A 70,542-nucleotide genomic window follows, 5' to 3' on the forward strand; every position below is an offset into this window, starting at 1 on the left:
TGCGATGAAGTGCTGAGCTTTGTCGATTGAACTCTAGACACTTTAGTGATTCATTCTAAGTTTGGCTTAAATAAACTCTTAGGCTCAGAGCAAACGAACTGCTCTGATACCACTCTGTCACGACCGGCCTTAATTAAGGATAATTAAGCCGGGAAATCATGACTGGGGAAGGGAAATTAAGAAGCGGGTTGAGAAAGGGGCGCATAAAAGAATACTCAAAGAGCTTGAATACGCGTGAAATATTCCTTAAAAAGGAAAAAGGCATAGTTCGCATAAAAAGGGTACTAAAAGAACTTGTATACGCGTTATATTCCTTAAAAGGAAAAAGGCATCGTTAGGGGCTTGGCTAAAACATTATCAGAGTTTGCAGCGGAAGGCGTAACTGAAATAATCAGTGTTTACAGCGAAATGCATAACTGAGATACATGTATGAAGACATGTATCCTTTCTGAGCCTACTTTAAGTTCAACAAAAACTCCACTCAGCAACAACACTTCATCGCCCATCACAGCTCAACCTGCACAAACATAAACATCGAAGGGCTAAGTACAGGAGTACTTAGTGGGCAGTTGCCAAGCATATAACATAACATCATTAACAATTTCACAATATCGCATAAGAGGCATGAGTTTCTTTCATATCCTTTGCTCATTAAACATTTCCAAATTCTTAAATAGCATAAGGGCATTCTTCATCATCAATCTTCATTAACAAATATCGTGTCGTGGAGAAGGCCTTCCCCAACGAACACGGGCATTGCGCCGTGAGGGGGAGCCTCCCTCAGCGGTCACGGCATCGTACTATTGAGGAAGGCCTCCCCCAATAGACGCTGTAACACTGGCATACTGGCATACTGGCATCGCGCCGCGAGAGAGGCCTCTCTCAGCGGACACGGGCATCGCGCCGTGAGGAAGGCCCTCCTCAGCGGACACGGCATCGTACTGTTGAGGGAGGCCTCCCCCAACAGACGCAATCATCAATCACAGGCATAAACTTATCAGCGTAAAACATTCAAGCGTAAATAAGCGTAATCAAGCGTAAATCATTTAGCGTAAAGCATAATAAAGCATACCACACTTGAAGATCCAATTTTCATTTTAAAGCATAACACATGCATAGCATTTTATTTACGCGTAAGAAATTGCCCACCTGATAGCAAAGTTTTGCTAAGGTACTCTAACTCCTTGTGTAGTTCTTATTCTCGCGCTTGACCTTAATCACGAGAATATAAAATAGACATTGCCTCGAGAAAAATTCTCAATTAATGAGAAAGCGTAATTAACTATGCATGAATCTGGTATGCATGAACTAATCTTCTGAGCGATAATCGGGAATTCTACTATTAATCCTCGTTAATAGATTTAGCTAATTCTCGTCTAACGCGGTCGAATAAAACTTTGATTCTTCATTTCTCATCGGAAAATTCTAATTGTAAAATAAATCTCGCCTTTGTACTCGATTGAAATAAAGGACTAACTCGGCTTTAATCGAGGTGTGACCTCGTTGAAAATTGTCGGGCTTTTCGATAGAAACATAATTACTAACGTAATCTCAAATAATTAATAGGCTCAAAAGAGAGTAGCCAATTAATTAAATAAACCAGTGGCTTTAATGAAATAAACCATGATAGCTTGCTTTAAAGTCTGAAGTCCAAAACAATAATTAATAAACTGGGCGGCTCATTTACTGAATACGAATCGGCTCACCCACTGATAAATAATTGGGCTCCATCATAAATTGATACTGCTAGGCTTAGCTCAAAGGAGTAACTTCAGCTCAAGCTTTAAAAGAATTAAAGCCCAACTTAAAAAGTCTTCGACCCAAAACAATTAAAATAGGGGTCCAAATAATAATTAATGTGGACTGAAAAGAATTAATCTTAGCCCAAAAAGGCAATTTAATCGGCCCAATTGATGAATTAAACTTGCCCAACGAAATATAAATGGGACTAGAATAATAGCCCATCATAAAATATGCATTAGCCAAACTCCTTAATTAAATCGAGCCCAAACTTTTCTTAAATAATTCGGCCCACACAAATTAAAAGTGGACAAGCCCAAACTCAATTAAAATAAATCAAGCCCAAAGATTAAAAATAGATCAAGCCCACTCTCTCTCTCTTCTCAAAAACTGTCGGTCATCTCTCTTTTCTCTCTCAAGGCAATCGGCCTCTCTCTCTAATCTCTCAAATCAGACGCACGCTTCAGTTCTCTCTCTCTCTCGATCCGTCTCCAGCCGAGGCGGGCGCCGCCGCCGCTGCCGGCGCGGCCGTGCCTGGCCGAGGGCGGCACACCTTGCCGTCTCACTCTCCTCTTCCTCAGCCGTTCAGCCACCATCGTCTCCGGTCTGTTCGCTCGGCGCTCTCCAAAATCTGTTCGGTTCCACCTTCTCCGGCCGTCCCGCCGTCGTCTGCTATCACCGGCGTCAGCCTTCTATCCCTCAATCTACACGCAGAGTTCAAGATCAAGCCCTAACATCGGAAATTCTCGTCGTGGCCGCACCTCTGTCTGGAATCCGACGACTCAGTCGGCGTCTGGGAGCGGCGCCGTTCATCTCCCTCTCTCTCTTCGTCCCTATCGTGAAGGGGATCGAAAGCCCTAATCTCTCCTGTGCTTCGATCTGCTGTCGCCGCCGTTATCTGCTCCGATCAGTTTCGATCGGCGACGCATCAACCACCGGCGTTGTTCTCTCTCTTCATCGCAGACCCAAAATCGAGCCTTAGTCTCATCTGGTAAGTCGCCGCTGTCGCACCTCCGTCTGGAATCCGGCGAGCGGTCGGCGCCGGTCGTGGCCGTCTCTCTCTCCCCGTCTGAAATCCGACGGGTTGCTGTCGTCTGGGAGCGGCGCTGTCCTCTTTATCGAGCCATGGATCTGAAATATCATTGTTGTCGCGCCCTATCGAAATTGGGCGGCCGGTCGCCGTCTGGGAGCGGCGTTGCTCCGGCCTAGAGTCGGTCGGCCTCCTCTTTCTTTCCGTCTTGTCTCGCCTTTCGTCATGGCCGAGAGAGAAGCCTTAACTATCCTGTTCTGGAAATCAGCTGGTCCCTGCCGTTGCTTTTTCAAAACCGGCGAGTGGTGGGGAGAAGCTTGCTGCCTCCGACGATTCCCTCGTCCCGACGTCGACAGAGGCTCCGTCGTCGCTTCGTCTTCCGAGTCAGAGCAGGGCAGTCGCCCACTTCTGTATAAAGCTAAGCTCCCCTTCTTCTACCTTCATCCTTATCGTAGTCTTTTCTTTACTATGAAAATGGCGTGTGGTTTGAAGTTTGGGATTTCACTGATTTGTCTTAGTCACTCAAATAGAGGTAGTCTAGGAATTCATCCTCTACAATCTTATATTCTTAGGGTGCAAAAGTGCAGCCTGTTCTTGCCTTGCATAAGAGTTGTTTTAAGCACTATTGAGTGCTCATACCTACTGTCATTCACATGAGATCTAGCTGGTGAAATCTCTATTTGCTTTGCATAAACTCATGTGCTTGTTTAGACTACATATTAACTGCTACTTGTTCATGAAAGCGTAGTTGGCGTGCTTACTAAGTTCAAGATTGTGAATTACCTCGTGAAGTTTGGTGTTTGGCTGCCTGTTGCTATTGTATTCAATGAGAAAGATAGCTGAAATTGCAAATGTTTTTCTTTACAAATGTAGGAGAAACAAGAATGAAATGGAGAAAACATAAGTCGAAGCTTACCTATTGAAGCTTGGCAGCAGGAATCAACTTACTCCATCTGAAATCTAAATCTGGTGTCTAAGGAAATGAATGATTAGTTTTGTTGGCTGAATTTAAAAGCCATGAAGGTGGTGGTTGGCTGTAAAGTTTAAAAGATTGGAGATAGTGGTGGTGGTTGGCTGAGGGAGGAAAGCAAAAGATGGTGGCGCACTTGGCTAGTGCGTAGGTCTCATAGATATATGTTGAGTGGAGTTGGTGGCTGAGTAGGCCACGTAGAGTCTACAGCTTTTGTAATATACTAGACGATTTTCCCCAAGCTGGGAACTAGCTTGTAATCTGTGAACTGTAAATAAATACTGGCTTCGATTTTTAATCATCCCATTTCTGTATCTTGCTTGATATCTTTTTCCTTGCCTGCTAACTTGATAAACTGTAATATAACTTAAATTAAATCCGTAGATTTAATCTGCGTTGCAGTCGGAATAATTCCTCGACTTCTAGTAGCACTAATAAAATATAAATGCTTCTGTTTTTCGATTAATAAATAACATGACTTTGCTAAGTCAGTTATAACTTGGAAATAATAATTATTGAATGGCTCAATAATCCTCGTAGCGTTTTTCTCATACGTTATAAAAGTATAAGCTAAAATAATAACTCCGTTTCTGATAAAAAAAAATCAGGACCATAAACTGGATTTATTATATAACTGGCAGCTGGGTTTCATTTACTGAAAGATGCGATATTAATTATCGCGATACCATATTAAATAAAAATAAAAATGCGGGTCATTACAACTTTCCCTGATTATTGTTATTATTATTATCACAGGAACTAATGGGCGCAGGTCTAACTAAAAAGACTTGCTAACAAATGAATACGAAGAGTCAATCAGCCTTGACCAAAGTGCAGAGATGCGGCCTTCCTAAAGTGCAACACCACCAGCGCAGACCAGAGCAGCGTGCAGAGATGCGGCCTTCCTAAAGTGCAACACCACCAGCGCAGACCAGAGCAGCGTAGCAGCGCTACGCAGCCAGAGCAGAACATCGCAGAGCAGAGCAGCGCAGCAGCGCTGTGCAGCCAGAGCGGAGCAGCGCAGCCAGAGCTGGGCAGCGCAGACGAAGGGACTTGGCGGCGCAGACTCGCCTGCGTAGCTCAAGGGAACTACTCAACATGGGCGACGAAGGACAGCGCAGATGGGTCAAATCAAGACTAAAGTGTATGAAGGCATTAAAGGACCTAAATCCAATTATTAGAGTTCATGGGCCTAAGGCCTTTAGTGCTCACTCTTACAGCTATAAATAGAAGATGTAGCATTAGCATTAGGAGGATGATTTATTTTTTGGAGCAACACTTGTAATATGTAAATAATCTCTCAAGATATAGTGAAACCAACAAAGAACTCCCGTGGACGTAGATCATTTATGATCGAACCACGTACATCTTGTCTCGTTTGTTTTCATACTTCACCAACTGGCGCTGTCTGTGGGAAATTGAGCTTAAGGCGTGAGTTTTGATCTGCCATCCTTCTCGATTTTTGGAATTTCCAAATTCAGATTACTGTTCATCGAAAAATGAAGATTTTGGGTTACTGTTCATCGGAGCTGGATTACTGTTCATCAAAAGTGGGATCGGTGGGTTCTTCTCCAATTTGGAAAATTCACCGAAAAAAAGGGGTTAAGTCTCTCTCTTAAAGAAAGGGTTACGCATGAGATTCAAAGGCATGGAACCAAAATAAACCCTAAAATTGATAAACTGCGGTGAAGTTCCCACTGACTCTTTCGCCCCTAACATTATCTGATCTATATATATAATATTTATTATATTTAATTTTTCAATTAATATTTGGTATATTTAATTCTATTATCTCTTACAATATTTTTTTTAGATAATCTATTAGTTCATTACTTCTACTAAATATAATTTATTGGATAAATATATTTATTTATAAACCTTATCAATAGCTATAGATATATATCACATAGATTTGGTGTAATATTTAATGAATTGATATATTCATTCAAACTTATAGTAATATGTAAAAAAAATGTAATAAGGGTAAAATAGGCAATTCACATGTTGTGACCAAGAGTACGTTGGAGTATTATTTTATTTGATATTCTTTATAAAAAAATATAAATATAATATTTATTATATTTAATTTTTCAATTAACATTTTGGTATATTTAATTGATTAATTCTATAATTTATCTCTTACCTCAATTTTTTAGAAAATATATTAGTTGGATAATTTATAAATAGGTCAAGAATTGGTAAATAAGACTTTTGTTCATAGTAAATAAGAGTTCACTTCAATTTATTAGAAGCTACGGAGAAAGTTATTAGTAGTTGCCCAACAGAAACTACGTTAGCAACATCCTTCACATAGCTATCACTCAACTGAGAAACATGAACAAGCTCATCAATAAAAGCGCCAAAATCAACAAAAGCACCAAACAACTCGATTGATTTAACTTTTCCACTAAAAGTAGGACTGGTTTCAGATGCACTTGATGATTCTCACTCAGCCCCCGTTCCTGACATTTCAGGGGCCCTAGGCAAAATGAGAAAAGAGGGCCCTTTACATAATAAATACATATAAAAAGAATATCAATATCATAAAAATCGATTTCTTTGAGCTTTTGCAAATGCAAAATCGTTAATAATTACATCAACGTCAATATTTTCTAACATATCTTTCTCAATAGCCAAAATTGCCAAACCATTAAACCTTTCTTGTAACATTGATGACCTTAGGTAGGTTTTTATTAACTTAAGCTTTGAAAAGCTTCTTTCAGCAGATGCTACGGTCACAGGCACAGTTAATAAAATTCTATAAGCAATCGAGGCATTCGGATAGCAATCTGCAGATTTGACAAATGTAAGAATCTCAATGGCGGTCAATAAATCAGTAGGCAAAGTCAGTTGTAACACTTTCAGTTCTGAGTAAAGATCATCTAAATAATATCAAATAAATTGTCATGAAAAAAGGTAGAATGAAAATTAACACAAGAATTTCTTAATTCATTCTCATCTAATGATTTTAACTTATTTGAATCATATAAAAATCCAAAAATACTTTCAAAAGTTTTCAGCTCCTCAAATTTATTCTTTAAATAAACAATTGCCATATCCACAACAATAAAAAAATATCTAGTTCTGAATAACTCTTCGGGTGACTGATCTTCTTCGTCCTCATTATTATCCCCAAAATATTTTTTTCTAATCACACGACGTTTTATTGGAAAGATAGGCTCTACATCCATTTCAAGTGCAACACTAGTCTTAGCTACATTCATACTTGTTATAAAACCTTCATCTCGATACTTTTCAAAAAACGACAATACACCTTCCAATTGCTTCATAGTAGCATCGATGCACTTAGACTTAGATTGTAATTTTTTGCTTACCATATTAGCAGCAAATAGAATTTCATACCAAATTACCATGCCAAACAAAAACTCAAAACTTTCCAATGCATTAACCAAACTTTCTGCTTCACTCTTTGTCTTTGCATCATTATCACAAGATTCGTATAATTTCAGCAAAGCTAATCTTATTTGTGGACATTGAAATCTAATAGCTTTAACACTTTTAATTCGACTCTCCCAACGTGTATTAAACAAGTATTTCACAGTTAAACCAGACACATTATCAAGCAAAATATTCCATCTTTTTGTAGAACCCGAAAACAATGAATATATGCGTTGAATAACTTCAAAGAATGAAATAGCTTTAACACAAGAATGAGCCCTATCACCAATAGTAAGATTGAGACTATGACAAGCACAAGGCATGTATAAAGCTCTAGGATTTATTTCAAGAAACCTCTTCTGAAAACCTTGATGTTTTCCTTTCATATTGGAACCATTATCATAACCCTGACCTCTCACATCATGATTTCGAAACGCACCTCAGTCTCAAGAGTGATTCCACCGGCAGTCTTGGCAGTATTTCTTCCTCGATGATTTCTTCGGGAAGATGCAGAGATTTTCGACTACTTTTTCCAATCTCCATAGCCAAAGCTGCGATATATGTTTCGAGGTTTTTGTACGCGAAGAGGCGAGGGTTTTGCCTTTTTGTAGTTTTATAGGTTTCACGAATCACAAAGATGGGCTCTATCTTAAATAGTAGCCCGCCCCTTAATATTTAAAATAAATAAGAATAGATATTAAATCGAATTAAAATAGTATAAGTTAATATGAATTATTATTTTTAAATAAAATAATTCTCACCAGTTACTTAATGAAAAAACTTAAATTTAAAAGGGTAATTGGTGTATAAATACATGAACTTTACTAATTTTTTGGTATTTAACATGAACTTTAAAACCTAGTTATAAATACATAAACTTTAAATTTATTCAATTTTTAACACATTTTTTGTATTGATGAAATTATTGCTGACATGTCAAAATTGAAATTGAGTTGGCAAAATTAATCATCCAGCTGGCATTCAACTAATAAATTCACTTAACAAGGCACACATTGAACATTCCAAATCACAATTCACACACACTCCTCTCTCTCACACCTCACACCCCAACCCCCACCCTCGACAGACCCTCCCCTACCTGGCAGACCCTCTCCGGCGAGGCAAAGCTCAAGCCCTTCTCAAGCCGTGAACCTCCAAACGTCACACCCTTCCACAGGGCTTATTCTCCAGCCACAAACCCTTCTCCTACGACCTCCGCCAGGAACGCTTCTCCTTCCTCCACGACCTCTGCCGCCTCACTCTCTGTTGCTACAACCACACCGACCGCCACCTACTGTCATGTTGTCTCCTATGGCGCCTCGTAGTGCTCCGCCTGCTGCGATGATGCTCATTAGACAACACCAAATTCATTCATCAATTTTTCCAGAAAAGACGTGAAATTCGCCGCCTTGATTTTCAGGTCCGCAGGGTGGGGGAAGGGCTGACGGGGGTCTAGGGAGGGAAAAGTGGTGGCGCCTAGGTGGGGGAAGGGTAAGGGTCTGACGGAGGTGTGCGGATGGGGGAAGGTAGCCTCCGCCTATCTCTCTCGCTCATCTCCTCCACCCTCTCTCTCTCGAATTCACCATGTTCAATGGGGGTAGGGGACGGCGGCGGGGTGGGGGAAGGGGAAAGGTCCACTGTGCTGGAGAAGTGCTCATGACAACGGAGGTGGGGAAGTGGGGCCGGCGGTGTGGCCGAAAGGGGAGGGGGGACAGTCTGAGGAGTGTGGGTGGGGGAAGGGGAAAGCTGACGTAGGATTTTAGGTTTTAAATTTTTAGGTTTATATTTGTTCAATATTCAAATTCTTGATTTGGGATGTTTAATGTTTGGCTTTCATAAGTGAAATTTATTAGTTGGATGCCAGTTGGATGATTAATTTTGCCAACTCAATTTTAATTTTGACATGTCAGCATTAATTTCATCAAATATAAAAAATGTGTCAAAAATTGAATAAATTCAAAGTTTATGTATTTATAACTAGATTTTAAAGTTCATGTTAAATACCAAAAAGTTAGTAAAGTTCATGTATTTATACACCAATTACCCAAATTAAAAATATAGTATATATTTTCAACTTTGTATTTTCATTACTTGGAATACGGTCTTTTATTGAATAGTCTTTCTTGAAGTAGATGGTTTTCTCGCAAGGAGCTTGATATTTTGGCTGAATAAAAATATTGTTAGCACACTAAATCAGAAAATAAAAATTGCTCCGACACGCATGATTTTTTCAGTTTTTTGGTCAAATCCTTTATGCTTCAGCCTTGGATTGCCGTTATTTATATTCCTTTTCATTTTGTTGATGAACAAGGTTTGGGTAAAGAGATTTGCTGCCGAATTGATCTCGTTTGCATCGCCGGATCTCTAAGGGCATACGCTCGTGTCATTGCTCGGAGGTTTGTCTTTAAATCAACTGAACTTGCAAAATACTTCCACTTCATTATTGTAGAAAAAACTCAAGTTCCCGGGGAAGAATGTTGCAGCGACGCCGAGTGATACCCACGGTGTTGGCGATAGCTCTTGTGCGTCTTCATGGAGCCCGTGGTAGTAGTTTCATCGTTGCAAATTTGCTTTTGTGTGTTTTAGTTATGTTATGTTTTCTACTCATTCAAGTTGTCTTTTGAATTAGTTCAATATTTCAAAGTATTGTGCTCATCCCCAAATTTGATATTTTTGGTGTAATTCGAAAGTATTTGATTTGATTACTGGAATGAGACGAGCTTTGATTTTTAAATGTCTCTTACTACCGCTTCCATTCGGCATCATCAATGAAGCAGCTAAGAGGAGGCCTCACCTCAACAAAAGAGTGTGATAAATATGTGTTGCTCCCATCAATTTTCCATATTAACTCAACGAGATTATAACACTCATGTTTTGCAGATCAGGTCACTAATATCACTCAGGAGAGAATAGAGCGGCAAGGAAATTGAAAGAATAAAAAAAACACCAAATTCGGAATTGAAAGAAAAGGGGTTATATAGTTCAGAACATGACAAAATATCCAACATAAATTATGAATGAGGAGAAAAGTCACAAAATGAAAATCAACTGAATTACTCCTTATAATTAAGACCTCAGGAACTTTGACGTAGGAATCTTCATAGTTTAGCGTCCCTGCAATATCAAAAAGGTCAGTTTATATTATAATTCAAAATTCTTTCAATTTTCATGCACATATTTCAGTACATATTAATATAAAATACCTAAGAGTCCAAGGTTCTTTAGGCACTTTCACAAGAAAGAAAAAATAAAGCTAAAATAAGAAGAAAAAAAAGGATGTTGTTCTGCCTAATATGCTTGTGTAATCAAGGGAAAGAAAAGGTAGCATCATTAATTTTATCCATAAATGTTAGTAAAATGATCTTTAACACATAATACCACATGTTCAAATTGTATTATATTATAAACTACTATCAAAAACTGTAATTGGTCTACTAAAAGTTAGATTTCATTTCTAGTTCTATGGTGTATCCCTGTCACATTCTTACATATATAACCTTAACACAAATATATTCACTCGGTCACTCCTATGATACAAATGTAAAATAAGTATGTATGATACATTGAAATCCATAAACTCATACTTTTTAAACATTAAAACAGCGACAACATGATCAAATTGAAAATTATGTTTCGAGTTGATAATGTGACTTCTATAATCTAGTTTGGTTTATGTATTCTCACGTGATAGTATATCATGACTTTCCACAACTACAGCTGATGAGGAAATTTAACATGTTTGGATTATTTGAGTTTAACATTATACATAAATACGAAGATCTACAAGATCTCAAATATATATATATATAACTTCAATTCTTGAGAAATAACACACATATCATCAAAAAAAGTTACGAAACCACTCACAATAATGTTCTACGACGTTGTTTCATAAATCTTCTGGCGAGACTAAACTTTCAGCATAGACAAGATGTGAAATGAAACGGACACAATTATAGGGGCTGCTGAAACCCCCATAAACGTGACAACAGGAACAGTACTTGAGGCTGCGGAACACATTATCCCGACAATCGTAAACCACCACAATGGATCCACAATTCACCAAAATCTCTCCATTTAGACCTTTCACCAATGGTGGTTGAAGAAGCTCAAGAAGATGAGAAAGAGTCTCCACTTTCTCCCAAGACTCCTTCATAACCCAAACTCGATAGCCTCTAATTTGATAATCAAAACATAGCACACAAAGGAAACCACCAAGCACACCCACAACGCCGTACTTCTCTAGTTCAGAATCTCCATATATCTCTTGATCAATCTCTCCAAACATCTCTTGATCAAAGGGAATCTCAATCTTTCCAAACACCTCACTCTTCAAGTCCAAGAAATAAATAGCATCATCACTTCTGTTCTTCCAGTAAAGCTTCCCACCTGCAAACACCCCATTACAGCAATACGAAAATAGTAACTCATAGCAGGGCTCAATTCTTTTCCATGATTTTGTCTTTGAACTATAAATTTTACCATCCTGGTAATAATTAGTATAATCATACAAATGCACAAACACCTTATACTCATCACTCGATTCCAACCCAACCAAACCCAATATTGCTTACCTTGCCGGGACTAGAAATTTCTGGAAGTTTCTTGGAGATTCTAGTGGATGGGTTCCACAACTGAATTCTATTTGGTTTGATCATCTCAAGAAGGCAGACAAGCCCATTACAGCTCCCCACAATTTCATATCCCATCGCTGTAGTATTCGTTGGATAAGCTACAAGAGATAAAGGGATAGTATTTATTGGTCCGCTCAAAACCGACTGCAGAGAACATTGCTCAGGCCAATCCATACTATAAGGCACACCAGAACAATTCTTCTGTATAATGAGCCTTTGATGGGGAAAACATGGGTTTTTCATTGAATTTTGATGCTGGGTTTTGATGAAGCTTTTGCTGCCAATTAAAGACCGCCATGATTTCGAAATGCACCTGAATCTTAACAGTGATTTCACCGGCAATATAAACAGTCTCGACAATATGTCATCGATGATTTCTTCTGGAAGAGGGAGAGATTGCAACCTACTTCTTTGAGTTCTTTCGATCTCCATACCCAAAGCTGCCGAGGTTTTTGTATTTGAAGAGGCGAGGGTTTTGCTCTTTGTATTTTACAACAAATAGTTTTATTGGTTTCACGAATCATGAAGATGGGCTCGATCTAAATTAGTAGGCACGGCCCAATAATATTATTTATAAATAAAATAATTCATTCCAATTACATAATAAAAAAATTAAAATATACTACAAATTTTCAACTTGTTTCATCATCTAATGTTTCAAATTAATATTAAGTGGTATATAGTATTTGGGTAATTTTAAACATAGCCCCCCAAATCTCTCATTGTAGGCCCCTAATTAAATTAAATAATAAAAATACTATTATAACCATATAACCCCCAACAAAAAATGCTAAATAAAAATATATTTTATTCCATATTCCCAACTTAAAATATAATGCTGTTTACATCAGGCAAAATCTAATCTAGTTTGTTTATAAAAGAAATACAGCACGACATAATGATGATTCATAATCATACAGTACAAAACAGCGACTTTGGTTACATAAAAAACAACCAAACCACGTTTCTTTCAACTATTGACATCAAACTTCAACCACTCCAACATTTTTATCCAATGGAAACATCTGTTTCATAACCACCCAACACACTTCTCATTCTGTTTTTTCTTTTAAAAAAGAAAAAGAAAAAAGGTTAAAAAGCCATCTTACCATAGCCAATTCGTGGCTATACCCCTATGAGTTCGTAGTGATGTCCTTCATAGGGCTAATATCGACCCTCGGTGGGCCCGAATGCCTCCTAGGGCCAGCAGGGGAGCCCGAGAAGGACAGCCGTTTCTTTGCAGAGCCACCGGCTGCCTTCTCAGGCGTCCCGCCTCTCTCTCCTCCGAGCGGGCTGGCCATCCGCGACTTAGCTCTTGTCGACTCCGTTGAAGCCAAGTAGCCACGAGTCGCAGCTTGTGAGCTCGTTATGCTCTCATCGTCCCTCACGGACGAGCCAGCGATGCTGTGCCTCCGACATCTATCAGATTGAGCACTTCTAATGCTCTTAGAGTCATCATCTGTGCCGTTAGTTCCCCTCGGGCTCGCTGGCCTGAACTTAGATGGTGTGATCTTCGATTTGGGAGTTGAGGGTGACTGCCGGCTGGGAGGCCGGCTTTGTTTCTGGGCCGTCGGAGACTGCATCTTCGGGTCTCCAAGGATCGATACTGAACGGCTCGCGTTGCTTTTCACAGAGTTGTGGTCACTGTTCTGTTCTTTACTCGTTGCATTCCCATTTTCGTGTGGACGAGTAGCCATCCATCGCTCTAACCAACTCCAACCCCAATGAGGGTTGCTTGGATCCATGAATGTTTGGTTTGCACTGTTTGAAGAGGCCCTCCATGTTTGCTGGTACACAAAATTCAATCCATATCAATGTCAGAAATATTGTTTCTAGCAAAATAAGGATATGTTGGTGTTACAAGCCAATCTTGAATTTTTGTTTCTTCAGCTATTCATAAAAAATAGCACAAACTTTTACCACATGATGACTTTTTAGCCCGAATTTACAATTAAAGCATGTACTTATCTCCATTGTTCAGATTATTGCCCGAGTCAAAATTTCCAGCCACAACTCAGTCGGATGATCAAAACTCGTATATATGTCTAGATGTACATTTATATTCGGATGATCAGTCTCAGTTACCCGGAAATTTTGACTAAGGCTATAAACTAAACAATAGATATAAATATAGGCTATATTTGTAACTGTAAATTGGGGCTAAAAAGGCCACCGGTTCGGGCTATTATTTAAGAATATCCCTTCTTTCTTTGTGATTCTTCCTATTTGCATTGAAATAACCACGTGCAACGTGCATAGTGGTTTCTATAGTAGTTACACTTGACTGTATATTACCTGATGCGTATATGCATAAGCCAGAGCACGCTCCCTTCTTATAGCAGCTTCTTGCCGGTGTTGCAGATTGGCTTCAATCTGCTCTTTCGACTGCATGCTATCATCCCAATCCTCTCCAATCTATAGTCCAAATAAATAACTTGGTCAAAAGCTTCTCACAAACTATAAAGCATGTATATAGACAACAACAGTCTTTGAATTTCCATCTACTAAGGTAAAGAGCATTAGTAGTAATCCTTAGAGCTTTGCACGTGAGGGAAATGATTAGCCATAAACAGAATCATGGATCATATGGAAAGTGAGGCCAGTTTCATTTACCGATGCTCTAAACTTCTCGAGCTGCTCCCTTTCGTGTTTTTGCTGGATCTGATGCTGAATAGACAAGTTCTCCTCGGACTTTCTGGTTCTCCTTGCTCGAACCTCAGATTGCATACGTCCCAGCAGTTGCATATATTTTAAGGTGCTCGTTGCTTGGCGTTTCACTGATTGCCCTTCTATCAATGATCTTAGCCTCGCGTGACCTCTCAATGCCTTCAATGCTCTCCTTGCCTGAAATCAAACAACGGATTATCACAAATTACCTGAGAATGGTAACAAGTTTATATGTATCAAGAATCTCCAAATCTCTGAAGTATTCAACCAGCCAATGAGAACTCTATTTTCCAGACATTATTATAGAGTTCGAGACAATCATCACACATACCAAATGGCCGCGAAAAGCTGCTTGAATCTTGATGGCAGCTATCTCTTCCTTGGTTTTACCCGAGCCACGGGCTGCAGCTGTGAGGCGGACAACCTCTGCAGCAGCATGAGCAGCAGCAACTGCGGCCTCAGCAGCTGCAGCAGTCGCAAGAGCAACAGAATAAGCATGCCTGCTCTGTTCATTCTCGGCTTCCATCAGCTTCGCCTCCCCCACCGGAGATTGAGAAGCAGGGACCACTGCTGCGTTTTCTGCATTGTACGAATCCAAATATAGCACCTCCTTCCCCCAGTCTCCCGATTTTCGATTCTTCTGATCACACAAAGGAGTAAAAACATTATACTCTAATTTTCCATACCAAGAAAAAAATGGAAAATGATGAAAAAAAAAATGGTACCTTTCTACTACTCTGCCCTGATCCGCAGCTCATTGCTTTCTTCACTGCGTGAAGCCATCCCATTTTCTTTCCCATTTTTTTTACTGAAACATATTAAGCAATTTTGAAGAAAATTAAGCACCAATTCCAAAATAAATATCACTATTCTAAAATAAATATTGCTAATTTCAAATACATGAACAGATCTGCGCTGAATATACCTAACTATTTAGTTCCCACGCATTCAAAGCAGCCATTTAATAAAGGGTTTTAGAGAAAATTCAAACTTTCCTGTTCATATTCAACAAACCGGACCTTCCCACCAAAAAATACCCAAAAAGAGGATAACAAATTAAATACTAACCAAAAAGGGAAAGAAAAATCAAATCTATAGGTATTCCATTCACACTCAAACAAGCTATATACCAAAATCAAAATTAAACAAAAACAAACAAACAAACAAAGATTGCCACATTACAAATTATGTTCAATCCACCAATTTAAGCACCATTGCTCAGTTCAAAACTATGTAATTTAGTCTGAATCTTCAAGGAACCCATTAACCCCACCCCAATATTACTTGTTTCAATCGTAAAAAAAAAAAATGAAATACTCGACTGGAAATAGGGGAGGGAAGATTTTTCGAACGATGTTAAATCTAAAGGATAGCAGAAACATAAAGAAAACTGAAAATAGGAATTAAAAAAACATCGCTATCAACAAACCCGTCAGTGAAAGATCTGCTCTTGTGAATTTCAAAGGCGATTCGTGATTATGCAAACATGTAATTCGTCTTCTTCTTCGACGTCTTCGTCTTCTGCTACTGGTTTATCTACAAATAAGCGGTGAATCTCACCAAGGTGGCTCGAGTACTGTCATGTGTAAGCGGAGATGTGTGTGTTTATGAGAGAGAGTAGAGAGAGAGAATGAAATCTTAATCTGATAATTAAGGAAGTGTAGAAACGTTTTAAGGAAATGTTGTTGAGGACATGGATAACGGACAAGGGTAATTCTGTCATTTTACAACGTCAACGGCTTGCTGGGGTGCGTGCGCAATAGCTAGTGGGCCAGGTGGGATGTTTGTGGGCCCTCAGCTAATTTTGACTTTAAAATATTAGGCTTGTCTCAATTTTTTTTTGTCACAGAGTATATTTAGTATAGTAAAAGTACTTAAATATGTGGGTCATATTATTTGTAATGTAAAATTAGTACTAAATATAAAAATAAGAAAGATCAATGGGATTATTAAAATTACTAATATAATCCAAAAAGAAAAATAGAACATGATCAATGGAACCGAGGGAGTATTAAAATTACTAATACTAATAAAAAAAATTGTATTCTTAAATTTCATCATTATTCATTAATAATCTTTTTGTAAATATTGTGTGTGAACGAGGGGACGAAAATGACAAAAGTCTTCATTCACCACTCTATTCAACCCAAGTGAACCCAAAATTCCTAACATAGTCATAATTAGAAATTTCATACAATCTTTTGGAAATTTGAGCGGATGGGTTCCGCAAGTGAATTCTTCTTAAAAGATACTTTAAATTAATACTCCCTTCGTTTTGTAAAAATAGTCTTTGGAGGGAGTGTCACGGATTTTAACAAAGAGTAGTGTTATTTGGATAAAATTTGTCCGAACAAAAAAAGGTTAAATGTTTAAAACAATCGATTGATTTAAAAAATTTGGTTCAAATTTAAAAATGATTTTGTTAAATTTATTGTTTTCTCCACATTGTAATTTTTTGTAATTTTGTAATTATTATTATTTGTTTTGTAGTTTTTGTACTTTAAATAATAAAAATTACAAAAAAAACTACAATGTGGAAAAAATCATAAAACTAACAAAATTCTTTTTTATTTTGGACCAAAAGTTTTAAATATAAATATTTTTAAAATTATTTAACCATATTTTGTCCGGCCATAAAAGTAGTGATAATAACGACTATTGTGTTATTTTAGTGGGATATGATAATTACTTAAATGCTCAAATAAAAATTTGCTCCAAAAAAAATGTTCGAATAAAATAAAGATTATTGTGTTTCACGAAAACTGAAAGATTTCGTAATTAATTACTTAAATGTTCAAATAAAATAAAGATTATTGTGTTATTTCAGTGGGATATGATATGATAATCTCCTCCAAGGATGGATATACATGATAAATTGATAATGATAATTTTAGGTATTGATTTTACCTTTTGGTGGATTTATAGAAAGATATGAATGTTTTGTAAACATATATATATACTTGAAAATTGAACTCTTCAAAATAGATTAAAGATCATTATTAGTCAAATGTTAGGATCAAATGAATTGATCAACTTGAAAGTAATAAGTGTACATCCAATTATATAGAGAACATGTGATTAAAAAATATATACTAAATTCAACTATTATATAGTAATTCGTATTAATTTACAGTTTTCACAATATTTTTACTCATTTATGATTCTACTTGACTTAAAAATAATGATTTTAGTTAGGGGTTTAATTACTTTAGCAAATCCTAGCAATTAATCATCAAATATTTGCTATTCAAACAACTGAAATCTCAAACCTAAATTTAAAAATCTCGTTGATTTGCAAGCGTTACTACTCAAACAACGTTAACTGAGCATACAAATCACTTATGATGATGAATATTATTCCATTTTCACCCTATATAATTATATTGAAATTATAATTTGATTGATCATTTAATTTTTTTTTAAATGATAGTGCGCACAAAATTGAAAAAAAAAATGCTCCTTCCATCACAAGTAACTTGATCAATATTCTTTTTTGACCGTCACAACTAAGTTGATAAATTTTCTTATATGGAATAAATATGAGCAACGGAACATTAAATCATTTATTCACTTTATTATCAAACACACTTAAAACACTAATTTCTAAAATCTCGTCTCGAAAAATAGTCGATCAACTTAGCCGGGACGTAGGGAGTATATGAAGTATTCAACATTGAGTTTTAATTGTTTCAAAAAAAAAACATTGAGTTTTAACTCCTAAAATATTTAAGAATTAATATCGTCTTACAAATTGACGAAGGTAGGTCGGTTCTACAATTACAGCACTAAATTTCAAGTTTTTATAATTACAATATCAAATTTTGGTAACAAAATCGAATAAATGTGTCCAACAAATTAACTTCATTAACTGAAACAACACATATACAATGTTGTTTTACTTTGCACGTTGGATTCGTTTTAATAATCAATGTTGTAAGTGAAAATAATTCCAACTAATGCAATTGTTAAATTTGAAAATCATATTGTAATTAAAAAAAATCAAAAGCATATTTCTTAAATTTAATTAATTTGGTATCTCATTAGTCATTATAACTCTTTGCTGAAGAGAAAATACCATTAGATAATTGCCCATACGAACACATTGGTGAAATTATTACTGATTGACATAGAAATACAAACATAACATGTGACATATTGGGAAAAGCATTTGACCAAGTCAGACACCAGGTACATAAATAAATAAATAAAAATCAACTTGTATATAAATATAATTAATTAATAGGAATCTTTATTTTAGACAACAGTATGTACGAGACTATTCTTAAATTGTAAAAAAGCGTTTCTAATGTCAGCACAATCTTGTCCACATCTATATTATGCATTTTTGTCCAAATTTGTGTCAGTTTTTCCCATTAATTGTCTAAAAGTATTACTATCATTTTTTTTTTTTTTGAAAAACAACTCCCATGAGCTATCACAAGAGGATGAGATGTAACTTTAAAATAAATCTACCATTTAAAACTAATCAAAACACACATAAGATATATATTATTGTCACAAATTTTCATGTGCGAATCGCCGTTCGCACGAAACGAACCACTCATATACTTTAATATAATATGAAAGATTTCTCTTTATTTTTAAAATATCAAAGAAAAAAGAAAACATATAATTGGAAACTTACCAAATTAAATAATTGTGGAGGGAATAATACAACAAGGATGTTCGTCCACCTCTTTTTTATTGCCAAACTAAAGAAAGATTCCTTGTTTGCCAAAAATGTGCAAAGGAAAATACTCCCTTCATTCCATCAAAATATTCTCTTATCATTTTGTCATAGAGATTTAAAATATATACTCTGTATTTAATATTCTTTGAAAATAATACTATATGCACTTATATTTTTTTACCTTTATTATAGTTATTACTTTATTCATTATTTTCACAAACATCAAATTAGATTCTTTTACTAAAAGAAAACTTTAATAGTACAATTTAAATCAGAAAAATGGATTATATTTTAGAATATTTTAGAAAATAGATAACCAAGTTTGTATAAGAGCATCAATAACGGTTACACGATAGAGCTTACACGATAGCCCTATCGTGTAAAAGCTCTATCGTGTAACCGTTGCAGACGCGGGTTACACGAGGGCTACACGTTCTATCGTGTAGCCCAATTTCTCGATAGTGTAAGGCGCGTGCAATGCACGCACCTATTTAAAAAAAAAAAAAAATTTATTCCTCGGTTTGCGTGTAATTTTGACCGTTCAAAAATTTTTTTTTTTTTTTTTTCCCCTTTCTTTTCTTCTATTTATTCTTCTTCTTCATCATTTTTTTCCCTACGCCCTCTCACTTCTTCTTCTTCATCTTCTTCATTTCTTCCTCTCTCTACACCCCATGGATCCAAACAACCCAAATTACTACGATCTAAATTGGTGTCCCGATCTATCCGACGAATATCATCCCGATTTATCGGGATGTAACTTGGGGGATGCTCCTCAGGCCGGCGAGGAGATGCCTTCGGCCCATAGTGCTGCCAAACCGAAGAAAGGCAGCCGAAGGAAAGAAGTCGCCCACAAGATCCGACATGACAGGCCGGCGTCGGTGGCGGAGGAGGAGGGGGCGGAGGATGACGGAGGTAAGACTATCCGTCATACCTACACCACTGAGGAGACGGACATCATCGTCCAAATTTGGATGGAGGAGACAAACGACGCCATCCGTGGGACAAATCAAAAGGGGTTCGAGTACTGGAAGAGGATCGTCGCCCGTGTCAACCCTCTCATCGGCGCCCACCTCAAAGTTCGTCAGATTCAAGGCCACTGGACCCGAGTGGCCCAAGAGGTGCGGTTGTGGGAAAGTATTTGGGTGGAGGCGCGCAGCAAGTGGCCGTCCGGCCATTCTGACGATATGCTCCGGGACAAGGCCCAAACTCTTTTCAAAAGTCGGAGCGCAAATAACGCCTCCTTCAACTACTGGAATGCGTGGAGAATTCTCCGGAACAACCACAAGTTCAAGTCGATGTACCTCGAGGGAGACGTGCATTCCTCCAAGAGGACAAAGACGACAGAGGAGGGCGCCTTCACCACCTCGGCGTCAGGCGAGGAGATCTCGTCTGCCCGGCCGATTGGGAACAAGGCGGCGAAGGCGGCGGCAAGGGCGGCGAAAGCGAAGGGGAAGGGGAAGGCGGCGGCAAGCTCCGAGCAGTCATCGGAGTATAAAGAGGCATTGGATCGGTCCGATCAGAACTTGAAAAATATCACGGCCGAATATGCCAAAAAGAACGAGCTCAAGGAGCGGGAGCTCGACATGCAACTCCTCAGTCTGGATACATCGCATATGAGCGATGTACAGAGGATGGCCCACGAGCACATGGTACAAGAAATGCTCAAGCGTCGTGGCCTTATCTAGACTAGGAGTTTAATTTATGTAATTTAAATTATGTTTTTAATTTTTTTTAATGTAATTTTTAGGTTTTTTATTTGAATGAAATTTTAATTATTAGTCACAGGTGTTATTTAAATTTGAGCAATTAAATTTAAGTAAAAAGCATAAAAATGGAAACTAATTCTATCATGTAAGCTATCATGTAACCCCACTGCAGCATCTTTACACCATGTGGTCCCCCATCATAAAGTAGGCTATCATGTAAGCTATCATGTAACCCCATTGCGGATGCTCTAACGAATAATTTTCTCACTTCATTGATGTTTGGTGTCAAGATTTTTTTCTTTCTACCTAGAGAAAAAGCAAAACTAAATTTGATGTTTGGGTTATTCTCAAAGTCGGCTGATATTGTCATCAACAACCCATCAAAATTTGTAAACTTTAATGTTAATGATGTTTGACTTAGACATACATATGTGGCTTATTGGGATTCGTAGATTTATTTGGAATTATGACTTTGGTAGGATTGTTTTGACCGATTCCTAAGTGGTAAAGTCTCAACTAGAAATGAAAAGCAACCTCTTTATTTTTTGATTGAGAGCTGCCAGAGACATAGATCGAATTGAGAGCAACCTCTTTATCTTCGTGTTTTATTATACTATTTTATAATTATTTATTAAAAATAAAAATATTATATATTGATTCCTAATTACTATTTATCACTAAAAATTAAAATTAAAAATATTTATATCCTAACTTTATTATTAATTTAATATTAGAAAATACATATTAAAAAAATAATTATAAATGCTAATTTAATTTGTGAATCCTAATTAATTATTTTAAAATTATATTAAATATAATAAATTTAAATTTAAAAAAATATGCAAAGATTATAAAAAAATTGAAAATGAAACACGGAGTGGGACATTAAAAATGAGACAAATGATCATATGTGGAGATCGAGAGAGCCCAAAAGGCGAAAATATTAAGTTTTGAAGGTGTTTATCTAAGATTATAAACCCAATAAATATTTATATTACAATATGGTAAGGCCTCGGTTAGTATAGTATGTGGTATGGGAGAAGGTGTGATATGTATGCATGTGATGTTTTTTTACGATATAGTATCATATTAATATCATGTTTTACAAAATGCATTAAATATTTATAAAATATAATATGTTGTTTGATATGATGTATTTTTTTTTTTTTTTTTTTGATTTGGGGGAGTTGGGGTGGGGGAGCAGTGGGGTTTGAACCCGAGACCTCACTGTTCACACACAGGAGGTCGCACCGCTTGGTGTCCCCTTGGGGACGTTTGATATGATGTATTAAGACTATATAAAGTTAATAATAGTTTTAATTAAGATATGTATTACAGATACCACCTCCGAAGTATACATAATCATATCTCTCAAATCAATATAATATTTCGGGCTTTTAATTTTATAAGGGATTGTGTATTTCATATTACTTCTTACCAAATAAGATATCATAGATATTTTATACACCCTAATCACCCATATCAAACGAACCTTAGAGCTTACTTGCTATGTAAATAAGAATACCATCATTTTTTTGGGATACTAACTTAATAGACCTATTTTTTTATAAATCAACAATTAAATAAAAAATTTAAAGATCGCGCGACAATATACCGAATACAAAAACTTTTCATTCAAATATTAATCATTTTACCATTAAATCAACCTACGCAGATAATTTAAGAGACTTTTATTTTGCAGTAAGGGGTGTGTTTTAGGGTCTAAACCCACTGTTTTTACGGCAAGGCACTCGTAAACTCTGTTTCCTATAAAAGAAAAGAAAATTATCAATTTTCGAAATCTTCTTATATTTTATTTTTACTAATATGTTTTACATATTTTATATTCTATTTTATCTCGTGTTGAACGTGAGGCTGAGTCATGGTTATACTATGTTTTCAGTGGCTTTTCAGATAACTGAAAAATCAACTTTTTACTCAATTGGCCCAAAGAATAAAGGTAGTACCAAAAGTTAACGCACTACTTCCATTATGCAACTTTTAATTTTAGTTTAGTTTTGACTTTTAATGAGTTTACACAAAAATCAAAACATTATTATATAGATGCCTTTTTTATATCTTTTGTGATGCATAATTGTGATCAAAGGTTCTGAATACACGTTAGCATTTTTAACATTATCTTTAGAACATATATAAAATTGTTAAACCGGCAAAACTTATATCTTTACACTTTAGTTCTGATTAAAGATATTTGTAAGAAGAAACAAAAGAGTTCCAGTGAATTTATTGTATTTTTATAAATAAAATACGTATTTTTATTTATTTATTTATTTATTGATTGAGAAAGGAGAAGCGATGGAGTATTAAAATACATATCTTTATTGTCAAGAAGAAAATACATATCTTTATTTTTAAAGAAACTACTTAAGATTTAGAGCTGTTTGGCAAACTTAATGTAAAGAGCCTATAAACTTCAACAAGTTATAAGATGTTTCAAGAGCTTATAAGACGTAGTATTTTAAGAAAAATGAACTTGAATTTTTTTTTTTTTTTATCAGAAAAAGGAATTTATTAGAGAGGAGCAAGGTACCAGAGGTACCGACAAGAAAAATTACAGGAGAGAGCTCACAAGATCGTTAGAGCACCAATCCGAGAAAGGAATCTCTTTAGAGAGAATTTCAAAACATTTGTTCCAACTCCAAACTCTACTTTTGATGTCCGCAAGAATACCATTCTTCTCCCTTTCCTCAATCTCGAACCTATCTTCGTTTCTCCTTCGCCAGATGAACCACACGGTACAAACCCAAATTGTCATCAAAAGTTTCCTGATTTTTTTCTCCTTACTCAAATGCACGAAGGAAAGAAAGTGTGTCCCAACAGTATTCGGTCTCACCGTTGAGATTCCAAGCCAAGTCTGGAGGTCGTCCCAAATCTCCATAGCATTCCTGCACCGAACAAACAGATGGTCTGTCGTTTCCAGTTGGGAGCCGCAAAACTTACAGATCTTTTCAACTTCGCTCAAAGGTATCCGTCTTTTTTCCAGATTTTCGCAGGTGGCAATTCTGTTTTTGAGGATTCTCCACGACGTGATGACAACTTTCTGCGGTGTTTTTGCCTTCCAAATCTTCGAAAAATCAGCCGGGAAACTGACGATGGGAGGGTGCTCTCTTCTTGCTTGTATGATGTGGGAGTATGCTGCTCTTGTAGTGTATACGCCATCAGGGGAGTCCGTCCATTTCCACTCGTCCTCTTTATCTGCAACAAGGGTAAAAGTGGAAATAACATTGGTTAAATTCTGCACCATCTCACTTTCACTCCCCCTAAGAGCCCTTCTCCACTGTAATTCCCACACCCACGATCCTTCAACCCACTTCCCGCAGTCACAAATGAGGCTCTCCTTATTAAGACTGAGTTGGAAAAGTCTTGGGAACGCAGATTTGAGTTGTGTACCCCCGACCCACTTATGACTCCAAAAGGAGGTGTTACGGCCGTCCCCCACCTTTCTTTCCAGATTTGACATCAGTCCACCCCTATGTCTAGCATCCCCCAGAGCAACAATTTTCCCCCACCATCCCGTCCCCCTCTTGCTTTTTCTAGCCAATCTAAAACCTTCCTCTCCCCACTCAATTTCGCCATAAATCGATTTCACAATCTTGGCCCAAAAAGACCCCTCATTTCCCAAGTATCTCCATAACCATTTTCCCACCAAAGCAAGGTTGAAAACTTCTAAGTTCCTGAACCCGAGACCACCTTCTTTTTTATCAAGACATACATCTTGCCATTTAACCCAAGCAATCGAACCAGTTTCCCCATTACCACCCCACAGAAATTTCCCACACAAGGAAGCCAAGTTTTTCACAATGGTTTTCGGGATAAGAGAGAAGGAAAGTTGGAAAGTCGGAATTGCCTGCAGCACCGATTTGATCAAGGTAACTCGGCCCGCCATCGACAGTTTCCTGTTCTTCCAGTTTGAAATTTTCTTTTTAACTTTATCAACCACAAAGTTCCAGTCAACAATACTCTTACCTCTCCCTCCGACCTTGACTCCAAGGTATTTGAAAGGTATCGGACTCACCACACAATTCAATTTACTTGCCATTCGCTGGAGCTTGCTGTCTTCCATTCTTGTCCTCATCAGGCTGCTTTTACTGTAATTGACTTTGAGACCTGCCATGAATTCAAACAAACACAAAATGTTCTTAATTCCCTCTGCATTCTTCTCGTCATCATTCAGGACGAAGATTGTATCGTCTGCATACTGCAGGTGTGTGATTTTGATCTTGTCATTCCCAATCAGAGCTGGCTGGAGTAAGTTCCTTTCCGCAGCTCTATCAACCAGAGATTGCAGCCCTTCTGCCACTATGAGGAAGAGAAAGGGGGATAAAGGGTCGCCTTGCCGGAGGCCCCGCTCCAGCTTGAACTCCCCCGACGGGGATCCATTGATGAGAACGTTTGCCGTAGCTGAAGAGACACAACCTCAGATCCATTTCCTCCAGATTGGGTTGAAGTTGAGGCGCTCCATCATGGCATCCAAGAAATCCCACTCAACGGAGTCATAAGCCTTAGCAAAGTCAATCTTGAAGATCAATCTACCTTGTTTGCTCTTCTTTGCCTCCTCTAGCACCTCGTTCAGAATGACAACCCCGTCCAAGATGTATCTTCCTTTAATGAAGGCGCTCTGATTTTCTGAGATGATAGAATCCATGACTTGACTCAGTCTCCCTGCCAGCGCCTTCGCAATAATCTTATAGATGCTCCCAATCAGCGAAATGGGCCTGAAATCCTCCAAGCTGCTCGATTGTCCTTTTTTGGGGATAAAAACAATGAACGAAGAGTTTCCACCTGTAGGAATTTTCCCATTTGCGTGGAATTCATTCATAAGTTTCATGAAATCGCCCTTTATCACCTCCCACGAAGCCTTCCAAAAGCTTATGTTAAACCCATCTGGCCCCGGACTTTTGCTTCCATCACAACTCCACACGGCCGATTTAATTTCATCTTCGGCAAACGGTCTGGTCAGATTTTGGCTTTCCTCAAGGCCCAAGGATTTTGCTGTAAAATCTTCTGGTAGTAATGGCAAGATTCTGTCCCTTTTCTTGAAGAACTTGGCGAAATGGTCTCTTGTTCTTTCTTTGACCGCCACCGGATCATCAACCCAGCGATTGTCGAACATCAATCCGCTAATTTCATTTTTCTTTCTCATTCCTACAACGCACCTATGGAAGAAACTTGTGTTTAAATCTCCCTCTTGCAGCCACCTGATCCTTGCCTTTTGTCTCATCAGGTCATTTTTGTTTCTTGTCTGACACAAAAGTTTTGCTCTAGCTTCGTTCCTACAGATGTTCTCATGATCTTCAAGACCAAAGACGTCATCCATTGTGTCCCAGTGGAGAATTTCATCTTTAAGGACTTGAATATTATGGTCGATATCCCCGAACGAAGTCTTGTTCCACCTTTTTAACACGAGCTTTAAAAATTTCAGTTTTTCTTTGAACACAAAGTAGCTCCATCCGTTGATCTCCTTTTCATTCCACGAGCTCTGAATGAGTTGTTTGAAATCCGGGTGGGTCATCCACGCGTTGATGAATCGGAATGGTCTTGGACCCCAGTCCACCTTTTTTGTAGAGAAGATGATTGGACAGTGATCAGAAATGGTTCTTGGAAGACACTTCGCGGCCGTGGCTGGCCATTGACGAAGCCAGTGATCATTGACGAGAATTCTATCTAATCTGCTTTTACACCCCCCACTAGCCTGGTACCAGGTGAATTTTCTACCTGGTGTCGGGATTTCAACCAGCAAACTTTCTCTAATGAATTCATCAAAACGCCTCATATCACTTCTACCGTAACTACCACCTCTACCAGCCCTTTCATCCTCCTTCCTGACAGAGTTAAAATCCCCAGCCAACACCACACATTTTTCTTTATTTTGGGCCACAACTTCCTTAAGCGTCTCCCATAAGGAGGCCTTATCAGAACTATCAATGGGGGCATAAACATTAATGAAACAGCAAAGGAGATTACCCGACTTCCATGTGCCATTCACGATAACCGCTCCTGGAATGTCCCATGAACTGGAGGCCACGAAGCAATCTCTGTTCCAGGTGCTCAAAATTCCCCCGGCTCTTCCTTCGGCACACCGAACTGCCATCTCCGAGCACTCAACACCCCAGAGGGAAAGCTTCTCAATCTTTGTATTGTTTTCCGCCTTCATCTCCTGAATAAAACAAAAATCAATTTTTTCTTTTCTCACCATTTCTCTGATGTCGTTTTCCTTTGCGGAACTTCCCAGGCCTCTGATGTTGTATGAAAGAGCACTGATCATTGAAAATTGAGTTCTCCGCCAAGCTCTCTGTTAACACTTCTCTGTTTTACCAGCTGTTGCACAAGCTCTTCTTCCTTGTCCTCACAGGAAAGCCCAAGGGTTTTGCCAAAGGCCCAAATTTTCTGAGCCTTTTCTTTACCGTCGTCCTCTCTGGATATTTGCCCCTCCACGTTACTTTTTTCTTCCACTGATTTTGATTCCGGATCATCTTCGATCTGGGCAATAAAGGTGCCCCACGTCTCTCTTTCCTTTTCCTTGGCGTTCCTTTTTGAGATTTTCTTATTTCTTTTGCCCGGCGGAGAGATTTCTGGTAAGCTTGACCCCTTCTTGCTAAATATCAGTTCTTGGATTCCGACCTCGTTCGCCGAAGAATGCATGTCTTCCTTTCCTCCCATCGACGCCACTCTTGGAATTGTAGGCTGAATTGGTTGTCCCTGAGCAGCTTGATTTTTTCGTTCCCAATCTGTTGGGGTTTCGGCGTTAGAGGTGAGCAGGACATCTGGGGGATGGTTAAAGTTTTGGGGCCTCGAAAGGGGCCCAACCTGAGATTCAGGCACCCTCGTGACCAAGGTAGAAAGTGGGTTAGTATCATCATTTTCTCCCAGCCCAAAAGGCCCAATATCGCTAGGCCCATTACCCTCTTGAGCAGGGTCTGTAGGTAGCCATTTTTTTGTGGATTCCTCCAATCCCCTTTTCGCCGTTTTTGAATCTTTTGAGACATTGGTAAGAGGGCACGCATCATTGTTCTGCACAGGAAACGAACCATCTCCACCTTGGGCACACGAAACGTCATCCTCGTTGGAATCAGACTCGCCGAGATCGGCAACATGCGCCTCTGCCGGCGCGTTTGAATCCTCCTCCCAATCGTCCTCTGAATCCGAACTTGACGTCTCGCAACTGCATCGGGCTTCAGACGGGGGTTTCATTGCATAGCTCAATTCTTCCACTCTAATTCGAAAGGAAACTCCTTCAATTTTGCATTTGAGTATCCCTTCAACCGAATGTAGTCCGGTCGAAATCTGAACGAAAGCTTCGTCTAGTTTCTCCCTGAGTTTTGTTCCTTCGTCGATTTTCAGAAGTAGGCCGAAATTAGAGCATGCTGCCGCGAAGAACGTAGAATTCCATGCATGGAGTGGAACTCCAATCCACCTTGTCCAAATGATCCTCTGCTGACAAGTATCGATATTCTTCCACGGCCGGCACCACTGGAACCAGAACTCTTTCCATTCCGGGAGTTCTTGCAACGTTTCCTCGACCGACTGTTGTCCAACTTGTTGAATGATGACCATATTACCTCCGATGGATCGAATCTTCAGTTTACCAGCGCACTCACTATTTACCTCCTCTTTGACGTCTTCCCACAGGTGTTCTTGCTTAATGAAGCCTGTGTAGGCTCCCCGGAGCCATGCCTTATCATCGGTTGAGGGGTCGTAATGGAATTCCTCATCGAACACCTCTATATCTTTGCTACGATTTCTCACAGCCTTGTTTCCAACAAGAGCTTCCAGAAATGACACCCCCTCCTTTCTCTTCTTATCCTGTAATGGTTGTCTTGGGGGGTGATATCGGGTTTCCGATTTTGTCGCAGGATTTTCAGTGCTCCTTGCCTCTTCCTTTCTTTCGAACCGCGGAACATAGACCCTAATTTTAAAGCTACCAATCCAGAGTTTGTTCAGTTCTTCGAGCAAGGCTTCCCGGTCCTCAACGTTTTGAAACCGCACGAAGCCAAAGGGTTTACCGTTCAAGTCTTTCTTTCTAGGACAGAAGACCTCTGTCGGCATCATAACTGTTCCGAACTTTCTAAGGAGAAAGTCAGCACTACAGTCTGTTGGTATGTTGTTGAAGAAGAACGACACTGTTCCATCACCTCTACCTCCTCTGCCATTCCCATCCCGTCGATCGTAGCCATATCTCCGATCAAGTGCTGTGAAGTTCCTTCCATCAGCTTTCCATTGGTTGGGGTTTGGGAACCTAAGGTTGGGGTTGTATGTTTGCCTTGCCGTGTTTCTCTCGGAATGGGTGAATCCTACCCCTCTCCTCCTTACCTCTCGCCACTCGCCCGTCATCTTCTCACGCGTATAACTTGAAATTATATATGATGATAATAATAAACCATAATTGAATAATATTTGCAAAATCCGTACAGCATAAAAGTTTAAGTTGAAATAGAGAAACTTTTTTTTTTTTTAAGTTATAAGCTCCTGAAGCTTATTTTTCCCGCTTATAGTTGTTCAAGAGCTTATTTTATCAAACGCTTTGAAAAAGTTATAAGATTACAAATAACTTATAAACTACTATTAAAGAGCTTATAAACTCAACCAATAAGCTGTTAAGAGCTCGTAAGCACACCCTCTTAATCTAAGCCTACGTTTGGTTGAGTGTTTTTAGAGGTTGGAAAGGGAATCAATTAAGTGAATCCATTACTTGTTTGATTTGGGTAATGAGTTAACCATTACCCTTACTTGAGGGTAACTCAATCACCCAATTTGTTACCCCTCAAAATAGAGGGGAAACAAAAGAAAGGGGATCCCTTACTAATGATTCATTTTCATTGTTAAACCAAACACTCAATAAAAGTAATAGTTATTGTTACCATTCCACTCCTTTATTTGATTCCATTCCCTTTCCATTTCTCTATTTGAACCAAACGAGCACTAAATATACAAATCCTTCCTAACGGCTTGACGAAGCTAACAAACCTCAATTTGTTTGATAACAAAGCTTAAGCTCAATCCAAAAATAAACAAATTAGACTAAGACTCGAGTACAAGACAATACTCATCAGGGCTCGACTTTATTACACCCCTACATGTGACATGCAATTTGCTTGTGTTTGAACTCCTCTGCACTTGCAAATTGCGATATTTAGTCATGAAGTCGCTACTCCACCAACTATGCATGTACAAACTAGAAGAATCATGATTCTGTTCTTGTTTAGTACGAATGATTAGGGCATATAATATACATATGATATTCTAAATATCTAATATCGTGTTTGGTATAAAATACACAATATAGAAAAGCTCCAAGACATTCTATAGATTTATGTGATTTTGCTTACGACGGTTTGATACAGTTTTGCCAAATATGATATTAATATATCATATAGTAAAAGACCTCTCGTTCAAGCATATCAAGCTCTATAAATAGTTTCATGAACTACATTCCAAACACATGAACAACTTTTCAAGAAAACACTGTCATTAGCACTTTATGAAGGAAACTGTCATAATTCAAAACTGCAGCGAATACAATGAGAATCAGAGCAGGGCATAAATATCTACAAATGCAAGTAACAATAGATTCTGTTTCTTCAAATCAAATCTTCATGCTATTCTAGTTGGCATCACAATCAAGAATTCCCATCAGAAATCACTTTCTGAAGAGAGTATATGTCATAATTCATCAGGCGATCCAAGGGCGCCCGTCTCACCAACCTTGATTAGTCCCGAGGGAGGACTACAGGGTGCACGGCTGTTGTCAGATGACATTTCCTTCTTACTTTGATCTTCATCTGCTGAAGAGCAGACATCAGCCGCCACTTCTTTCACGGAGGCAGTGTTGTTTTGTGATGATTCTGGCTTGTCGTCCACAGAGCAAGGCTGTGTTTGTTTCGCTGGCGTTTGAGGTCTACCCGCGTTTGAGGATGAGGTTTTCCCTTGCACTTCCTCCAGCTTTCTTTGCTGCTCGAACATCTCTTGGAGACGCTTCCCTTGTTCTTCAATTCGTATCTGCAGTTTTCTTTGAATCTGAAAGGACATGAATTTGACATTATGGTGCCTTATATGCCTGCCCTCGCCCCCAATGAGCGCTAAATTAGGTCATTTTTGTTAAAGGGTAATTGCGCCTAAATGCACGAACTTTCATCCAATTATGATTTTTCACATGAACTAAAAGATGTGACTCCAAATATACACGAATTTCAATTATTTTGATATTTTCAAACGGTTTCCGATGAAACTAATGCCATTGTGGCTAGTTGAAGTGGCAAATTAATGCCATCGTGACTAGGTGATGTGGTGTAGACATCTAACTACATCGTCTAGTACATCGGCCATTTAAGCTATGCAGATATTCTAGAAGTCCACCTCAGCAATAATTTGGAGTCAATCGACAACCGTATCAAAAATCAGAATAATTGAAAGTTCGTGTATCTTGAGGCAAAATTTTAGTTTATGTGCAAAACCAGAATTTGGTAAAGTTCGTGTATGTAGGCTCAATTAGTCCTAAAGTTAAAATTGTATATTTTTGTCCGAAGAAGACTAATCCAAATTATTCTTTAAACCTTATATCCATCTAAATTGGTAAATCCAACTATTCGGAAAGGAAAAAGGACTGCAAATGCAACTCGTAAAACATAAGAGTATCGAATACATTAGTAATGAAATCGTGATTCAAAGAGACTAGCATGTGCTTGATGCATGAGAATCACTAATCCAAGACCAAGGGACAATAAGCTAAGCTGGTTAAATCTGGAAAGTTATTTGGATTTTCAAGGCAAATGATAAGAATTTTCAACGTACCTCAAGTTGATCGTGTAGCTGCTTCTGTACTTCCATCTGCAGCCGGAGAGCTTCAGTTATGCCAACAGTTCTGCCATCAAAGTTATTATCTGAGACATTGACCTTTAATTGCGGAAGTAGCTCAAAAATCCAGAATTGGAGAGACTACAAAGTTCGTAGTTTATCAGATACGATAATCATCATGTCCACAAAACATAACATTATTTATAAATTTGCTCTATTAATTATATCCTTAAAGTACTGTTAATCACCCTATAGCATAGGGAACAAGGGCAAAGGCAAATATAGAATTTCGGGGGCGCGCGCGTGTGTGTGTGTGTGTGAGAGAGAGAGAGAGAGAGAGACGCTTTCAAGTCGAGGGATGTCATATCGCTTGCAGTTTTTAGCTTCTTTTCTGGAGTTCCTGCCAATGAAAAGCACAACATAGTCGATTATTCACATGCCAAATACACCATTGCATTCACCACGATATTATTCAGCACTCGAGATTGTGTAGTTATTTTAGATGCCAAGTAATAAATGCGAATATCATAATCAGAGAAAGCAAATTAATGGGAATAGAAGTGAAAATGAATGGCACGATGAGAATCGATCAATCTCTACCTTCTGGTGACTCTGGCTTATATCTGGCAGTTCTGTATTTCTGAAATTCCACAGCATAGTAAATAGAAGAATTCCTTGCAGCAGAAAAAACAGGATCTCGACAAAGAAGGAAAGACTTCTCGTACCTGTAAGTGACTTTTCACATTATATATCGTCAGGCCTTCAACATTCATGATCTTCAAAACACCCTTCGGTGTAGCTCCTGAAATTCAAGAAGAAAAGTTGGAATTAACATGAAATCATTATCATATCATTAATTCAAATTAGTAGAAAGCCAGATGCTCACTGTCGCTACCACCAAGCTTATTCACAGCATCCACAAAAGCTTCGTGAAGTTCTGGCGTCCAGCGCATTCGTGCTTTACTCGAGGGTGCAGTTGAAGAGCCTAATGCTGGACAATCATTCACACTTGGCACGTGATAAGGTTGCAGCCGCTGGATCTGTGGCTGGTGTGAAGATGCATTATGTGGCAGATCCAGCAGCTGAAAGTCATTATTGAATCAAATTATTGTTTTGATATTTTAATTAGGGTTATTAATTACAATTAGGATTTAATTAGGGCAGATGCACCGGAATATGCCTCAAAAACAAATAGTAATATAAGTTCTGCTGTGAACACGAAAATCTTGCAATAATGTGTACCACAAAAATTGTAGTTATAAAATTTCAGGTGTTGCTACTTTCCGCAAGAATTATACGCCCGTAACTCTAGATGAAAATCTCAAGCACCAAGAGAAAAACTAATAAAATGGTGAAAATAGACGAAAAACAAGCGGATATAGAACAGCAAAAATAAAGAAAAACGAGACTATTTTCAAGTTAACACCGGAAAGCATCAAACAACATTTTAACTATGCTAGGCAACAGTATAGAGAAACAAACCTTTGGCTCCGAGTCGGGAAGATTGCCGTCAATAAGAAGATCACTCCAGTTCGAATTGAGTGTCTCATCGTTAACTGTGATCAACTGCTCGGCCCATTCCTGCCAATTAGTCTTCTTAGCGTGGTCTTCTGCTACCATTGATGTCTCGATTTGGCCGTCCTGATCAGGGACTTCCAGGGGAGTATCGAGGAAGTTCTCGATCTCATTCCAGGAGACATCGTGGTTCTTCATGGCCAAGCCATCTAACTGTGAAGATTGCATAACTGAGTAAGGATGTTGATTTTCCATAAAAGAATCTCCCTCTTTTGGCGACAACGAATATATTGTCGAACTTATTGATTCGCTTCCATTGGGGGAATAATGGATTCTAGTAGGGCATCTAGAATCAGAAGAAAAAACTTGAGGTGAATCTGGCAATAGAGTAAACTTTTCTTCTAAAGGAGAAGGAAGGATGTGCAAAGATTTGACCATAGTTCCAGAGACTTCCATGTTAGCTGACTGTGTTCCACCATATGTCTTCTTAAACGATGAAGGTGCCATGCTCAACTTTCTCCATAAACAGGTGAGAATCCAAAGAAACCTAAAATAGATAAACCTTGTTGCTTATATTATAAAGAGACAAAAGAAACCACAATCATCGCTTCCATTACAAATCCTTCATATACTTTTTTGATTGACTCTCAATTTAAAAACACACAATAAAAAGAACCGGCTCTTCTTAGTGAGGTATATCAGGTTTACGTGGAAAAAAAAAGTGCTAGAACATTAGGCAACATAAGAAGGGGAGAGTCTCTATGTCTCTACATTATGTATCTATTTATTCAATCTACAAACACTTTCAATGTTATAAAACTAGCAATACCCGTATCAGTTATGAACCTTAAGAACTCGAGTAAGCTACTCGGACGTGAAGTAGAACTAAAACAAGTCGATAAAATGACAATAAAGCGAACGTCTACAAAGTACCACCCTAATTGAAACATAAAAGGAACTGCCTAACTTTAACCATGACAATCACATATAACTACTCACCATCCTCATGTATTTTCTCATCATAAAACCTTCCAAAATAAACCTATAACTACTCACTAATCGCTTCCGAAATCCACAAGTGGACCTAAACCCATCAAATTTCATTACATTAATTTGGGGAAACTTTCGTAGTAGCGCCAATTTCTACAATTCCAACAAGTTGATTAAGAAATCTAGCTAATTTTCCCATTGCAGCAATAAAGATTCCATCTTTTGGGCAATTTGAAAAAAAAAAGAGAAAAAAAGACAAAGGGTCTTTCACTTGACAACTCCATTTAAATGCAATTAGTTCACAACAAACATCTGTTAACACAACTAGAAGAAATTTACATTCAATAGCAGAAGAAGGGAATTACAAAAATGCATATTTCTCACAATTATTAACAGCCCGATTCAATTCAAGGAAATCAACAGCAGCAAATAAATAGAATCAAACCGTGCAAAGAAACGATATCGAATTCAACGTGAGTTGAAAAGGGAGCTTGAATTCGAGAAATATGAGAAACGAACCTTTTGGGAATTTTTGAGAGGTGAGAGAATCCTACTACGGCGGCTAAGTAAAGGAATCGTCAATGAATAGGAGAACGAATTGATAATATCACTAATTGATTGTAGCGATAATCCAACGTTAAGAACTTGCGAATGTTGTTGTCGAGTGCTGACTTTCCAAATGAAGCAAAATGCATGATTTTAATGATTGTGTGAAGAATAAATATGGTTTTAATTTGGAACCGTGAAATGAATTATTGATGATTGTTTTTGCGTGGGGGTAACTTGGAGTTAATCTTGGCGTGATCTGGGCCGTTGATTTGCGGTGACTCGTTTGCGTTTGACTTTTGAATCTACGGCTGGAAACTGGGGAGCTGTTTGCTAATGTAATGATGGTTTAATCAGTGATTATTGATTAATTAGACGTCATTAGCGAAGCTATTTCGTGTTGGAACACTGGGGCGCTGCCGCACTCGTGGATAGAGATATAAATAAATCACATAACTTTGCTTCTGTTCAATATTTGAATACAAATATATATATATATTTTTTAAATTCATCGTTATCAAATACGATTTAAAAATCATAATATTCGGTTTGATATATAAAAATATTTTATTTTATGTATATTTAAAAATAATTAATACTTAGATATGAAGTAAAATAAATATTAATAATTTTCTTAAATAACAAGGAAAAATAATAATTAAAGCTCTAAAAATGAAATTTGATTCCAAATTCAATTTAGACGAAAGTATTTCATATTTTGAAAATAAAGTCCGACGTCAAATCATAGTTGCAAAAGATTGTGAATTGAATATTTGCTTTAAAATTGTAAATTGAAAATATTTGATTTGAATCGAGTTTTCGGTTATATTATTTAAAATACATTTGTAAAAAATTGAAACGAATATTTGATTCAATTCGAATATTCGTCAATCGGTGTACAAATCGAATACAAATAAAATTAGAAAGATATTCGAATATGAATTCGAAATTTTTACGAATATGAATCGAATTTAGTGATATTCGATTCGAATCGTTTATATTCTACTTGTGGGCCTCAAATGGAATAATGAAAAAAAAGGCGTGATTTAATTAATAAAATTGTGATACAAATCGCCTTCGCCTGCTAAGAGTAACTGCATTTAAGTGAATTATTATTAAATAACTAGTACGCCCGCTCGTGCGATGCACGACTAATATTAAAAGTGAGTGATATTTTAAATAAATAAATATACATATTAAATGTAAGTAAATATAATTGATATTGTGTATAAATATAAAAATCATCAAATATCAAAAGCAATGAAATGATAATGAGTATCATTATGTATCATATAATATTCTAAGATTTACTCCTATAAATTTATACAAATCTAAATATCACCTTTAAAAATTTACTTTTAAGCTAAAGAGTTCTAAAATGAACAAATTATAAGTTTAATCTTTTTAGTCGCATAAATATTAAAAATGATGTCTAATAAAAATACTATAAAAATTAAATTAAATTAATAAAGAAAAGGGAATGAAATAGGGAAAAGATATAACCCTGAAATTCAAAAGAATGAATTTAGGAGAGAGAAGATGATAGATGAGAGAGGAGAGAGAAAATGAAATAAATTTATGACTTTAAATGATAATAACTTATTTATTTTAAATTTATTTTTTGTAATTTTTACATCAAATTAAAGATCTTTTCGTTATCTTTAGTTTAACATCCATATTGAATATATTTTTATGAATTAAAATTGATGATTTTTAAAAAAGAAGCAAAATTGAAAAAGAAAGATGAAGAAAGAGAAAATTTGATGGAAAAAAGTTTACGTTAAACTGGTGTTTTATATATTATATAGATTATGTCAGAAAATATAAATATACTTAGGTCAGATAAAACGGACAAGCAATTTTTGACATAATGATAGTAATCCGTAAGGGAAATGAATATTAATCTAATTTTATTGACTCGATGCAATAAAAGAAAAAAAAAGATTTGAGCTATCACCAATATTAGAGAGGATAAAATAGGTGAATCAGGTCAAGTCGATCCAACTCATTGAGAAGATTTACACGTATTAGGTTCACCCGTACAATATTATTGAATCAGTAATTTTTAACACTAAAAAATCACATGTCACAGTCATTAATAGTGTTTTTATGTGAGCCGTTCGATTTGAAGAATTAAATAAGATTAAATTAGATTAGTTTATATAATCTTATTTGGTTGTTTGAATATGAATCATATGATTTAGTATTTAATTTCGAGATAATGCCGTATAAAATAATTTTAACTTATGAGTGCAATGCCATACAAAAATAACCTTAACTTATGAGTGTTTAGATTATTTTATATAATCTTATTTGGTTGTTTGAATATGATTTAGTATTTAATTTCAAGATAATGCCATATAAAATAATTTTAACTTATGAGTGCAATGCCATACAAAAATAACCTTTAACTTGTGAGCGTTGAGTTATCCCTTATAATAAAATTAATCTTAGATCAATTCAATTTCAAATAATCTCAAGCTAATTCAATCTCCACAACCAAAGGCCTCCATAATGTAATGATTAATACGTTGATCTCCCTCGGTTGTCGAGACTAAATTAGCTCGATATTACCTAAGATTGAGTTGGCCAAGACTAATTTTGTCATATGGGCTAAGCCAAAACTCATACACCAAGACTAATCCTATGTGACACTCTTCCAAGATTGAATCACGGGCCGTATCCAACCAACCGAACAAGATATGATAAGATTAATCTAATCTAGTCCTATCTAATCCTTCAAACCGAACGGATGGTAAAAGGATCATTATAACCATGAGCACTTCAATTCACCAAAAACAATGATTTCAAGTCTTGAACATTGTGGGATAAGTTCAAAATTACAAATATACCAACTCATAACAGAATGAGTTCTATCAATGACATAACAAAATCTCAAAATCTTCGAATTATCATCAAAATTTGGAATAGTTCCCAATGTGGGATCAATTCAGAAAACCAACTCCAAATCATAGAGTTTCTAACTTCTCATACTGATTCTATAAATCATGTTAGGCTTGTTAGCTATGCATCGCTTTATACTCCATGTGCTATCCAATTCCCCCCAAAAAGTGCTATCCAATTCCCCCCAAAAACAAAATAATAAAAAATGAGTATTCTCAAAGTTGGAACTCAAGAAGGATCAGAAGCAGCCATTCTTGAATGAGCAGAATCAAGAGCTATCTTCTCCGCTTTATATCTCTGCAGAATTTGCTTCCACAACGACACCGGAAGGCCTTGATAGGATGGCCTGTGTCCGAAAAATCAATCCCGTAATCCTGGAAATTATATCATGCAAACCAAGCATCATCAACAATGGATAGAATAAATGGTTGAGTAGAAACTTTCTCAAATCTGCAGCGTGCATCAAAGATAGACCAGATGCCATTTGTTTTTGTATGTCAAAATGGTTAACTCAAGTTGATAGAAGAGTCTTTACATCGACTTATAAACCATTGCGACTTTCCTTTCAGAGAAGCAGGAGAGAAACATGTTAAATGTGATCAGCTGCTAGAAATTCTTTGACAAAAACAACAAATGAGCAGTTGAAATGAGGATGCATTGTAAATGTAGTTGAATGCAGCATAAAATTTGTAATCTGCAAGTCAAGATCTACGAAGAATACAAGAATCAATATCAAGAGTCTATAGTTTCCCTTAAAAAAATTCTGCCTTCCTAAACTGCAGTTTATATAAGTCTATCTCAATATTTCAAAGTGACAGCTTTGTCAGTCTATGATATGATATTTTAAGGATCAAATCATTGCTAAATGTTGAGGCTGCATTGAGCTGAAGGGTTTATTTTGAGGATAGGATTTGGAAAAGGTTTTGAAATGTGCCATATTAAGTAGTGCCCCAATCTATCAAAATGATTCCAATCAGTCATCGAAATACTTCAGTCGAATGCAACCTAAAACAAGTTACTCTCAACCAGCAGAAAAACCAAATATGACAAGAAAACCATATTAATTACTCACCCAAGTAAGCTCTTCTAGAGCCTCCACTTTTCTTCTGGTGAAAAATGCAACCTGGATAAAGTAGAAAAGATAAAGAGCTTTTAGACTATTTTACTTGTATGAAATTTGGTTCTGAAATACACTACATGGATTGGGAAAGAAGAGTAGTTCATCTCCTCACGTGATAATAATGGCGATCAGGAGTTTCCACCTGGACTGGAATGTCGATCAAGTTTGCATCTGCACACCTATGAACAAAGAAACAAACATGCTTAAAGATGGAAGATCAGCATACGAGAAGAAGATAGAACAGCTTATAAGTTCAGAATTTAAGTTAGTTTCACAATAAACAACAATAAGGCATTCTCTAAATTTTGTACAAGAACTATCCTTTAAAGCCTGAAATAAATACTTTTATCCAAGCAAGGACTGAGGAAATCAAATTCTGTATAATCTTAAAATATGAATGTGTGTTATGTTATATGAAGTTGTGTATTATGTCAGTAAAGGCTTAAGGAGTGTGCTTTTTTTTTACATGCTTTTTTTAGTATGCTAGCAAATACAAATAGAGAAGCTCACCGATGATTGATAAACCTAGCAACATTGCCACACTTTGTTGCATCCAAGCAGAGGGCTTCTTCATCCTTCAGATTTTCTTCTGTGGACCAATCTGCGTCAAGTAGCACTGGATATGCATGCCTTTCTTTGTCAGCACCGCTTTGAGTGTTCCTGTCATACAGCTCCATGTTGGTCAAGATTTCTCCAACATATTCACAAACAAACGCCCCTTGTGGCAGCTCCTCGAGTGCTCTTACTCCCCAGCCTTTGTTTTCACTTGTCACGAAGACCTAAAACTCAAAATTCAAAATAATCACTCTTAGAAAGGTAAGCAAGGACTAAAAAAAGCACCTGTTCTGACGGAGAATTCCAAATTCAGAAAGAAAATCAACACCCAAAGTGCAAAGATCTTCATGTTTTAAGGTACCAATAAGCATTTAAAGATTTTCCAAATTAGACAAAAAGACTTCTCCAAATAGACTCACCTGCAATTTCCTTGTTATACCTCGCTGAACAACTCTGTTCCCACACCTCATATCGCAGCCACATTTTCTCCAACATTCTTTAATGAACTTCTTGGAGATGTGACCCTTGCACTTCCCAGGCAAGTCCGCATTCTTGGCCCTCTCTAAAGGGCAGTCCTTACAGTAGACAGCATGCTTCATATCCAGAGACTCCGCAGAAAGGCATGTCTTTAAAAAGTCTTGAGTCAGCAAGCCTTCTTTGGTGTAAGCATACTCACCTCCAGTCGAACCAGCACATTCACAAGGTATAGAGGGCGAAAGACAGTCTCCTCTACAATCTGAACAGCAGTCCTCATCTGCAATACGGGCTAGAGATACATGTACGTATGCAGCTTCATATGTGACATTATCACGGAAATACAGGAAATGCGGTAGATCCTCATTGCCAGTTTCATCAACAAGGGATATCTTCACTTTTTCAGAGCCTTTTGTTATGTCCTCAATAGTATTGAATACCATCTTGGGCTCACTTTTAGCGACAACAGTGGCCTCATCACGTGAAGGATTAACTGATCCTGAAAGAGAAACATTCATGATTTGTAAGAAATCATATCGTATAAGAACAACCAATCCAAAAAAAAAAAAGGGGGGGATACCTGTGCAAATATGTGAAGAATGAGCTTGTGAGGAATGATCAATAGGCTGCCCTTCCCATGGCACTACTGCATTTCCATTATCACGTGAATCAGGATCATCGAGCTCTTCTTCACAAACAACGCGCTTGCCTTTGTCTTTAGACAGCACCTTATCTTCACCATTTCCCCTCTGTTGTTTCTTCAGTGCAGGTTCCATTTCTCCCTCAGCATTCTGCTTAACAGAGCACATCAATCAGAAATCAAACTTGCAACAACTGATTACACACTTATGTAACATGCAAATTGTGAGGTGATGACAAAGTTTACAACAAAAAGTTACTTAAAACCTTATCATCTTCATACTCAAAGATGGCATCAGCAAGCGTCCTATAGTTATCTTCCTCGATAAGCTGCCAATTCTTGTTGTACAACTTCAGAAGCCGTTTGAGGACCGGTTTTACATTTTCTTCACTTATTCCTAAGCTCTTCATCGCATTATAGGCTCTACGAACCTTCTCCACTGTAGCCATTTTTTCTCTACACCCTAATGATTCACATTGCAATAAAATTATGCTGCACACTTGAGCGCTTTAAATTGGAAAAAATTTCAACAACAGAGACATTAAAAATCAGTAAAGCAAGATTTTTCAGCAATGAAACGACAACAATGAAGCGAAATAACGACAACTTAACCAAATTCCTAAATTCCCTTTCATTTCACACGGATTAACCACTGAACAAAGCATCAAAGCAGAACACACACAGAGACAGCATAATGCATGGTTGAACAGTGCATGCAACAAGAACATCTTAAATTCCAGAAAATCCCCAAACTAAGGTAAAAATAAAACAAACTGCAATAAAAACAAATTTAATGTATAAATCTACTTCAACTAAACCTTTTGACCAAAACCTCCACCAAAAATTTCAAACAAAAAAACACAATATGAAGAACTACTTCGATCATTTAACGATAACACCGCCAACATTGTGAAAAACAAAATAAAATGAGGCTAAACTATTATCAAACGGTAAGGTTCAAAGAAGAGGTACCTTAAACGGTGAAATTCCGCGTCGGAAGCAAATACGAGAAAGGGCACGCTCTTTTCACTTCACAACCTAATGATTCACATTGCAATAAAATTATGCTGCACACTTAAGCACTTTAAATTGGAAAAAAAAAAAAATCAATAACAGAGACTTTAAAAATCAGTAAAGCAAGATTTTCAGTAAAGCAAGATTTTTCAGCAATGAAACGAAAACAATGAAGCAAAACAACGATAACTTTACCAAATTCCTAAATTCCCTTTAATTTCACACGGATTAACCACTGAACAAAGCATCAAAGCAGAACACACACAGAGACACAGCATAATGCATGGATGAACAGTGCATGCAACATGGACATCTTAAATTCCAGAAAATCCCCAAACTAAGGTAAAAATAAAACAAACTGCGATAAAAACAAATTTAATGTACAAATCTGCTTCCACTAAACCTTTTGACCAAAACCTCCACCAATAATTTCAAACAAACAATAACAATATGCAGAACTACTTCGATCATTTATCGATAACACCGCCAACATTGTGAAAAACAGAATAAAATGAGGCTAAACTATCATCAAGCGCTAAGGTCGAAAAGAAGAAGTACCTTAAACGATGAAATTCCGCGTCGGAAGCAAATACGAGAAAGGGCACACTCTTTTCGCTTCACAACCTAGCAATAAACCAAATAAAAATTCCGCGTCTTCTCCACCCAAAATGTCACGCCATATTAAGAGAGAGAGAGAGAGAGAGAGAGGGTGGCGACTGGCGACGGCAATGCAGAGCAGGAGTCTACAAATGCTTGGATGGTGGGGAATGATTCGGTGTGTGCAACTAATGGGTAATTGGCTTAGCCAGGAGGTGATTTGATAGTCGGGTGTTCCTGGACGATGATGACGTGGATCTCGTTGATTGGTAGAGGGTGAGAAAGCGCAGTAGTATACGATCCCTCCCTCGCCGCCGCACATACCAATCGCCAAAACTGGTAAGTACGTCGAATCGTAACAGGATTCGAAAATTAGAATTGAAGTTGTTACGGAAAACTCCATTTCTCTACATTTAAATGATAATAATAATAAAAAACAATTATTCTATGTGTACAAAATATGGATATACATAATACCCTCAAATTTTGATCAAGCATTAATTATCTAATTTAAAGACTATTTTATCCCTTCTACAATTTTTCGTTCGTATATATACACAATTATTCCTTATGTATCTTGACTGATATTAATAGAAATCCAACAATTTCTTGGTAGCACTAATCATGGCTAATTTTCGAACGACGAATATTATTAATTAATTGTAATATTTTTTAAATTAAAACTCGTTATTAGTTTGTAGAAATTTAGACTATAATATATTAGCTAGAGTATCCAAAATTATAATATAATAGTAAAATTAACACTATAAATTATAAAATTGAAAGGAATATAACTAGGATAAATTACATAAGTTCAAATAACTGATCACATGCATTTATTACAAAATACAACTTTTTAATTAAAATTTAGGGGTTATTGCCAGAAAATACATATACTTTGTCAATTTTCTGGTTTATATCACGACCTTATAATTTGGCCAGAAAATACATCAATTTTCAATTTAATTGCAATTATAACATGACTTTATAGTCTGGCCAGAAAATACATCAAGTTTCAATTTATTCTCAATTATAACATGACCTTATAATTAATTTAGTATAATAATATCAAGTTTAATACATTAAATATTTTTAATTTTCTTTTCATCTCACAATATACTATATATAAATACATATATATTCGATAAATATATATCTATATGTAAATAATATATAATATTATTTACTTTTTAACATAGTTTCTATTATACATGTACGCAATTTTTTTTATTGGTCCTAATATTTTATAATTTCATAATTTAAATAAATAAATACTTATTATATATATATATAATATATTAATAGAACATTAAAATCAAATATATATATATATATATATATATATATGCATTTGTGTCTTGAAAATGTAGATATATATATATATATATATATATATATATATATATATAAAACAAGATATTATATTGATGGCTTAAAAATACATACATATATATACATATATACATATATATATATATATTATGAAATAATTAATCATCTAACTTAATTTTTATAAAAATTAATCAATCAATTATAAATATTTTGTACATAACAATTTAATATAAATACAATAAATATTAATACATCTATGATGAAAAATAATCTAAATAAGGTCATGTTATAATTGAGAATAAATTGAAACTTGGTGTATTTTCTGGCCAGACTATAAAGTCATGTTATAATTATAATTAAATTGAAAATTGATGTATTTTCTGACCAAATTATAAAGTCATGATATAAACCAAAAAATTGACAAAGTATATGTATTTTCTGGCAATAACCCCTAATTTATCCATCTAGACTAATCATAAATAGTAGTAAGTGTTTTATATACTCACTTCATCTATACTATGCTAATTGGAATTTTGCACAAGAATTCTTAAAATTATTGAAAAAAAAGTATATATGCAAGTAAACTTTCTAATATCCCCATATTTATTCTTTAATAATGAATCAATTTAGAATGAATTAAAAAATTATATAAAGATATATTAATAGGAACCATCCTGTATATTAAAAAATAAATAAACTATCAAATAATGCGAGTTATTTAACAGCCCACAACTTTTATCAAAAGGTAGAGGTGTTAAACACTACATGGGTTGAAAATTTTATGCTCTAGCCCATAGACGGCAAAAAGCCCAATATTTCGGTGGGCCTATACACTATAGTTGGGCCTGATAGTTTAGCACATATTCATTTACTTTTCTCTTTATTTTAAAAAAATAAATTACTAGTTTTTTAGAAAATGTTCAAACTTTGAACATAAGGTGATTTTAGTTAACCCGAATTTACAATTATTACAAATATATATATATATATATATATATATATATATATATATATATAGGGAGAGGTTCAGGAAAGAACCATAAATAAAAAAAGAACGGAGAACCATTTTCACTCATTCGATTATCAAGATCTACGGTGGATGTATCATCTTGTTGGATGAATGCAGATCCTGGGTTCGAATCCTGAAGGGAGCAATTTTTTTAATTTATTTGAGTGCATTAATTTTAACAGCGAATGCATTAATTTTTACAGTGAATGCATTAGATTTGATGGTTCTCACATTCTCACAAATAATGTAGTTCTCTCTAGAACCACACCCTATATATATATATATATATATATATATCATACTTAGATGTATAAATGTATAATTATTATGAGTTGGATGATTAATTAGTCTCAGTTGGTCACAAATTTTAATTTGACTATAATTATAAATTGAAGGGTTAAGTATCAAATAAGCCCCTAACATAGAGGTCTTTATCACGTATAGATCCCTATAGTCGAAGTTGGTCCAACTAAACCCTCGAAGTCCTTAATTTCGAGTAATTAGCCCCTTCACCTTAACGGCCGTTTAACACCGTTAACTATTTTTATTTTTAATTTCTTTGGCGATGGAAAGATGCCGGGAACACGTCGGAAAGTGCAGAGAAGGAGAAGCAGCTTCGACCCCATCTGCAATCTCCTTAGATCTAGACAACGCCTCTTCTCCTATATAGAAATCGAGATCCGCCATTACCCCTGCATTGTGCTTCCCTAGCCAATTGTTGCTCTTGCTCGAACTCGGTCGCGGCTGGTTCAAGAACGAGTTGTTTAATGCAACTACAGTCGGAACTATGAAGCACAACTCCACATTTCCGGCAAATCCCATTTTAGTATACCTGCAATCGATCAAAACCCAGCAGAGGCGAGTGAGAAAAGATTCAATCTTTTAGCAAAAACTAGATCAAAAACTCAAATCAACACAATTGGACATGATGACGCATTTCATCAAACAAGTACATTGCAATTTCAAGAAGGGGAAAGAAAGAGCAACTGAAATCCATCAACTTACCCAGTGCTACTGTCGATTACCACAGCAGGGCGCGAGGCGGCGGACTCCATTAATTAGTTCGTGAGAAAACAATCCTACTTGCGAGAATTTGGAGGAGAGAAAAGATCATGGTCGTTGAAATACGTCAACGACATTTGGTGGGAATGAGCTTCACTTCTCAACTCCGGGTTGGTTTAGCAACAAACAAATCTAGAAATTAAAGAAATAGTCGCGAAATTCATCACCCAGTGAAAAGCAGTCAACTTTCACCTTATATATATGAAATTGATGGCGAAGATTTCAATTTTCATGAGAAACAAGAAAAGAAAAAAAATTAGGGCTAGAAGATTGAGATTGCAGATGGGAATGGAGGGTATCTGCTAAGGAGATTGCAGATGGGGTCGAAGTTGCTGCTCTGCACTTTCCGACGTGTTTCCGGCGTGTTTCCACCGCCAAAGAAGTATTGAAAAAGAAAATGAAAATAGTTAACGACATTAAACGGCCGTTAGGGCGGAGGGGCTAATTGCTCGAAATTAAGGACTTCGAGGGTTTAGTTGGACCAACTTCGACTATAGGGATCTATACGTGATAAGGACCTCTATGTTAGGGGCTTATTTGATACTTAACCCTAAATTGAACAACGAAGATATTTGGATAAGTAATAATTATAAATTTAAATTGGGTTATTAGCGTCTAAATATAATACATCAATTTTGGGATAGTCTGGTTTTGCAAATGAACTTTGAAAGGAGTAAAAAAATATATGAACTTTGAAATGAGTAAAAAAAAATACATGAACTTTAATGTTGTAGCAATTTTACGGGTTCGTTTCAGTGCAGAAACGATCTCAACTCGGATGAATGCAAAAGCTGCATGATCAAATCTTTCGACTTGTCGGAAAATTTGCGCGGCAAAATTTTACCGGCAAGAATCCAGCTCCACGGCTGCTACGCTCAGTATGAGAAGGAGGAACACAGGGCTGAGCCCGAGACCGATGGGGGCCCGGAGCACCGGGCCTGCAGCAAAAGGAAGATCAAGAGAGGTTATTTTTGCCTCTTCATTTTTTTATTTTAAGGGTTAACTGAAAAAATGACAAAAAAAACTTTCCCCTTTCTATTCTTCTTGTCCAATTTCTTTTCGGCACGATTTTTTTAAAAAACATATAAATTAATTAAAAGTGATAGGATCTGCACATTTTGAATGGTTAATTATTACTTTTTTCGTCTATGATAAAACTTCATTTTTCTTTTTGGGATATCCACAAAAAAACTCATACATATTATATTATTGAATTATATCTCACCACTTATAATACCTCATTTACCCTTACTTTTTCATATTTTTTCATCAATATCAATACAAATTAAAATAAGAATTAAAAAAATGCATACAAGCCCCAAGGGCTCCATTAATCCTATTCCATTAAAAAAAACGCCCACAAGCCCACAATCATATTCAATTAGAAGGCCTTTTTTGTTTTTTGTTTTTTGTTTTTTCTCATTTTGCCTACGGCCCATGAAATGTTGGGAACAGGGCTGGTTCTAGGATTAATCAAAAAAATTAATGCAGAAAAGCAGGTTTAAGAAAATATCAAAAGCTCTTGTTGCTGTAATGGCTTTCTCAAGTCTCATTTTTGGTTGATTCTATCTGACTTTGCACCATGGAATTCAAGCATATTTCTTAGAGTAGAATTTCAAAAGGGAAAGAAACAACAAAGTGAAAAGGGAAGTATATTTCTCCACTCAATATATTATCTACAAATTTTTTCATAAAACCACCCGTGTCATCTCCCAATTGATACTCTCTTATGGGGACGGAGGAAGTATATTTCTAACTCCATCCCGAGATGAGATCCAGTGTCCCACAATTTTATGTGCACCATTGTGTCCCATGCTTATATCTATTATTTTTAAAATATTTCTTTATAAAAAACATATTATAATAAGAGATAATAGGGCCGAATGGCCCTACTGGGCATACAAAATCAAATTTTAGCCTCAAATCTTAAAACATCAAATTTTAGCCATTAATTAGGCGGAATGCCTAATTTGCCCTTTCTACCCATCGCACTGCAGCTCTTCGATCTGGCCCAATCGCTCTGGCGCTCCTCGATCTGTTCCGGCGTAGTTTCGCAGACACAGACGGAGGACACTCACATAGAGCGGCCGTGGCTGCTAGCGCGGTGGAGAAAGCGAGCTGCGTCGCAGAGGCCGAGGAAGCGGGAGCGATTGCTGGGGCTCTGGTCGCCAAGCAAAGGCGTAGTGTTGACGGTGGCTGCCGCCGTGGGCGACGATGGGCTGTCGTTGTTCGACGACATCGTTTCGATTGGGGGAATTTCGAGTTTCTGATTTTTTTCTAATTTTTTTGGGCGTGTCTGGGATGATTTTTTGGATCTGATTTGATGAGGCGGCGGCGGTGGATCTGATCTGATCGTTGCGCCGCCTCCTCCATCGGTAGATCTGATCTCCGCCTCCTTCGATTTCAGCCATCGACAGATCTGATCTGATCTGTGCTGCACGTATGGCACTTATGGCACTATTAGTGCCATAAGTGCCATAAGTGCACACTTCCCCCTAGGGTTTAGATATTCCATTTAGGGTTTAGATTATCCATTTAGGGTTTAGATGTTCCATTTAGGGTTTAAATGATATTGTTGTTTCTGTATTTGTGCTGCACGCATGACACTTATGGCACTATTAGTGCCATAAGTGCCCAAATGACCATTTTACTTAGTTTTATTTTGAATATGCGTTGGCACTTTTGGCACTATTAGTGCCATAAGTGCTAAAATGACTATTTTACTTGATTTTATTTTGGATTTCCGATGGCACTTATGGCACTAATAGTGCCATAAGTGCCTAACCCGACCCGGCACGCGACCCGCGTGCCTGATCCTACCCAGTCCGCCTCATTAAGGGCAAAAACGTCAAAATCAATAAAAATGGCCAAAATTTGTGTTTTTTCAATGTGTGGCCATAAATTGTGTTTTATGCTTCATTTTGGCTACTTCAAAATTTTACTCTTATAATAATATGAATTATATTTAATTTTTATTTAAAAAAATTAATTTAAAAAAAAATATATTCCATGACTTTGAATTTATCAACTTATTATTAGCTAATAAAAGTGAAATTAAATGATAAAAAATAATTATATACCCTGGATTGATGGAATAAACCCTAGTTAATAATCACAAAATTAAACTAAAGCATATGAAGTTAAAATTGGAGAAAAAATAATATATAAAAAATAAATAAAACTATAAATGGAACACAAAATGAGACATAAAGTATAGTACAGTGAATCTCAATCTCATCCCACCCACCCTTGCTTTAGGTAGTTGGGCATATATAATTAGCTATCCCAATTATATATATAGACCTCATGCATACAAACCTAAACACAAAACAAATTATAAACCACCCAAAAGATACAAAAAAATGTCGTCTTCAAAATTTTTCCAATCGCCACAACTATCCCAAGACTTGAAAGAGTTCCTCTCCACTCTACCAAGAAAAGAAGTATTCTCCAATGGCCACCCTCTCTGCCGCTATCAGTATCAAGGTTTCTGGTACGTGGACGTCATTCTCGAAGCTGTTATCTCAATCCAAGAACATTTCCAAGCGGAGGATTCCGACGTTTTCGTCGCCTCCAATCCGAAATGTGGCACGACGTGGCTGAAGGCGATCGCCTTCGCCCTACTTAACCGGAGGCGGCACCCCGCCACCTCCGGAGACCACCCCTTCCTCTCCCGCAACCCTCACGACCTCGTGCCCTTCCTCGAGATAGGCTTCTACGGCAGCCGCAAAGCCCGCGACATCGCCTCGTTCCCCTCCCCGCGCCTCCTCGCCACGCACGTGCCCTATTCCTCCCTGCCGGAGTCGATCAGGAGCAAGTGCAAGATCGTGTACGTGGCGAGGGACCCGAAGGACACCTTGGTGTCGGCGCGGCACTTCTCGGCCAGGGTGGGGATGCTGGACACGACCATGGCGGAGGTGTTGGAGCAATTCTGCGAGGGATCGAACATCTATGGGCCGTTTTGGGATCATGTTGTTGGATATTGGAAGCAGAGCTTGGAAAACCCTGAGAGGGTTTTGTTCCTCAAGTATGAGGATATGAAGGCGAGGCCGGCCGCGGAGGTGCGCCGTGTGGCGGAGTTCCTCGGCTGCGCCTTCTCCGCGGAGGAGGAGGAAGCTGGGGAGGTTGATCGGATCGTGGAACTGTGTAGCTTTGAAGGTCTCAGAGGATTGGAAGTGAACAAGAAGGGGAAGCAAGAGGTGACTGGTATGGATAATAGTGCTTTCTTTCGTCGAGGAGAGGTGGGGGATTGGAAGAATCATTTATCGCCGGAGATGGCGAAGAGGATTGATCGGATTAGTGAAGAGAAGTTTTCTGGGTCGGGATTATTCCTATAAATTATGGCCCAAAATTGGAAATGTAGCTTATGAGTATTTTGTGTTAATGCAGTTCTTTAAGAATTGTTCCATCTCATGTTTCAGTGTTAGTTTGCTCCAACCTGTTGGCTTAAGGGGGAGTTTTGATGAACATGATTTTTTATTATGGTATGCTTTTGCATATTCTTCTCGCATGTTTAGGATCGTTGATGATGATATACGGATGATTTTATCTACATAAATGACAAAGCAGAGATTGGAATTTTTTTACACAAACAAAGCAGAGATTGTTAGTGTACCTTGACACACTCTGCAATTCGTATTCGATTCGAATTGATATTCGAATTATTCGTATTTGATTCGAATATTCGATTCAATTCAAAATTTTATTAAAAAATATTTAAAATAATATTCTAATCATTTTTGTTTTTTGTTTAATTCATTTAATTATAATTTGTTAGCTTATCTATTTACTTACTTACGAATATCGAATCGAATATTAAAATTTTCAATTTGTATTTAGTAACTAATCGAATCAAAAATATTATTTGTATTTGGATTCAATTCATAAATTTTCAAATACGAATATCAAAATTCGAACAAGAATACCGAATCGAACAAAATTATTTGATTTGTATGCAATCCTACATGACGCTTTGCTGATAGTTTCATAAAATACGTCATGCACGAGCATCATTTATTTGTAGTATGCATGACATTCACTACCAAACGTCATATATGTTCATTAATTTAAATATTATGCATGATAGTTATGCAAACTATCATGTATGTTACTTAATTGTATTATCTTTTACATTTAATATAAAATATATGTCGAGTATATATAAACAAACGGTCATGTATTTAAATTTATACATGATAGTTATGCTAATTGTCATGTATATTACAAAACAAACTGTCATTAATTGTACTCTTTCCATCCCCAAAATAACCTTTTAGGATAGATAGGGACACATGTTTAATTAAGACGGAAACGTGATTAAGTGAAAAATTAGGATAAATGAAGTATTGAGAGTGATGAAAATGTGAAAAGTAAAAGTAAATGGTGAATTGACTATGGTGGGGTACTGTCCAAAATTAGAAAGGGAATTTTTTTGGGGATGGACCGAAAGAAAGTTGGGAGGTTATTTGGGAGACATATATATATATATACACACACACACACACTATTAAAAAGCCAAGATTTCAATTTATAATGAATTTAAAATTGATTTTAAAATTGAGTGACAATTTTGTAGTTATAATAAAATTGAAGATTTATTTTCAAAATCATATTTTTTCTTTTTATTTCCTTTTTCTGTATCTTATTATTATTATTTTTTATTTAATTCTAAAATTATGAAATTCGATTTATTATAAAACATTTAATATGCATATCAAATTAAAGATCACTATAAGAACTTTAATTTGATATATTTATTTAAAGATTAAAAAAAAATAAAAATCTCTCATCTCTCATCTTTTTTGAATAAATCTATTTTGAGATACCCTTTACTTTTTATTTTCATTTTTTTATGTTTTTTTATTTGCCTTTTCATAATATCCAGTTAAAAAATTTAACTGAATATATTTGAGCCGAACCACATGGCGATGGTGTAGTAACCCGCTCTCTTAATTATATTTAAGATTAGTAATGCGATAATTAATTATTGCATCTTTCAGTGGTGAAACCCAATGTTAATCTATGTTTGTTTTCGACTTATGATTTTGAGTTATATAAAACTTAAAGCAGAGTTATTATTTTATTTCGCGTGAGAAACCGCGATAAGGATTATTGAGCAATCAATAATTTTTATTCCAAGTTCATAACTGACTTAGCAAAGTCATGTTATTTAGTAGAAATATTATTTATATTATTAGTTGTTATTATTTTTGTACTTGTTTAAGTCGTGAATTTATTCCCGCTTGTGAAGAGAATTAAATCTTCGGATTTAATTTAGATATTAGATGAGCAAACGAATTTAAATCTACATATTTAATTTAGAATTATTTTTACAGTCTATCGATATTAATATCAAGCAGATACACCATCACACGTTACATATTACAGTTATAAAAATTCTTTCCTATACTCCTATTACACACCGGCTGCATCATCAAAGGTGAATGAGTAAAAGAAAGAAGAAAAGAAATAGGAGAAAGAAAGGAAATAGGGAGGAAATAGGAGAAGAAACAAAAGAGAGAGGAGGCGTGCGTGTGTAAAGCAGCAACAGCTCTGCCACAGCCGCCCAACTCTACCAATCCCCTTCTCCCTACACCCTACCCCTATTCCTTAGCAGCTGTCAGCGCCCCACTTCACCAATCTGTTAGTCAAAGGTTCTACAATTTTTTCAAGTTTGGCAGCAACTCTTTCCATTTTTGCTGCTTGCAGCAACATTCCCTTTTGTCAACATTTGCTGCCACCTGCAGAAAAACACAACTAAAACACCACCTAGCAGAAGTGTTATTTGCTAGAGAGTTCATTGAGACTTCATTAACGTGAGGGACAGAGCTGCCCAACTTCCGCCAAATCCTCAAGGTAAGCTTCGGCTTGAACGTTTCCACTTCCTGCCATAACCTCCACCTGCATTTTAAAGCAATAACACCTTCATTGTATTTCAGTTATTCTCCATCTCAATCATCAATAATAACAGCAGCCACCAACACATTCCCAAGGTATTAATTCTATGCCAAATATTCAATTCAGTTCGCATTCATTTCAAAGCATGACTAGTCTCGATTGATAATGACCATAAGCATGTTAAACTTAGCAAAGTTATATGTTCTCTAAGGGATAACATCAGTAGACTTAAGGACTAATAGAAAATAGAAAGAGACGAGAACCTAGCTTTTAGAGAGGGCGGGGAAGGGGCTACTGCCCTGTTTGTTCGGGCCGAAGGACGTCGAGTGGGCGGCAACTCGCGGGGACAGCAGCGTCGACGGCATCGAGCGGTGAAAGGCAGACGACTTCCGACCACAACGATGGCCCCTAGCCGACTCCAGAGTAGCAGCAGCGGCTCGGTGCACGGCGGCGGTGGCGATTCCAGGCGGAGCAACGCCGGCTTGAGGCGACAACGTCGCCGAAGAGTTCAGGAGCGGCGGCGGCGATTTCCGATTTGGGAGAATTAGGGCTCCTCATTTGGGGATCCCCCATTAAATTGAGGAAAGAGGGAGGACGAACGAAGGCGGCGGCCCCAGAGACGCAGACGACGGCCGTTCGCCGGACACCAATTACAGCGGCGACGGCGACCTTCAAATCGTGAGTCAAAACTGACAATCGAATGGAGGAAGAAATGAGACGAAGGGAGAAGGCTCGGCTGGCCGCCGTCCTCGCCGGAGCAGTTCGCGGCGGAGCTCGCGAGGAGCAAGATACGGCGGCGGCGGCGTTAAGCCTCGACTGATCTCGAGAGAAGAGGTTCTCGACTGCTGTTGAGGGAGGAGCTCGACTGATGTTTGAGAAGAAAGAGAGAGTAGGCCGACTGATCCTTGAGAAAGAATGGGGCCTTTATTTTATTTTAATTTGGGCTCCTTATTTATTTTATGTGGGCCGAACTCCTTTAATTATTTGGGCCTCTACATCTTATTTAATTGAGCCCAGATAAATTTTCATATTATATCTTGGGCTTATTATTTTAATTGGGCTGCTATATTATCTTCGTTGGGCCTCGTTTGATTTTAATTGAGTAGAATGGGTTGGATGATTATTTCAGTTGGGCCTTATTTATTTAATTGCATTTGGGCCTTGCATACTTGATTTAAACTTAGCCAATTTTTCATTATTTATTTATTGGGCCAAGAATTATTTAATTACTTGAGTCCATAAATTAATCCAACTAAACTTTTCAATTTAATTATTGGAATGCCACCACTTATTTAAATCAAGCCCATTTTTGTTTGATTAATTATTAGGCTGTCTTATGTTGAGCCTTTTAATTATTTGAACTTATAATATTATTTCTATTCCTATTTATTAAGCCCGAGAGATTTTTATGAGATTATTCAGCGAATAAGCCGAAATAGTTATTTCTTAGTAACGACCACGAAGGATGGATTTATTTAATTAGCAGGATAGAACACCTGAGGCGAACGAATTATTTTAGTTAATTACTCAACCACGCAAGATGAAACCTAGTTGGTATTTATTTGATCCAATAGTGAGGATTAATAGTAGTAATTCCCTAATATCATCTTAGAATAATAGTTCATGCATACGAGATTCATGCATAGTTTAATTACGCATTCTCATTTAATTGAGAATTTTCCCTCGATTTAAAGTCTTACGTTATTTTCTCGGATTAAAGGTCGAGCGCAAGAATAAGAGCTCGTCAAGGAGTCACTAATCTGTAGCAAAGCTTTGCTATCAGGTGGGTTACTTTCACATATATCAAATGAGTTTAATGTTATGTTTGAACAGTTATTTCATTGCAAAATCTTTGAACTGAAAATTATTTCAAATGTTGTCTTGCCATAAATGTTTCAATGTTTGGTATGATATCTATCTGATGTGGCTTTGCCAGTTATTATGCAATCGAATTCGGGTCCTGAGCAGTTGATAGCTATCCTGCCAGGGCTAGTGTACACCAGTGACCGTGAGTCATCTAGCGGGTTGGCCGGTCAAGTGTCCGTGAGAGGTGGCCACCTCTCCGGCACACAGTTCCAGATATGATAGATTACAAGAGAACTTAGTCTGCAGACGAACTTTAAGAATCACAAATGAATTTAGTAAGCTTGGGCCTTTTTAGCGAAAAACTCCCTTGCTGTACTGTTTATGATGGCATGACAATTTACAACTTTACGAAGCATGTTATATTTCATAGTAGGCATATGTGCCCACTGAGTACTTTTGTACTCAGCCCTGCATATATTTCTAAATGTGCAGGTTGAGCAGCTGCCGATGGTGATGAAGTGACGAGCGGGACTCTTTTGTCTTATTATGTATTAATGAACTCTAGGGATACATGTCTTCATACATGTATTCAGAACCTTATTCCGCTGCGTACTCAGAAGTGTTATGTTATTTTGGCTAAGTCGGAGTTATCCGAACTTACTAGTTATTTGAGTCTATACGACGAAACCTCCGTTATATTATAAATATTCCTTTTGTTAACAATGATGAAATGCGATCCTTCCTTGTTTGATTATCCCCTTTCTACCCCGCTTCTAATCTCCCTCCATTAGTCACGGTTTCCCGGCTTAATTATCCTTAATTAGGTCCGGTCGTGACAGATGGCGCCGATGAAGTAAAACTTAATTGAGTGGCAGAATAGTGCATCCGGGAGGAACAACCGGATCAGGTTCAACATGTGTTCACTAGCGGCGGAGCCCGGGGGGGGGGCTGAAGCCCCCTCCCAAATTTTGACTTTTTTAATAAATTTTTAATTTTTAAATATATATATATATATATAGATAAATATATGTCTATACTTTTATTATGAAAGAATTTTGTTTTACAAAAGTTGTTTTGCTTGTTATATTCCCTCATATATACTTAATTTAAAGATAATTGTGTTATTTAAAACTATATAATCTATGAAAATAATGTTCGTTATTATTACTATTATGCTTGTCTTTTATAAAAAAATACCTAAAATGTACGAAATGCCCCAAAAAAAAAGTTTGTAATGTATTGAAACTATATAAGTTATGAAAATCTTGTTTGATATTATGCTTGTATTTTAATAAAAAAAATGCCTTAAATATACGGAACTCCCAAAAAAAAAAAATTTCGGGGGCGGACCCTGTACAACTTCAGCCCCCTCCCAACTTAATTCTTGGCTCCGCCACTGCATGGACCACCAATTTGTGGTCAACATCGTGACATTATTCTCACAATTATAGTGGGTTTTTTTTCAATTATTAATTCTCACAATTTGTGATCAGCATGTGTTCACTGGCCATGGACCACCAATTTGCTGTCAAACAATAATTTTACTTATCTTTTCTCTCCCTTGTATATGCATGAACTGTAACATCTGCTTTGATGATCTTACGTTGTGGGGATTTGAAAGGTGCTTCTACGGTCCATAATTTTATGGTGTGTTGAATGTGCATAATTGGTAGTAGTGAGATGTGTTGCATAATTGTGGAGGTGAAATGCGTTAATCTGGTAGCTATTATCCAAATTGCTTGCAATTAATAATTGTAAATTCGGATTAATTAAAATCACCTATGCTCAAAGTTTGAACTTTTTTTCTAAAAAATAACTCATTTTCTTAAAAAAAAATAAAGAAAAAGAATACGATCTAAATTATCAGGCCCAATTATAGGTGTATAGACCCACCCAAATTGGGCTTTTCGGCCGACTATGGGCTAGCGCATAAATTTTTCAACATAAAAATAGAATAATATACTACGAGTTATTTAATGGCCCACAACTTTTAACAAAAGGTGGCGGTAGGGTTGGGGAAATATACTGAAAACTCGGTATATCGGCCATACCATACCAAAAAATACCGTAAAATACTGAAATTAAGGTATATCAAATTTTTCTGTAAGATATGATACCGTACCGAAGATTTTCGATAAGGTAAAAGTATGGATTTTTCAGATACCGGGGTAATACCGGTACCACGGTATATACCAAAAAAATCAATAAATACCATGTTAAAGGTATATACCATAACAAGGTATGATACCGTACTGTTGGTATACCGATATATACCGTCTAACGGTATATATTGCTGATGCGATATGATACCTTTGCATGGTATACCACAATTTAAGGGTATCATACCTTGTCCGGTATGATACTGCAATTGTCGGTATACCGAAAATTACAATATATACCGTATCAAAATCTATATTTTTAAAATATATAATATATATTTTTCATGTATATACTTTTAAAAGTATTGATTAATATATTGTAGAATGATGTATATAATCTATGTAGTTTATTATCAATTTAATAAGTATAATATATGAATATACATGTATGAGAGAGAATATAAATATCATCAAACTATATAAAAATGAACAAAATATAATATATAATTTATATAATTTAATATAATCGAATTATAACATTGGTTATATTAATATTATAATATTATTATAATATAATAATTAATTACTTATATGAGTAACATAATTATGATATAATAATAGTCTTATATGAGTTATATAGTTATAATATACATGTATGAGAATATGTATTGTAAATTTGTACTAGTTTACAATTTTTGAGACACGAACAAATTTTATGTAGTTTATTGTATTGTGTTTGATTTTTATTATTGAAATTATTATATTTGTTAGACGTTGTTCACTAGGTAAGCAGTTTTTTAAAAAATAAGTTATTGGTAATGCCATACCGACACATATCAATTTAATTATCAATTATTTTGGTATACCGTGAAAGTGCGGTACACTGAAATATAATACGGTATACCAAAACACAGTAAGATATATCGAAATAAAGGTACGGTAAATGTATGAAATTTTTCTATACCGCTCTTAAGGTATACCGTAGGTAAAGGTAAAGGTAAAGATATATGATTTCTTCATACAGGAAGTAAAGATATATAATGTATAAGGTATGAGGAATTTAGTAATTAAGGTATACCGTACCATCCCACCCTTTGGTGGAGGTGTTAAAAAAATATTGGAATTTAATATTGTTGTATTTTTATGTTGTTTTAATTTTATGATATTGTGTGACGATGAAGCGCAGTCTGTCGATAAGACGCTACTCCTCCAATCAATGGGTCGGGGGTTCGAGTCACCTAGATGACTAGAGTGTGAGTGTGCTTTTCCTGTTTTTGGGTAATAACAATTTTTTTAAAAAAAATATGCTATTTTGCTTTTATATTGTAATTTATGTTATTGTATTTTTAAATTTTATATAATATCTTTTAAATTTTTGTATTTTAAAAATTATGCTATTGTGTTGGAGTTGCTCTATAAATTTAAATTAAAAGGTCATCTTGGGCTAAAGTTAGCTATTTTTTAAAAATATTTCGAGAAAAAACTTTTTTTGACAAAATTTTCCAGCTCAAGATCGTACCTAACAAGAAACCATTCCTTGTTCAATTTGAAATTGAAAACTTGCTATAGAGAGAGAGAGAGAATTGCTTTCTGTTTCATCAAACAACCATCACATACCCACAATATCCAATAGAATTCAAGCATTTATATATGTATTATCTCAAGTAGCAATAGACTTAGATTATTAGATGAAGTTAGGCTGGAAAAATACGTCCATTTTAACCAACAAAAATTCCATCTTCATAAAAACTTTACCACATTTTTCCCAACAGAAAGTGACGACACAACATGGTTTAAACCACGAATCACAACTCAATCATGCAAACCACCAATGATCAATCCCAATCCCAATCCCAATTAATCCATTATCCATGATTAATCCCACCATAATCCAGTTCTTAATCCCATTTTTTCTCCTCATAATCACACATTCCGCCAAAACCCTAATCACAGACCACCACAAATTAGTATACACACAATGCTCAAACCATACCTCACCAAATCCCTCTCACGTTTCGTTACTCCCAAATCTATTTCAAGAACTCATCACACACTCTTCCAAAGCCTCCTTCTTCAAAACCATAGTCGGAGATGAGAAAACCGCGGTTTCGGGTTCGTTTCAATGCAGAAAAGATCTCAGCTCGGATGAATGCAGAAGCTGCGTGATCAAATCTTCCGACCTGTCGGAAAATTTGTGCGGAAAAATTTTACCGGCAAGAATCCAGCTCCGCGGCTGCTACGTTCGGTACGAGGGGGAGGAAGACGGGGCTGAGCCCGAGACCGATGCGGGCCCGGAGCAAATCCTTCACCGGGCATGTAGCAAGAGGAAGATCAAGAGAGGTTTTCCTTGCCTTTTTTTTATTAGGTTAATTAACTGGAAAATGCGAAAAAAAAAGTAAAAAGTTTCAAGCTATTTCCATCTTTTATTTTAACTACAATATTTTTGAATTACTAAGTAACACAACATAATATAATATCCTAAAGAAATATATCAATATGTACGTGGATAATGTTTGTGTGGTAGGTTTTTTATTTTTAAAAATTATAAATTAGATTCGGATAATTAAGTAGTTATTACGAAAATCGAAAAAACATCAAACCGATTACCGATACTGACCACTCCTATTTATGCATATGAGATCTTCTATTCCACAATTTACTGTGTTCTATCGTGTCCTACTTTCAATTTGTTATAAATTTTAATTACTTTTTCTTCAATATTAATTTATTATGTTTTAATATAATTTTAAGATAGTCAACAAAGGTTCACTCATCCAATTAAGGTTTATAATTATTTTTTATATTTATTTGAATTAATAATGAATTATTTTGATTAATTAATTCAACATTTGGGTATGTAATTTTTTAATTTCAATTTTTAGTAATAAGTATTAATTAGAGTTTATTATATAATAATATTTTTAATTTTTACAACAAATAATTACAAAATAGAAAAATTAAGAGTGAGACACGATGAAACATAGTAAATTGTTGTAAATATGATTCGATTCGGTAAATGAGATGAGATCCAGTGTCCCACAATCTTATGTGTGCCATTATGTCCCATGCTTATATCTATTATTTTAAAAATATTTTTTATAAAAATAAAATTTATTATAATACTATGAATTATATTGAAGTTTTATTTCAAAAAATTAAAATTTTTAAAAAGTATATACCATGACTTTGAATTTATCAACCTATTATTAGCTAATAAAAGTGAAATTAAATGATAGAAAATAATTATATACCCTAAATTGATGGAATAAACCCTAGTTAATAATCACAAAATTAAACTAAAACATATAAAGTTGAAATTGAAGAAAATATACATAAGAAATTAAACAAAATTGAAAGTGGGACACAAACTAAAACATAAAATGTGGTACACTGAATCTCATTCCTGGGTAAATACCGATTTACCGAAATTTTATAGACAACTCTATCAATTTCTCATCTTTTGTGACTCGAGCCGCCTACTTGAGGGTTTAGCGTTTTGAATTTAGTGTTTTATTAGCTGAGTTGTAATTCATTGTGATTTAGGGTAAGCGTCTTAACAACAGAGTTGCAATTAAAACCTTATTTGGGGGTAAGCGTCTTTGTTTTTCGTTATCTTCAGATGGATTTGAAGAGATGAAATATGCCGCCTTTGGCGCGGTAGAGAGCTGTGTGATGAGCGAGAATGGATTTTGCGAGATGGTGTATGAATCTATCCGTGTTTCGACACAGTGTGTGGGGAGTTTGAGGAGCGCCTGCGACTGCGGCGGATGCGTTGCTCGTGCGGCGGAGTTTGCTTGTGAGGATGAATGCAGATATTCTGTTGCGGGAGAGGTTTATATTGATGGATGCTTCCTCAGTTATTATTATTATGGAGATAGGGGCTTTGGCACCTACAAGGGTGGAGGTAAGATGTGCTAATGATTTTAAGAAATAAAATTAGAGAACATATATATTGTTTTAATAATTAAAGTAAAGTTAGTTCTTACTTTAATTTCAATAAAAATATTTTTTCAATAGTAGAATTTATTCTTATTTTATGAGTTCATAGTAATTGCTTAACAATTTGCAATGGTTTGTTATACTAAGTTGTTAAATTTATGTTATTTTTGCCCTATTCTCTTAGTTAATTAGTTTCAATGCTGAATTTGAATCAATCCTTTAATTTAAAATAAGATCATGAACTATATATAAATAATGAAAAATAGTTTATTTTTGTAGAAGATGAAACGATTTTGAAAAAACGCGCATTAATCTTCACGTGCTTTCAATGTACTGTTGTTGAGTCAATGAATATTTATTATAGCAAATGATTGTACCCTATATCCTAAGCCCATTAGAATTTTACCTGTGCCCAAACAAACTGGACGAACTACCAAAAAAAAAAAATGGCTTGAACCACCTGCAAACCTCTAACGAATACCTTTAAACTTCATACTTCAACAAGTTAATTCAACCCTTCAAATGATTAGTTCGGTTTTTTTTTTTAATTGATTCAATTTGTTTGGTTTTTTTTTTTGGATATTAACTGAAGGGGACCGTTCGCCAAAACTGGTAGCAATTGTTGTTGGGGGTTTAGCTGTTTTAGCAGTGGGAGTTGGGCTATGTTACTTCACCAAGTCTTGTTGGAAGAAGAAAGATGGTAAGTCTACTCTATTTAATTGTTGTTACATTTTTTCGAAATTTTTAAATTTGCAACTTTATAATTTCAGCGTTGTTTTGATATATACGTGCCAAATAATATATTCCTGTTTAATGATGAGAAGAGTCACATTTCTTGCAGATTGGTGAGGCAGATGGCAGCTGTGGCTCTTGCCTTAGGAAGAATAATCGAAAATCTTGCATGACTGCCAGTATTAATTAATGCTTATACTCTTTACATTAATGCTAAACACAATTTACTTAAATAAAAAATAATTTAATTTATTTAACTTATTTTTTAAAATAAAAATAAGATTTAGTTATTTTATCATATTCTCTACATTGTAATTATTTTTTTGTAATTTTTTGGTAACTTTTTTATTTTTATTAAAAAATAAATTTAAAATAAAAAATGCAAAAAAATAAAAAAAAATAAGTACAATGTAGAGAATATAGTAAAATAACTAAATTCTAATTTTATTTTAAAAAATAAATTAAATAAATCAAGATTTTTCTTATTATACTAGTGTGCGGGTGGCCACAATGTGGCTGCATAGATTTATTGTACTCTTTATGTTCTGAAATACATAATTATTGCTAGTATCAATGTTTTCTATTTTTTGCAGTTGCAATCTTTGGGATTATGAACTAGGCTCAAATGTTTGTAGAATTGTTGATAAATATTGTCATAGAAGGATAAGATTTGGACGTGCAATTAAAGTAACTACAAAAGAATCAAGAGATTGAGACATTATTAAAATATTTCTAAAGTAGTGCCGATATTTTTACTTTTTTTTTTAAAGAACTAATTAATCAAGCTAGTTCAAATATGTCAAGTTGTTTGTAGAATTGTTGGGTAAAAATGGTGAGTAAAAGGAAGGGAAAAAAAGAAAATACAAACTATCATATACCAACAAACAAAACATGGATTTCAAATTATGCAGATGATTGCAGACAGCCAGGCTCATGGCTTGAAATCTACCGTATCAAATTTGATGTTCCACTTTTATTATGCTTTTTTTTTCTAATAATAATTTTAATTCTATATATTTTACTTCAATTTAATTATTAATAAAATTTTATTCCATTTAATTAAGGCATATAATTATTTTTTATTATTTAATTTTACTTTTATTATTTAATAATTTGTTATTAGGGCTGCTATATCAGAGTTTTTATTAACTCAAACTTTTTGCAATAAAAGCTAAGCATAATTTATAATATTATATTACATTTGTCCCCAAAAAATACTCGGAGGGACAACACGAATTTTAATAAAGTGATTGAGTGCTTCGTGATAAATCTAAATGGTAGTATTAAATGATACTTAATTGTATTGCGAGTGGAGAAAAAAGACAACTATGTGGTAGAATATATAAATAAATAAATTGATATATTAAGAATAATAAGTTGTAGGTCGAGATAGTGAAATAAACTATAAATGAAATAAACTACTTTTTCTGCGCCTACCAAATAAAAAAAGGAACTTTTTTTAGGTATGAAGTAATGAATTTTATTTTATAAAAATATTTTGAAAATAATAGAGTATAATAATAGAAACACAAAAAATTATCATAGGCCGGATCCCATCTACACAATTAATTAGAGCTAATCCCAAGTCACGTTTCCACGTTAATCCCACATGCATAATTAAGACATCAATTAATGCCATTGTATTCTAGTTTCGATTAGGTTACTATTTTAAAATTCACATATAAAAAAAACACGATTTTAGGCCATTAATTCTAGCAATTTTTCTAAAGACTTCAACTCCATTCATGTCATTTTTTATCTGAACTCCTTTCGCAAAATAGAGAAGTGAGAATCTTTAGTGACAATAATATTTATTTGTTCTCATTCATCAACACAAACCTTTTCTTTCTTCTCAATCGCCGACTGTCGTTCGACCCATCAAGTCCAAAAAATGTACAGATTCAGATCCATGAGGTCTATAGGGCTTGGGTCCAGATCTGTAGCCATATTTTTCGATTTTCTAAAATAAACCCTAAACAGAATAAAATTCATAATAACATTATAATAATTGTTTTTAAAATTTTTACAATTATTCAAAAATAAGTTTATTACATTATAATTTACTAAAAAACATTACTATATATAATATAAAAAAGTCATAATATTATGAAAATACACAATCATTACAATTATTCAAAAATAAGTTTATTACACTATAAATAACTAAAAAAACATTACAATAATCCAAAAGAGTCATAATATTATTAAAATACACAATCATCCAAGTGTAAACCAATCACTACAAAAAATCACCTATATACCGACCACATTTACTGGCGGCAACGGCGTCGCCGGTGATTATCGGCCGTATACCGACGACGGCGAAGGCGGGTTGTATTTTTTAAAATACCTACAGAATACCGGCGGCATGAGTACCGCCGGTAACCACCGACGGCAGCTGCATGCCGCCTGTGAACGAGGCTGGTGAAGCATAAATGAACGGTGATCGTTTGTTCGGTGAATTGTGGATTTTACCTAGAGATTGATCGGAAAAGTGAGAAGAGATTGCTAGATTGTTGAGAACACGAGAGAAGATTGTTGCAGTAGTAAGAGTATTGAAAGCGTAAGTTTACAAGGTACATGCTAAGGGCTATTTATAGATTACACGTTAAGGGTAAAAGAGTAATTTCGTCGTTGGAACACGCATCTTGCATGGTCGGGGGCATAATGGTAATTATGTCTTCACGCGGGAGATTTTCCCGCTCTTTTGGTGATTCCTCTGGCAAAAAACCATTTCTCTGGCGAGACTGACTTCTATGGTGTAGACCGTTCCTCTGATATGGCCTATCCCTCTGACTTCTCTGCGGAAGCCCATTTCTCTGATGAAGCCCACTCCTCAGTCAAGCCCATTCCTCTGGCTGAGACCATTTCTCTGCTCTGCACATATTACTCCTCATCAGAGGCCACCGCCGCTATTATATATAAAATGTTTAATTATTGTTTTTAATAATACCGACGGTAGGAGCCACCGATGATTACCGACGGCACACGACGCCGCCGATAATGTGACACGGGTCGATGAATGCCGACGGCATTTTCCATCGCTAATATTGAAGTTCAAAATCGGGCAGTTGCTGCCCTAGCAGCACAAGCGCCGCCCCAGCCCTCTCTCTCTCGCCTCCGCCGCTGTTGCCGCTCGCCGCCGCCGTTGCCGTCCGCCTCCGTCCAAGTAAGCCCCCACCCTCCCTTTCGTCTCTCTCTCTCTCTGACCTCTCTCTCATTTCAGCCCCGCCCCTGCCCTCGCCGCGCCACCGTTGCTGCCGCTGCCCTGACACCGCTCCGCCGCCGACCACAACCGTACGCTCTCGCTCTCTCCATTTTATTTTATTTATTTACTATTGTTTTTGTTAGATTAAAATTGATAGATTGAGTATGAATAAATCAATTTTAATTAATTTATAGCACGATAAGTATGATTAAGTATGAATTTGTTAGATTAATTAATTTATTTTAGATAAATTTGTTAGATTAAGTATGATTAAGTAATTTTTAAGTAAATTTATTGAATAAGTATATTGATAAATGTTTAAGTATGCTAGTATGTGTTTAGGATGAAATGATATGCTACTATATTGTGGGATAAATTTAATCAATTTCTTAAGGATCTTCTGCTTTTGGGATAGAAATTGATTACTTCTTAGGATCTTCTCCCAACAAATGATTGTTTTTAATTTAATTATTGTATTATTATACTGCCCCTATCCCAGTACGAACCAATCAAAGAAAAACTGGTAGTCAACATGCAAAATCAATGCAAGATCAAAGGTTGAAGTCTCTACTGTCGCATCTAACTCAACATTAGATCAATCATTTCAAGAAGAGACTGTTACTATTATGTCTACGTACCCACACAATTGTAGACGGTGACCCGCGCCACTTCTTGTTTATCCCTTAGGTGGAATCGTTGACATTGAAGATGACGATGAACCAGTCACTGATCAAGACATAAACACGTCATCTGATGATGACGGTAGTGATGATGACGACAATGATGGTTGGGAAATAGATTGGTGATAGGATTAATTGTAAACGTACAACTTGGAATATTTGGCAATGTATTTGTTAATGTATTTGATGTATTTCATTTGTTGATGTGTTTTTCACGTATGTCATGTGTTCAGTTTGTTATTTTATTTGTTAATATGTTTGATGTGTTGTATTTGTAAATTGACATAACTGGTTGAGTCAAACACTTGGTAGTTAGGATAGTGGGGTTATGCTGCCAAAATTTCGTTTGATTCAAGTAATTTATGATATTTTGATTGTTTTGCATTATTGTCTATGCTGATGTGAATCAATTTGAAATAGGTAAAATGTCCACTCGTAGAGGTTTTCGTGGGTTTACTGGGTCTAAGGATGAGTGACAGACCTCCTCACGGTCCGGGCCGCACATTTTTGCGACCCCTGAGGATTCCACTCCCTAGGCCACTAGTTCACGGGCTAGAAGGCCCAAATGCCGAGTTGCCGAGATCAGGAGTGAGTGGCCTAGGGGCGACGGAGGGAGGTTTCTCTTTATGAGGATGGCTATTGGGTAAGTATTTTAATTTAAATAATATTTCTCGAATAACAAATAATTTCTTATATTACTTTTACATATTGGAATATATCCACAGTGAGTTGATGGAGTCACCGGGCATCTCAGCCAACTGCTCGGGAGCATTTAAGACGATTTAGAACTCAGGCGGGTACAGTTGGAAGTTAACTCCGCCAATAGTGAATGACACGTACTTTGAGAAATTCAAGGTAATTGAATTTCTAGTACATATAAATTTATCATTATATATTGTTAAAATGTTATATATTAATTTAACCTTTTTTCAACAGAAAGAGTATGTTTAGGCGCCTGAGCATGAGCGTGATGTGAAGAAGATGTGGGAGCAAAATGCCCGCAAAAGGTATAGTGATACCATGAACGAGTTGAAGAGTCGCCTCAGAGAGAAGACTGAGGCAGGGCAGGAGATGCAGATACCCGTGGGCATGACTGGCGATTTCTGGAGGGAGCTCCAGGCATTCTGGGCGCAGGAGGATGTTCAGGTCGTTTCCCGGCGAGCGCGTGTGAACCGATTGTCTGAGCTAGATGGACTCGGTACAGGGATCAACAGACACGTTGGAGGGTCTTAGTCCACTAGTATCCTGCAGCAGAGTCTCTGGTTAGTAATTATCAATTAAGTTCTTAAGTAATATATATATATATATATATATATATATATATATATATATCGCAAATAATAACTTATTTATCATATATACATGCATGAATAGAGCTTGGAGAGTGGACTCTCACTGACTACACAGACCTATAGCACCTTTCTCTGCCTCCACACAAACTCAGATGGAAGTTATGTGTCAGAGAGGGATGCGAGACTTTATGTAAGGGTTTAAGTTTAATCAAATATTAGTAATACATAGTGAAATGTATTAATTTTCTAACAATTATGTATTACTATGTATGAATTAGGCGAAGATTCATCGCATTGCTGCTCAGACAGGACGAGAGGACCAGCTGAACGAGATCTACTTGGACCTCGTACATCCTGGCAGGTCACGGCTATGCCGGTGTGAGTCAGGTTAGTAGGGCACAGACACTTCCGGGATGTCTCAGCAGATGTATGAGACACGGATCTTCACGCTGGAGGAGCAGCTGGCTGAAGAACTAGCAGCACCCTTTGACTGAAGAACTAGCAGCACGTCAAGCCCTCGAGGAGTGGATGGCTATGTTCGAGCAGTATACGAGGGAGTCGGGTCCTCGATCCCCTACTCATTAGGTCTCCAATACCCGATCCATCGTTCCGACTTCTATGTATTTATATTTTGTTGAACTATTTATTTCATGTTTTGGAACAACATTACACTTGCATTTTGTTTTTATATTTATGTTTTGTTCAACTATTTATTTCATATTTTGGAACAACATTGCACTTACTTATGCAACGTATGCAATTGAGTTCAAAATACATTACAAATATCAAATTAAAATACTTAAGGGGTATAAGCTATATTGATATAGATATATATAGGGGTGGGCTACCGTGAGAGCACATCTTAAAATAAGAAATAAGAGCAATTTTTAATGTATGAATTTTATGTAGAACACGTATGAATTCGCTGTACAAAGGTATGAATTGTGAAAAATAAATTTTTGCTACCTTTGGGATTCGAACTCAAGACCATAATTCCATCCAACAGGATTACGAATCAACCGTAGATCTTGATGATCTAAGGGCTGAAAATGATTCTTATTTTATATCTTAAGAAATGCTCTTATTTTAGCTCTTTCCTATATATATATATATATATATATATATATATATATAATAAATTAATAAATAAATGTTTTTCGAAATAAAAATACCAACGAAAACAATACCGGTATATCCGTAATTTACAACATCTCTTGGATATCATCTCGACATATTATAAGATTATGAATGTATGATATTGTATATTGAAATAGAATTTAAATGAATTAATAAGTACTAGATATATCAATAATACGAGTGTTCTGTACTGGTGACCACTCGAAAGGAACTTCAAGGTTAAGCGTGCCTAACTTAGAGCACAACTAAGATGTGTGACTCACTGGGAAGTTCGTCTAGTGTATGCAATTAAGTTAAAAATATAGTATAAATACGAAAATACTTGTGAGGTATAAATAAATAAAATCTTAAAAAACAATTACCGGCGGCAAATGCCGTCGGTAACTCCCGGCAATAGGGCCACCGCCGTACGGCAAGAGGCATCGTCCTCCGGTGAGGATTACCAGCGACATAAGGCCACCGGTGATTACCGACGGCAGCTGCCGATGACGTCCGACAATGGGTCATCGCCGTCCGGCCAAACAATCACCGGCGGCCTCCGCCGTCGGTAAAGTTCCGGCAAAACACCGCCGCTTGCCGACCTTCTATTCCGGCGGCGATCTTTTGCTGCCGGTGATGATGTCACCGATGAATAATTTACCGGCGATAATCACAGTGTTTTTTGTAGTGAATACAACACATTCAAGTTCAACAACATGCCCGTCGCCGGTATTGTCGTCGGTGACTTCTTTCCCAACGGTATATGGGTGATTACCGACGGCAAGTGCCGCCGGTAATCACCATATTTTTTGTAGTGAATACAACACATTCAAGTTCAACAATATGCATGTACTTGTAACAATTGAAGTAAGGCTGTGAGACACAAGTGAATGTGAAAAATCAATGTATATACTAAATACTTGGGTTACAACATAAAAATATACTCCCTCCATCCTCATAAAATGTATTCAATCTATTTTTGATAAGTTTTTCACTCACTATAAAGTGGGACCCTTACTCTACTCACAATACATTCAACTACTTTATTAAAACTCGTGTCAATAACAAATGATTACTTTTTATAAGGATGGAGGGAGTATATAATATATATTATAAACTAAATGGATCCATGAATCAGATCTAAATCTAAAAAATCACAATCTAGATCCAGATCCAAAATTGAGAGCGTTGGCCCAGATCCATGTAGAATGTCGATCGGGTCTTATTTAGTAAGGTCCAAATTTAAAAAATGGATCAAAATCCGTGAATCTGGATATACTACATGATTCATTGCCATCCCTAATTACACCTTCTAATATTAAAATTTCAATTTTGTATGCTTTACTTTAATTTCATGTGATTATTAACTAGGGCTTATTCCATCAATATATGGTATATAATTATTTTTTATCTTTTAATTTCACTTTTATTAGTTAATAATAGGTTGATAAATTCAAAGTCATGGTATATAATTTTTAAAAAAATTATTTTTTTAAAATAAAAATTAAATATAATTTATAGTATTATAATAAATTTTATTTTTATAAAAAATATTTTTTAAATAATAGATATAAGTATGGGACACAGTGACACACAAAATTGTGAAACACTGGATCTCATCCTGTTTTCCCAATTATAAATATAGACCTCATGCATACAAATCTAAACACGAAACAAACCCCACCCAAAAATTCTAAGAGATACAGAAAAATGTCATCATCTTCAAATTTCTTCAAATCGCAACAACCATCTCAAGACTTCAAAGAGTTCCTCTCCACTCTACCCAGAGAAAAAGGATTCTCAAAAGACTCTCTCTACCGCTATCATTATCAAGGTTTCTGGTACGTGGAAGTCCTTCTGGAAGCTGTGATTTCATGCCAAGAACATTTCCAAGCGGCAGATTCCGACGTCTTCGTCGCCTCCACTCCGAAATGCGGCACCACGTGGCTGAAGGCGATCGCCTTCGCCCTACTTAACCGGAGGCGGCACCCAGCCACCTCCGGAGACCACCCCCTCCTCTCCAGCAACCCTCACGACCTCGTGCCCTTCCTCGAGACAGGCTTCTACGGCAGCCGCAAAGCCCTCGACATCGCCTCGTTCCCCTCCCCGCGCCTCCTCTCCACGCATGTGCCCCATTCCTCCCTGCCGGAGTCGATGAGGAGCGGCTCCAAGTGCAAGATCGTGTACGTGGCGAGGGACCCAAAGGACGCCTTGGTGTCGGAGTGGCACTTCTTGGCCAAGGCGGGGGTGCTGGAGATGACGATGGCGGAGGCCTTTGGGCAATTTTGCGAGGGATTGAACAGCTATGGGCCCTTTTGGGATCATGTTCTTGGATATTGGAAGCAGAGCTCGGAAAACCCTAAGAGGGTTTTGTTCCTCAAGTACGAGGATATGAAGGCGAGGCCGGCTGCGGAGGTGCGCCGCGTGGCGGAGTTCCTCGGCTGCCCCTTCTCCGCCGAGGAGGAGGAAGCTGGGGAGGTTGATGGGATCGTGGAACTGTGTAGCTTTGAAGCTCTCAGTGGATTGGAAGTGAACAAGAAGGGGAAGCAAGAGGTGACTGGTATAGATAAGAGTGCTTTCTTTCGTCGAGGAGAGGTCGGGGATTGGAAGAATCATTTATCACCGGAGATGGCGAAGAAGATTGATCGGATTGTTGAAGAGAAGTTTTCTGAGTCAGGATTATTTCTTTAAATATAATCCTCCTTTCATGCATTGTTGATCTAGTGATATCGTGGTTAATGTCCGAGCTAGTTCAAGGTCAGGTGAACTTTAAGTTTTCCTTTTCATTCATAATAAAATAAAAATAATTGAATATTTATTCATTTAGAGGCACACTTGCATGTATCTAAAATCTTAATTTAATATATAATCCTCCTAGTGAAATAAGAAATAATACCGTGAATGAAAGCAGTAAACGACACCAGATTTACGTGGTTCGGTCAAGAAGACCTACGTTCACGGGGTTTTCCACTATAATCGAGAGAGTAGTTTACAATTTATAAGTTGAGGCTAAGAAATAATGACTATCCTAAATGAGAGCTAAAAGGAGCTATTTATAGGAAATGGAGAAAGTAAGGGCTCATTAGACCCCTAATGAATCAAGCTCAAGCCCCGTTATTCTAATCTACATCTTGAAATTGAGCATCAGAGCTGGAAAGTGGAGCCGAGCTGAGCCAAGCCGAGAATCAGGGCAACCCTGTATCAAATATTAGAAATAACCACAATAACAATAATAATAATAATCATCATAACTAGAAATATTCCCGTTATGTTTAGCACAGCGCCGGTGCATATTTCAGTCCTCATCACCTCCAAAATTAAATACACGAGTTTTATAATATTTTTCCATATTATGGCCGACCATATA

At 36.4% G+C, this 70,542-nt stretch overlaps 8 protein-coding genes and 1 long non-coding RNA gene across 12 annotated transcripts; 3 read left to right on the top strand and 6 right to left on the bottom strand.

Moving 5' to 3' along the window:
- Nucleotides 1–285: 285 nt before the first annotated feature.
- LOC131017125 (uncharacterized) lies at nucleotides 286–1,218 on the bottom strand. The gene is made up of 2 exons (XR_009099442.1): nucleotides 1,150–1,218; nucleotides 286–517 (listed from the first exon to the last, which is right to left on the bottom strand). It is a non-coding gene; the product is annotated as an uncharacterized LOC131017125 (long non-coding RNA).
- Nucleotides 1,219–2,317: 1,099 nt separating this feature from the next.
- LOC131018169 (uncharacterized) lies at nucleotides 2,318–11,848 on the bottom strand. The gene is made up of 4 exons (XM_057946887.1): nucleotides 11,714–11,848; nucleotides 11,622–11,625; nucleotides 11,141–11,528; nucleotides 2,318–2,444 (listed from the first exon to the last, which is right to left on the bottom strand). Exons 1-4 carry the CDS (start codon nucleotides 11,846–11,848, stop codon nucleotides 2,318–2,320), a joined length of 654 nt encoding a protein of 217 aa, XP_057802870.1.
- A 716-nt stretch (nucleotides 11,849–12,564) lies between these two features.
- Nucleotides 12,565–16,103, bottom strand: LOC131017126 (protein IQ-DOMAIN 3-like). Its single transcript, XM_057945858.1, has 6 exons — nucleotides 15,870–16,103; nucleotides 15,166–15,248; nucleotides 14,772–15,080; nucleotides 14,387–14,617; nucleotides 14,069–14,188; nucleotides 12,565–13,560 (listed from the first exon to the last, which is right to left on the bottom strand). The coding sequence occupies exons 2-6, from the start codon at nucleotides 15,238–15,240 to the stop codon at nucleotides 12,907–12,909; spliced, it is 1,389 nt and encodes a 462-aa protein (XP_057801841.1). The 5' UTR covers nucleotides 15,241–15,248; nucleotides 15,870–16,103; the 3' UTR covers nucleotides 12,565–12,906.
- Nucleotides 16,104–30,305: 14,202 nt separating this feature from the next.
- LOC131017127 (protein PHOSPHATE STARVATION RESPONSE 1-like) lies at nucleotides 30,306–34,879 on the bottom strand. Of its 3 annotated transcripts, XM_057945860.1 has the most exons (9): nucleotides 34,673–34,873; nucleotides 33,599–33,710; nucleotides 33,131–33,376; nucleotides 32,535–32,730; nucleotides 32,374–32,450; nucleotides 32,249–32,288; nucleotides 31,991–32,048; nucleotides 31,646–31,715; nucleotides 30,306–30,871 (listed from the first exon to the last, which is right to left on the bottom strand). In XM_057945860.1, exons 2-9 carry the CDS (start codon nucleotides 33,668–33,670, stop codon nucleotides 30,518–30,520), a joined length of 1,113 nt encoding a protein of 370 aa, XP_057801843.1. In that variant the 5' UTR covers nucleotides 33,671–33,710; nucleotides 34,673–34,873; the 3' UTR covers nucleotides 30,306–30,517. The 3 variants fall into 3 exon arrangements, with proteins under 3 accessions (XP_057801843.1, XP_057801842.1, XP_057801844.1); XM_057945859.1 differs by having other exon boundaries at nucleotides 33,131–33,710; nucleotides 34,673–34,879; XM_057945861.1 differs by lacking the exon at nucleotides 34,673–34,873 and having other exon boundaries at nucleotides 33,131–33,509; nucleotides 33,599–33,716.
- Nucleotides 34,880–37,504: 2,625 nt separating this feature from the next.
- Nucleotides 37,505–41,424, bottom strand: LOC131017129 (histone-lysine N-methyltransferase SUVR4-like). Its single transcript, XM_057945862.1, has 8 exons — nucleotides 41,365–41,424; nucleotides 40,659–40,855; nucleotides 40,333–40,543; nucleotides 39,698–40,251; nucleotides 39,234–39,502; nucleotides 38,836–38,902; nucleotides 38,676–38,726; nucleotides 37,505–37,977 (listed from the first exon to the last, which is right to left on the bottom strand). Exons 2-8 carry the CDS (start codon nucleotides 40,839–40,841, stop codon nucleotides 37,879–37,881), a joined length of 1,434 nt encoding a protein of 477 aa, XP_057801845.1. The 5' UTR covers nucleotides 40,842–40,855; nucleotides 41,365–41,424; the 3' UTR covers nucleotides 37,505–37,878.
- A 3,347-nt stretch (nucleotides 41,425–44,771) lies between these two features.
- Nucleotides 44,772–45,813, bottom strand: LOC131017130 (actin-related protein 3-like). Its single transcript, XM_057945863.1, has 2 exons — nucleotides 45,350–45,813; nucleotides 44,772–45,176 (listed from the first exon to the last, which is right to left on the bottom strand). The coding sequence occupies exons 1-2, from the start codon at nucleotides 45,397–45,399 to the stop codon at nucleotides 44,879–44,881; spliced, it is 348 nt and encodes a 115-aa protein (XP_057801846.1). The 5' UTR covers nucleotides 45,400–45,813; the 3' UTR covers nucleotides 44,772–44,878.
- A 2,955-nt stretch (nucleotides 45,814–48,768) lies between these two features.
- LOC131018170 (cytosolic sulfotransferase 5-like) lies at nucleotides 48,769–49,743 on the top strand. Its single transcript, XM_057946888.1, has one exon. It carries the CDS (start codon nucleotides 48,769–48,771, stop codon nucleotides 49,741–49,743), a length of 975 nt encoding a protein of 324 aa, XP_057802871.1.
- An 8,084-nt stretch (nucleotides 49,744–57,827) lies between these two features.
- Nucleotides 57,828–61,841, top strand: LOC131017131 (plasmodesmata-located protein 2-like). Of its 2 annotated transcripts, XR_009099443.1 has the most exons (5): nucleotides 57,828–58,548; nucleotides 59,828–60,112; nucleotides 60,740–60,847; nucleotides 60,989–61,058; nucleotides 61,473–61,841. XR_009099443.1 is itself a non-coding variant. In XM_057945866.1 (4 exons), the coding sequence occupies exons 1-4, from the start codon at nucleotides 58,080–58,082 to the stop codon at nucleotides 60,994–60,996; spliced, it is 870 nt and encodes a 289-aa protein (XP_057801849.1). In that variant the 5' UTR covers nucleotides 57,828–58,079; the 3' UTR covers nucleotides 60,997–61,099. The 2 variants fall into 2 exon arrangements, 1 of the variants encoding a protein (XP_057801849.1); XM_057945866.1 differs by lacking the exon at nucleotides 61,473–61,841 and having other exon boundaries at nucleotides 60,989–61,099.
- Nucleotides 61,842–68,847: 7,006 nt separating this feature from the next.
- Nucleotides 68,848–70,003, top strand: LOC131017132 (cytosolic sulfotransferase 5-like). The gene has a single exon (XM_057945867.1). It carries the CDS (start codon nucleotides 68,886–68,888, stop codon nucleotides 69,864–69,866), a length of 981 nt encoding a protein of 326 aa, XP_057801850.1. The 5' UTR covers nucleotides 68,848–68,885; the 3' UTR covers nucleotides 69,867–70,003.
- The last annotated feature ends 539 nt before the right edge of the window (nucleotides 70,004–70,542 follow it).

This window comes from Salvia miltiorrhiza, chromosome 3, assembly GCF_028751815.1.
Source record: "Salvia miltiorrhiza cultivar Shanhuang (shh) chromosome 3, IMPLAD_Smil_shh, whole genome shotgun sequence".
NCBI lineage: Eukaryota > Viridiplantae > Streptophyta > Magnoliopsida > Lamiales > Lamiaceae > Salvia > Salvia miltiorrhiza.

Excerpts from the sequence above, each read along its gene's own strand:
- LOC131017129 (XM_057945862.1), bottom strand. The coding sequence starts at position 40,841 with ATGGCTACAGTGGAGAAGGTTCGTAGAGCCTATAATGCGATGAAGAGC. Across the intron at positions 40,544-40,658 it reads TTGAGTATGAAGATGATAAG|AATGCTGAGGGAGAAATGGA; the intron begins GTTTTAAGTAAC and ends TCTGTTAAGCAG. Across the intron at positions 40,252-40,332 it reads TTCTTCACATATTTGCACAG|GATCAGTTAATCCTTCACGT; the intron begins GTATCCCCCCCT and ends TTTCTCTTTCAG.
- LOC131017127 (XM_057945859.1), bottom strand. The coding sequence starts at position 33,670 with ATGGCACCTTCATCGTTTAAGAAGACATATGGTGGAACACAGTCAGCT. Across the intron at positions 32,731-33,130 it reads TTCCCGACTCGGAGCCAAAG|CTGCTGGATCTGCCACATAA; the intron begins GTTTGTTTCTCT and ends AATGACTTTCAG. Across the intron at positions 32,049-32,248 it reads TAAGCCAGAGTCACCAGAAG|GAACTCCAGAAAAGAAGCTA; the intron begins GTAGAGATTGAT and ends TTTCATTGGCAG.
- LOC131017130 (XM_057945863.1), bottom strand. The coding sequence starts at position 45,399 with ATGGAGTCCGCCGCCTCGCGCCCTGCTGTGGTAATCGACAGTAGCACT. Across the intron at positions 45,177-45,349 it reads GTAATCGACAGTAGCACTGG|GTATACTAAAATGGGATTTG; the intron begins GTAAGTTGATGG and ends GATCGATTGCAG.
- LOC131017126 (XM_057945858.1), bottom strand. The coding sequence starts at position 15,240 with ATGGGAAAGAAAATGGGATGGCTTCACGCAGTGAAGAAAGCAATGAGC. Across the intron at positions 15,081-15,165 it reads CAGGGCAGAGTAGTAGAAAG|AAGAATCGAAAATCGGGAGA; the intron begins GTACCATTTTTT and ends TTGTGTGATCAG. Across the intron at positions 13,561-14,068 it reads CTTATGCATATACGCATCAG|CAAACATGGAGGGCCTCTTC; the intron begins GTAATATACAGT and ends TTTGTGTACCAG.
- LOC131018169 (XM_057946887.1), bottom strand. The coding sequence starts at position 11,848 with ATGGGATATGAAATTGTGGGGAGCTGTAATGGGCTTGTCTGCCTTCTT. Across the intron at positions 2,445-11,140 it reads AATGTGTTCCGCAGCCTCAA|ATTGAGGGATAGAAGGCTGA; the intron begins GTACTGTTCCTG and ends CTCTGCGTGTAG.
- LOC131017131 (XM_057945866.1), top strand. The coding sequence starts at position 58,080 with ATGATTAATCCCACCATAATCCAGTTCTTAATCCCATTTTTTCTCCTC. Across the intron at positions 58,549-59,827 it reads CAAGAGGAAGATCAAGAGAG|ATGGATTTGAAGAGATGAAA; the intron begins GTTTTCCTTGCC and ends CGTTATCTTCAG. Across the intron at positions 60,113-60,739 it reads TGGCACCTACAAGGGTGGAG|GGGACCGTTCGCCAAAACTG; the intron begins GTAAGATGTGCT and ends TATTAACTGAAG.
- LOC131018170 (XM_057946888.1), top strand. The coding sequence starts at position 48,769 with ATGTCGTCTTCAAAATTTTTCCAATCGCCACAACTATCCCAAGACTTG.
- LOC131017132 (XM_057945867.1), top strand. The coding sequence starts at position 68,886 with ATGTCATCATCTTCAAATTTCTTCAAATCGCAACAACCATCTCAAGAC.